Consider the following 72,089-nt stretch of genomic DNA (forward strand, 5'->3'; position numbering starts at 1 on the left):
GTAGTGACAAGCCCGGAGGACATACTGCAGTGCAACTAAGAACTAACCCAACAAAATTAAATATTTCCATACGTAAAATATGTGTATGCCTGACATTTGATCTCTCTCTCTCTCTAGGTAAATACCAAAGAGATGAATACGACTCACTGGAGAAAAACCTCAGAGACATCAGTGAAGAAGAAGAAGACAAGAACAAAGGCAGAAAAACCAGTGAAGAAAGAAAAGTCAAGAGAAAAAATAAAGAAGAAGAGCGATTAAAGAAAGAAGCATCAAAGAGAGAAACTCTGGAGACAACAGGGAGGAGTGATGAAGAATCAGTTCTTATTTTATTGGACAAGATTCTCTTCTTCAGCTTTTCCTGTACACACACGCACACTTATTTATTCTCATGAGGATGTACACATCTTGGACAGGGAGGAACGCTGGTTTGAGGGCGGAGTCAAGGAGGCCATTTACGTGAAAAGGGAAAGACCGACCATCTCTGATTCGAGGAGGGGGCCTAAGGGTCCATCTGTCACCATCTTACAATGCTGTGATTGCAGCCATTCCCCAGCTCTCTGTGAATGGTACTCATGACCATAGATCAATGATCAGTGGCTGCTGATCAATAGCCAAGACAATTTGGATATTAATGATCATAAAGTGAGCTCACAGCTCCCTGTTCCTTCAGTGCACTGGTGTCAGTCATCGTGCAAATGTGCTGTTTATAAGATTGGAACCTGCAGTCAGCTGAGACTGAAGGAGTCACAACATGTTGTTTCAGCTGACTAACATAGCGCTGCACCTCTGAAGGGGATGGAGCGTCTGCACACAGGCTTTATGTTTAGGAAGACAGCGCCCCCCGGTGGAACCTCTTCACACCCACAATTTAAACAAAAAACAATCAGTCAGTCCTCTTTGTTTGTCTTTGAGCTGGTCAAAGCTGAAGGTGAGGTCACCTGTAGAAGTGCAGAACACATCATTACTATAAAAATGAACATTAAATAAAAAAACCTGAAAACACTTCAGTTAAACTGTCAGTTTAGTTGGTTTATTAGGGACAGCTGTGCTCGGCAGGTATATAAAAATAAACTTTAACGTCCTGGTGTATATTAATGAGTGGCCAAAATAATGCGAACACCTTTAAATACACCTGCATCTGGAAACTGGTGTCACTTCTGCAGTAACTCGGAACAAAGGTTCAGCTAAGAAATAAAATGTTGTATTTACTTAATCAAGTTATACCAACCAGTCCCACAAAACTCGCCGTGTACATGGGAACAGTAATTACATTTAATTGTAATCATATATTTTAAGTAAATGTAACTAAGCTGTGTTAATTAAATACTGAAGAATATAGTTAAATTACATTAGCTAAAATCATCTTCTTGGATCTACTGACAACAGGTTCAATTAACTTGATTAATGATTAAGTTTAGCTCACTAAATACAAATGATGAGTATTAATATTAGAAGCTTATGTTCATTGTACAGCGTAGCGGCACCGTTTAAGTTTTCAGATCAAATAAACTCAAGTTGCTTTAGTAAAGCGACAAGTTTAAGTCTGTTGGTCCAACAGACCTAAACTCCTTTGTCCCGCACGCCATCGCACTGTTTAACTCCTCGCTGGAGGGGAGGGGGAACAGGAGGACAAAGGAGGGCAGAGGAGGGCGGGGACAACTGAAAAAAACAAACACTAAATAAGAACCAATCACTGTGCAATACACATTCTAGCTGCTACGTAGCTTATTTATATATGCTGTATTTAAGCTTATACTCTCGTTTTCCCCCTTTAATTTTTATTCTAATTTTTTACTACTATGCAAATTTCTGTCGGTGTTCTGCTACTGGAAACTGAATTTCCCGGAGGAACCTACCCGAGGGATTAATAAAGCTCTATCTAAACCTGACTTTATTAAACTCTTATTTAGAACATTGTCCAACAAGGCATCTAACAGAAAAGAAAAACATGCACACAACATGTATCGGTAGTTAATGCATACTATGTGTACTGAGAAAAAAAGTGTACAGTTACAAAAACTGCATATGTACCTAAGTATACCCCATGTGAAGAAAATAAAGATGCATAAAAATGAAAGTTCCTTATCAGTGAATGTCTCACTGATGATCTGATAATCAAGTTTTATTATTTTTAAAGGTTTTACACCTGAATCAGTTCAAACTAGCCCACTGCTCTCTTAACTATAGCTAACTCCGAAGGTTTAAGTTGTTTACACTTAGACTCATTCTGCCACTTTAAACACAGCTATAGTCTTCTGTAACACTTGCGTCACTTTATGCTTTCTCATTGTTATCTCATTAAAATCCTTCCTATAAAATACACTTAAATATTTACTTAGCAAAAATGCAAAGTAGAGCCAACTGACGTGACTCTCTGTGCTGATTTACAGTAATGTGAAAAGAGTCTAGCATGAAGACAGTTAGCATTAACAAGGGAACATCTCTAACGCCTGGTTACAGAAGCACAAGTTAAACAAAATATTTGATTAGAAAAAGTAAATGTTAAACACATTGTTCCCCATCCTTTTTTAAACTTTTTTTTCTGTTCACAGGTGAGATGGACACGATCATTACAGATCAACCACATATTTGTCTTTAGATTAGATTTGGGGTTTTTCCCTGGAAATCCTCAGTTTACTCTGCCGGGTAAGCATCACTGGTCCACTCTCCTTTGTTACAGGATATATTTTACACGAGTATTTGGAAAGTAATGTGACCCTCAGACCCACCTGCATTGTAGGCAATCAATTATTCATCACAGTCATTACAGTCAGCTTAAATGCTGTATTGAGGCTAAACCAACACATGGACTCTGTGGGAGACAGTTTTTCAACAAGACTTTTTAAAAGCACTGCATGGCCCATATTTATCTTCCCTTTTAACTGAAAGAAAGAGACAGCATTCAAGCAAGAGAGCAATAGATGTGGAGCAAATCCTGTAACATCTAATAAGTCAAGAAGTCTTACCTTCTTGACCCTTTGCATCTATCGGGCAAGACAAAGCTGATGCATCTAACTTGTTGACATTATGATTGTTGGCAGATCTTAAGCTAAAGCAGTGTATCAAGGGACACGCAGGCAAGCAAACCAAATCAAAGAAGCCCCCTGTTAACGTCAGCTAGTTATTGCTTTTGCTCGAATTCAAGAGATAGAAAGACCCCGCCAGTTGTATAATACTGCGCATGTGCGAGACCGTGCAGTTCAAGGGCCAGTCCTTCTGAACTGAGACGGCAATTTGAATAGCAAAGATTTTGTAGCCTTAACATCTCACAGTATTACTTTAATACTAATATTAATTTCTGTGTGGATAACACCGTACCTACCAGGACTGTACGGTGTTTCTCCAACAACAAACCTTGGATTACCCCAGAAATTAAAGCCGTCCTCAAGCAGAAGAGGAGGGCCTTCAAATCCAAAGACAAAGAGGAGTTGAAAAGGGTGCAGAGAGAGCTGAGGGGACTGATAAGGAATGGGAAGGACAGCTACAGGCAGAAGATGGAGAACCAGCTTCAGCAAAATAACGTTGGTGAAGTCTGGAGAGGCCTCAGAACCATCTCAGGCCACAAACATCAGAACTCTCTGCCTGGGAGGGATGTGAGGTGGGCAAATGAACTGAATCATTTCTTCAACAGATTTGATTCAGCCATGAGGCAGTCTCCAACATCGGCTGCAGACTCACCCACCCCCACTGCTGCTGTTCCACCTCTGACACCTCAGACACTTCACACCTCCTCTATTCACCCTGCTCACTCCTCCCCACCCCCAACAACAGCATCCAATACACAATCAACACAAGGCTCCAGCCTGTCTCTCTCAACCACCCAGGTTAGGAGGGAACTGAGGAGGATTAAAGCCAAGAAGGCAGCGGGTCCAGATGGCATCAGCTCGAGGGTCGTCAGGTCCTGCGCGGACCAACTGTGTGGTGTGATGGAGCACCTCTTCAACCTGAGCCTGAGGCTGGGAAGAGTCCCACAGCTCTGGAAAACCTCCTGTGTTGTACCAGTGCCAAAGACTTCACGCCCCAAGGACCTCAACAGCTACAGGCCGGTGGCTCTGACATCCCACCTGATGAAGACCCTGGAGCCGCTGGTCCTGGCTCAGCTTCGGCGCCTTGTGAGCTCATCACTGGATCCACTTCAGTTTGCCTACCAGCCTGGCATTGGAGCGGATGATGCCGTCATTCACCTCCTACATCGTTCCCTCGCTCACCTGGAGACCACTGGAAGCACTGTGAGAATCATGTTCTTTGATTTCTCCAGTGCCTTCAACACTATTCTTCCCTCGGTTCTGAAGGACAAGCTGGAGAACTCTGGAGTGGACCATCACCTCACTACCTGGATTTTGGACTACCTCACCGACCGACCACAGTATTTGAGGACTCAGGGCTGTGTGTCGGACAGGGTCGTCTGCAGTACGGGGGCCCCACAGGGAACGGTTCTGGCTCCGTTCCTCTTCACCATCTACACTGCAGACTTCTCCCACAACTCCACCCAGTGCTTCCTGCAGAAGTTCTCTGATGACTCTGCTATAGTCGGCCTCATCACTGATGGGGACGACAAGGAGTACAGAGGACTGACTCAGGACTTTGTGGACTGGTGCCAGCTGAACTACCTCCAGATCAATGCCAGTAAAACCAAGGAGCTGGTGGTAGACTTCCGCAGGCACAAACATCCTCCACTGCAACCACTGAACATCCAAGGTATGGACATTGAGACTGTGGACAGCTACAGGTACCTTGGTGTTCATCTGAACAACAAACTGGACTGGACTCATAACTCAGACGCCCTCTACAGGAAAGGGCAGAGCAGGCTGTACCTGCTGCGGAGACTCAGGTCGTTTGGAGTGGAGGGCCCACTCCTGAAGACCTTCTATGACTCTGTGGTGGCCTCAGCCATCTTTTATGGTGTGGTCTGCTGGGGCGGCAGCATCTCTTCTGGGGACAGGAAGAGACTGAACAGGCTGATCCGCAGGGCCAGCTCTGTTCTAGGATGCCCTCTGGACCCAGTGGAGGTGGTGAGTGACAGGAGAATGGTGGCTAAGCTGTCATCCCTGCTGGACAACATCTCCCACCCCATGCATGAGACTGTGACAGCACTGAGCAGCTCCTTCAGTGGGAGACTGCGGCACCCACGGTGTGGGACGGAGAGATTTCGCAGGTCTTTCCTCCCCACTGCTGTCAGACTGCACAACAAAGACTCCAACTGATCAACACACACATCCACACATGTGCAATAACACTAATGTGCAATAATCTTTTCTGGCATCGTTGTATTTTTACTGAGTTGTATATAGCACTTGTATTCTATTTTTATCCTATTGCATATTTTATTCTATTTTATTCTACTGTATATAGTATTTTATTTTATTCTGTACAGTTGTGTACTGTATTTATTCTTATTTTATTTTATTCTAATTTTTGCTTCATAACTTTTGCACTGTCCACTTCCTGCTGTGACAAAACAAATTTCCCACGTGTGGGACTAATAAAGGTTATCTTATCTTATCTTATCTTATCTTATTTTGAGAGTGAAAAACTAATTATGTAGCGTAAAGTCACCGTAAAAAACATGTATCCTGTAAACAACAGCAGTATTTCATTTCTTAGAGTGTGGGTTTCTACAGGTTTTCCTAATAATGTCCTCAGCGAGAGTTTCAGGTCACGTGTGAGCTCTGGAGAAAAAACAGAATTTACCTGCAGAAACAAATAAGTAGCGTAGAAAGCGTTTCAATGACGTCATCAAGTCTGCACGTTCATCAAAGCCGTCTGTGAAAGATTTAGTTGGGGGTTGTGCCCATATGTAAACCAGGAAAGGATGATACAAATAGCCTTACCATCTAATATCTGTAAAATAATGGAGCGAATGATACGTGAAAGATTCATGTACCATATAGAAAATAAGGGATACATATCTAAACATCAAAGTGGTTTCAGAAGAGGATCCAGTATTGTGTTTGGAACATGAAGTCAGGAAAGCACAAATAAACAAAGAGAGTGTAGTTGAGGTGTTTGCTGACATGGAAAAAGCCTTCGACATGATGTGGAGAGAAGGCCTCAAAGTCAGGAAACCGGGTATCAGTGGGTGGACGTTCAGATGATAAAGGATTTATTAAGGGGAAGACAAATACAAGTGAGAATTGGGAAGATTCACTCAGAGAGGTTTCCTGTAGAAAACAGTACACATCAAGGGAGCAGAGTGAGGCCTTTGTTATTTCCTTTAATGATAAATCGTGTGTTTAATGACATACAGGGTGGGATGGGGGTTTCACTTTGATGGAGCGATGGGGAAGAGAGGGAAAACATTTTTATTCTTTACAATAAAAATGTTTATTGTAAAGACACTACAGGGGGCAACTGGAAAAGTTGAAGAGTGGTCGTATAAACGGGGTTTTAAATTTTCAGTTTATAAGACCAAGGCAATGATTTTACAAGGAAAACATTTGGAGAGGAAGTCAAGCTTAAGTTCTACGGTCAGGAGTTAGAAAGAGTGAGTAAATTTAAGTTTCTTGGATTGTGGTTGGATGAAAGGGTAACATGGGCTGTACACATTAAGGGAATAATGGATAATAAATATAATGAGCTGTTTACTTGGCATGGGCTTGGGAGCAGATAGGAAGTCTTTGAGGGCCATATACACTGGGTTAGTCAAATCAGTGTTAGATTATGTGTAGCATATAATTCAGCGGCTTAAAGTTAGACCATATTCAGTATCAGGCACTGAGACTCTGCACAGGTGCCCAACAGCAGCTTTACAGATGGAGATGGGTGAGATGCCACTAGGAATGAGAAGAGAGCAGCTAACACTTAATGGCAAATCTGCACGGCCATGGACAGGATCACCCAACAGAAGAGGGACTAAAACCTTGCAGGAAACGAGCTTCGGATGGACTGTGACTAGGAGAGCATCGGTTCAACATCAGTCAACGAGTGCCGTTATCACCCTCCATGGATACTACCTGATGCCACAGGAAGTATCCATTATTGGAAAAGAAGAACAGGGACAGGGCAGTTAATTTAAACGCACATACAGGACAGGCTTACACTGACCAGTATTATAATCATGTACAAATATATACAAATGCATCAAAGAACACAGCCGGTCAAACCGGTGTAGCATTGGTTGTTCCGGAGTCAAAATAGGGAAAAGGATCAGTGATGGACTGTCAGTATACAGAAATGCTCACGATACTGTTAGCTGTTCACTGGGTAGAAGACACAGGCCGTTAAAAGCAGTTATTTGTTCAGACTCTGGCTCGTCATTGGTCAGTTTACAGAGTAGCCGCTCAGAAAGCAGAGCAGATGTCCTAGCAGAGGTTCAGCAGCACTTCACAGAATACACATGACGGGACTTACAGGTGTGTTTTTCTGGATTCCAGCTCACTGTGGAGTCAGAGCAAATGAAATGGCAGACAGAGCTGCAAAGGAAGCCACAAAACATGGGGTAGCTGACCTGCCTATTAGCCTCTGTCAGACAGAGATAACGAGTATGGTAAGGCAAGAAATGAAGGAAACCTCAGTGATATGTAAATGAAACTGGATCTTATTGATTTACTGCAAAAGGACCCAAGAAGTGAAAGTTATCAGGCCTTATTCCAGTTTGTAAAAGAGGGTAAATTGTTCGGGAGGATTTGTTTGTTTGGGGGGTTTTTGAGCCACGGGCCAGTCCACACTCCACACCAGTTGGAGGCGGTAATGCGCAGTTTTGTTTTTTGCCAACCGCCAATAAAAGTAAGAAAAAGAAGAAGAACTTTAGCCTGGAGAGACAAGAAGACTCCATCTCCCACAATGCCTCGCACACAACGACCGGCCGTGAGAGGAGAGAAGAGGACGGAGAAGAGTTTGCGCTCCATCCATGGAGCTTTCCTCCGCAGCGCAGTGACGCAGAGGCAGCCGCAGACATGGTGAAGGATCAGGAAGTGGAGCGCATCGCCAGGAAGTTGGATAAAATGGTGCAGAAGAAGAGCACGGTGAGTGAAAGCAGCCGACAGGTGATGATGAGCGAGGAAGGTAACACTCTGAAATCATGGCACAGTTCAGATTTCAAACTGACACACCTGGAATCAGCTCAGAGCTAATCACCTGCAGTCAGGTGAAGTTCAGCATGATGCAGACAGACCTCTGAGGCTGTAGGCTTGAATTTAGGCTGTCAGAGCAGAGCACGTGCTCTGTGATGTCAGGAGGTTCACTTACCATCAGCAACGTGCCCCACAACCACTTCCTGTTTTACATCTTCTCTACATTTCCATCATCACTCAAGGAACCGTTATGAGAAACTGTAGTAACCTGATTTATTAGCTGACAGACTGATGTCAGTCGGGCTGGATAAAATTCTTTAAAATCCATTAGACGTTTCAGTTTGAAGCTTGAATGTCAGTGAGGGGCAGCACTGAAGCCTTCCTCTGTCCTCCTGTCTCGTGCTGAGATATTGGTCGAGACCCGGACACTCTGAAGCTCTTCAGTGGTGGTATGTAGCACTTCTTCTGTTTTATATCATCTCTGTTAATGTGCAGCATCTTTAAACTGAGGGTTTAAACCTCATGGAGTAATTACAGCTCGGCTCCAAAATATCTGAATGCTTCAGAGTGGAATCAGGAACTTATTTTATAGAGTAAAACCAGGCTGCAGCAAACTAATGACTGACCTTGATGGATCATCTCAGACCTTTGTTTTCAGTATCTTCTTCCTGTCATGATGGTGTTTGTCTCCCCCCATGAGAGAACAGTTTCACCCTCATCCTAAGTTGTCCTGTGCTGATAAGTTTAAATTAGCCTGACTCTGCAACCAGGCACCAGGGACTTGCTGGATAGGGTTATATGATAGCAGATTTATTTCTGATGGTTTGGCACTGACTTTGTTCTAATGTTTTTCTGCCTGTGAAGCCCTTTGAACCTTCAGATGTAATCCTGGAGTGAGTGATCTGCACAGATAATATCTGTAAGGTGAAACAAACAGACTGTAACGTCAGCATTAGTCCATCAGGTGGTTTAAAGAATCTGCATAGTTCTGTCATTCTTCAGGTTTCAGAGCCAGTTCCAGTCCAAGACCACAGCCCCACCCTGGTAATCCAAACAGCTGATGTTTAGTGGAGGGCGGTGAGCCTCGGTGCTCTGCTCAGAGTGAACCAGCTTGTTTCTACTTTTAGTTTCTGAGTTTTAAAGAGTTATTGTACCGTTTCTGTTGGTTGCTTTGAGTAAACTCAATTTGGCTTCAGGTTAATCGCTGGTGAACCACCTGGTCCAGCCCTAACTATATGCTTTAGCAAAAAGGAAAGTTTGAAGCCTAATCTTAAAAGTAGAGATAGTGTCTGTCTCCTGAATCCAAACTGGAAGCTGGTTCCACAGAAGAGGGGCCTGAAAACTGAAGGCTCTGCCTCCCATTCTACTTTTAAATGCTCTAGGAACAACAAGTAAGCCTGCAGTGTGAGAGCGAAGTGCTCTAATAGGGTGATATGGTACTACAAGGTCATTAAGATAAGATGGGGCCTGATTATTTAAGACCTTGTATGTGAGGAGCAGGATTTTGAATTCAATTCTGGATTTAACAGGAAGCCAATGAAGGGAAGCCAAAACAGGAGAAATATGCTCTCTCTTTCTAGTCCCTGTCAGGACTCTTGCTGCAGCATTTTGGATTAACTGAAGGCTTTTCAGGGAGTTTTTAGGACTTCCTGATAATAATGAATTACAGTAGTCCAGCCTGGAAGTAATAAATGCATGAACTAGTTTTTCAGCGTCACTCTGAGACAGGATATTTCTAACTTTAGAGATGTTGCACAAATGGAAGAAAGCAGTCTTACATATTTGTTTAATATGTGCGTTGAAGGACCCGTCCTGGTCAAAAATGACTCCAAGGTTCCTCACAGTGTTACTGGAGGCCAAGGTAATGCCATCCAGAGTAAGAATCTGGTTAGATACCATATTTCTAAGATTTTCAGGGCCGAGTACAATAACCTCAGTTTGATCTGAATTAAGAAGCAGAAAGTTAGCGGCCATCCAGGTCTTTATGTCTTTAAGACATCCCTGCAGTTTAACTAATTGGTGTGTGTTATCTGGCTTCATGGATGGATAAAGCCAGGTATCAAGGTATCAAATACTCCTGAAGGACATGTCCTGGTCAAAAATGACTCCAAGGTTCCTCACAGTGTTACTGAAGGCCAAGGTAATGCCATCCAGAGTAAGAATCTGGTTAGATACCATATTTCTAAGATTTTCAGGGCCGAGTACAATAACCTCAGTTTGATCTGAATTAAGAAGCAGAAAGTTAGCGGCCATCCAGCTCTTTATGTCTTTAAGACATTCCTGCAGTTTAACTAATTGGTGTGTGTTATCTGGCTTCATGGATAGATAGAGCTGCGTGTCATCTGCATAGCAGTGTAAATGTATGCTATGTCTTCTAATGATGCTGCCTAAGGGAAGCATGTATAATGTAAACAGAATTGGTCCTAGCACTGAACCCTGTGGAACTCCATAATTAACCTCAGTGTGTGAAGAGGACTCTCCATTTACATGCACAAATTGGAGTCTATTAGATAGATATGAAACAAACCACTGCAGTGCAGTACCTGTAATACCTACAGCGTGCTCTAATCGCTCTAATAGGATATTATGATCAACAGTATCAAACGCAGCACTAAGGTCTAGCAGGACAAGCACAGAGATGAGTCCACTGTCAGAGGCCATAAGAAGATCATTTGTAACCTTCACTAAAGCTGTTTCTGTGCTGTGATGAGCTCTGAAACCTGACTGAAACTCTTCAAATAAGCCATTCCTCTGCAGATGATCTGTTAGCTGTTTGACAACTACTCTTTCAAGGATGTTTGATATGAAAGGAAGGTTGGAGATTGGCCTATAATTAGCTAAGACAGCTGGGTCTAGAGATGCTTTTTGAGTAAAGGTTTAACTACAGCCACCTTGAAGGCCTGTGGTACATAGCTGATTATTAGAGATAGGTTGATTATATTTAAGATTGAAGCATTAATTAATGGCAGGACTTCTTTGAGCAGTCTTGTCCGGCTTTCTGCTGTTACTCTCTTTTGCTTAACTTGCGCTCTACTGAACTTGTACTGTTCGTCTGTCGTCTTGTCATGCAGCTCCTCGAGTTCTTGGTGAAACTTTGTTTGTTATCAAAGAGGTAAACGATAAAAGAAATATTAGCTCTGTTTTTATTCCACCTGAATGTAAAGGTGTGCTGACCAAAGAAAAATAGTATTGCACAAAGATTCAAATGTGAAGCTTTACTGAAAAACTTTAATAGTTTTTTAACATTCAGACAGAAACCTTCTTACACTTTTTCACAACACGTTTATTTAGATCAAGTAAACAACTAGGTGCAATAAAATGGTGGTTCTGTTTACAGGACAGTGCTCTGGACCTGCTGAGAGAACTGAAGAGCATCAAGATGTCTCTGGAGACGCTGCAGGTGAGCAACTCCACAAAAAATATGGCGATACAAAAAAGCCTGAAATTCACTTGCGTGTCTGATTTAACTGAACTGAAGGTAACACAGGACTCAATGTTTATGACTTTCAGTGTGCAGTAACACACCGGTGAGATTAAAGTCCGAGGTTTATGAATACATTAGACCAAATCCATTTATCATTGCTGTGAACATTTTCATTTAAATCACTGCAGAAACTCACGTGTGTGTGTGTGTAGTCTACCAGAGTGGGTATGTCGGTGAACGCTGTGAGGAAACAAAGTTCAGACGAAGAAGTTCAGACTTTAGCCAAAACTCTCATCAAGTCCTGGAAGAAACTGCTGGGTGGGTAAAGAAAAACCGAAACGTGACATATAATGTGCCTCCAGGTGACTGTTGTCAGTTCGCATGATTTAAGTTGCATCATCAAGTGTTAGAAACCGTAATCCCGAGTGCACAAACGGGAAGTAGAATTATGGCTGCAGTCATTTGTTGGTTTTTATCTGACAGATGGTTCAGAGGAGAAGAAAAAGGACAGCTCTCCAGTGAGGTCTTCATCCACCTCCAAGGATTATGGCAGCAGTGAAAAAGGGTCTGTTGCACACTGGCGTCACTGTCGGCGGCGTCACTGTCGGCGGCGTCAGCTTGTTTACATGTTTGCGATCAGGAGAAAGTTTCAGTCGAATAAGAACTCTCTTCCTCTCTCCTCCTCCTCCTCAGCAGTAAATCTTCTGAGGGGCCCCCGTCCACCCCCACTTCCCCAACTACCACCACCCTCTCTCAGGTCACCTCCTTCCCCCCTGCCCCCGTAACCACGGACTGCGTGAGAAGCAAGTGTCGAGAGCTGCTGGTAGTGGCGCTGCAGACGGACGGTGAGAAGATGATGAAGTCTGGATCTTTTCAGACTCTGAACCCTACCTTGGTCAGATTAATCTGATGGTATCACCCTAACCCTTCATCTAAATGAGGAATCTGTGTTTCAGTAATCTCCTGTTTACTGCTGGAATCTGTCAGAGTTGATAGTCGGGTGTTTGTGGTGCTGTTTACGAGCATGAAGCTAACCAGTGTTTGTGTTTTAGATGACCATAAGGCCGTCAGAGTGGACTGCGAGCACCTGGCGGCTCAAATCGAAGAACATATCCTTTCGTGTTGCTATTGCTGAAACTTGACCACTGAGCAGTGTCGGAGGGAGCGTCCTCACAGGAAGGATCTCGCTTTACTAGAGCAGATTCCATTGATTACATAAAAGCTTCAGTATTAATGAACACCAGCAGCACTACAATAAATGTTCTGCACGTTTTTCCAGTTCCAACACATTTCACACACACTCTTGGTCCTTGACGGCTCGCCGTGTGCACAGATCTTCCAGGAGTTTAAGTCGACAGACATGAAATATAAAACCCGTCTACGAAGTCGAATCTCCAACCTGAAAGACCAGAAGAACCCAGAACTGCGCCGCAACGTACTGTGTGGAAACATCTCGCCACATCGCATCGCCTGTATGACCGCTGAGGTCAGTGCGTCTTCCTCTTTAAATAGGGGTCAGGGGCGGAGTTTCACGATACAGTGCAGTGTAAATGTATAATCCTATATTACTTATACAGTTAGATCCACATATATTTGGACACTGACACAAGGTTTTGTTTTTTTTTAAACCTGATTTTTAGTTGTATAATGGACATAATGTGCAGACTCTCAGCTTTCATTCGAGGATATCCACATTGAAACTTGAAGGATTTAAGAGTTTCAGCTCTTTAATATGTGCCACCCTCTATTTAAAGGGACCAAAAGTAATCGGACAATCGACTGAAAGGCCGTTTGATGGTGTGGGCAATTCCTTTGTTATGTCATCATCAGTTAAGCAGATAAAAGATTTGATTTGATGTTTGGTTCTTGTATTTGGAAGATTTTGCTGTGAACAGACATCATGCAGTCAAAGCAGCTCTGAAACAAGCCGCAAAAACAGAGAAAACCCGTCTGGGAAATTGCTGCAATATTAGGAGTGACAAAATCATCCTGAGAAAGAAAGCAAGCACTGGTGAACTCAGCAAGGCAAAAAGACCCGGACGTCCGTGGAAGACAACGGTGGTGGATGCTTGCAGAATCATGGTGCAGAGAAACCTCTTCACCACGTCAGCCAAGGGAACAACGCTCTCCAGGAGGAAGGCGTGTCGATACCCGAGTGTAGCATAAAGAGCAGACTGTATGACAGTAAGCACAGAGGGTTCACTGCAGAGTGCAACCACTCATAAGCCCCGAGAATAGAAAGGCTCGATCGGCTACAAACATCTAAAAACGCCGGCACAGCTCTGGGAAAACATTCTTTGGACAGATGAGGCCAAGATCAAGAGAAAAGTATGGAGAAGGCGTGGAACAGCTCGTGATCCAAAGCATACAGCATCATCTGTAACACACGGTGGAGGCAGTGTGATGGTTTGGACGTGCATGGCTGCCAGTGGCACTGGGACACGAGTGTTTATGATGATGTGACCGAAGCAGCAGAACGAACTCTGAGGTGTTCAGAGACAGACTGTCTACATGCAGTCAGAGTCATTGTGTTTACAGATGACCCGAAACACACAGCCAGGAGTTTATTCAAGCAAAGTGGGAGATTCTTCAATGGCCAAGTCAGTCAGCTGATCTTAGCCCAGCTGAGCGTTTCACTGGTTGGAGACTAAACGTCAGACAGAAAGGCCCACAAACAGGAAGTGAAAGTTGCTGCAGTAAAGGCCTGCAGAGCGTTAAAAAGCAGCATTTGGTGATGTCCAAGACTTCAGGCAGTGCCAGCAGAGGGTTTTCAACCAAGTATTAGAAATGAACATTTTATTATATGTAATTTGTCCGATTACTTTTCTGTTTTGTGTTTGATTGCATTAAAATGCTTTAGTTCCTCACATTTATGCAATCTTTTTGTTCAAACCACTGAATTAAACTGAAAGTCTGCACTTCTCCTGCATCTCAGTTGTTTCATTTTAAATTGATTGTGGTGATTTACAGAGCCTAAATTAGAAAAAAGTTGTCTCTGGCAAAATATTTATAGGCCTAATATTGTTTTATTCTGAAAGTCTAAATGGGAAGTAATTCGTTTTAGTTTCACGTTAGTGAGATGAGGTCAAGAGCCCACTGAGCTTATAGAGTGAAACCGTAAGAATCCCCATTTGTGCAGCGGTGGTTTGTATGAATGTAAACTGGATAACTACAAAAAGGAGTGGAGTCAGTGGGTCGAAGGAAGCAGTTCAAGTGTGTGTGTGTGTGTGTGTGTGTGTGTGTGTGTGTGTGTGTGTGTGTGTGTGTGTGTGTGTGTGTGTGTGTGTGTGTGTGTGTGTGTGTGTGTGTGTGTGTGTGTGTGTGTGCGCAGGAAATGGCGAGTGCAGAGCTGAAGCAGATGAGAGAGGCTCTGACAAAAGAGTCGATCAGAGAGCATCAGCTTTCCAAGGTCGGAGGAACTGAGACGGACATGTTTATCTGCAGCAAGTGTCATGGAAAGAGCTGCACGTACACGCAGGTACGAGCACATCTTCAGGCTGATGGTCGCTGTTCTCTGACCAGTTTTCACCACCTCATTCTTGTGTTCAGGTGCAGACCCGCAGCGCCGATGAGCCCATGACCACTTTTGTTTTGTGTAACGACTGCGGCAACCGATGGAAGGTAAGGCCCCTGACTCTGAGAAATACACAGGACACGTGGAATGGCGTTGACACTGATCAGTGTTACAGACGGTGCTGTCTTGGAAATATAAAAGTTTCTCTTCTGCAAATATTTGATAAATAGCTAACCGACCTACCCTCTTTCTCATCACCCTTCACCTTCTTAGAGGTCTCCACAGCAGTCACACCAACCCTCCTTCCTTCAGTACCTCCATGAATCCTCTCTGAGGTCTTCCTCTTTTGTGGAGCTTTTGTTCACTTGTCTTGTGCACTGTCTGTTGCTTTGAATGTTTGAGCTCAGGTTTGCAGCTTCTGCCTCCACATGGTGGCAGCAGAGGCTGAACTACAGCTTCCCCCTCTTCCTCTCAGCTCTATCTGCATGCTAACCTTCTTTATCTGACCTTCTGATCTTACCATACCCTCTCACCCCCGACTTAGCTGATTTAGCTGCTGACTCAGGTCAAAGTGAAGCAACTAATTGGAGAAGCAGGTGATTTATGAGAAGAGCAAAGCTTCAGTTCAATTCATTTTCATTTACAAAATGCCAAATCACAACAACAGCTGCCTCAAGCCGCTCAAAGCGAAAAGATTTGAGTTACCAGATCTGCATTTGTTTGTTAGCTCTGTGGTGTGTTTTTCACTGCAGGTGTGCACTTTGACCTTTTTCCACTGAGCTTCTGCCTCTGATTTCTGAGGTACTGAGATTCATAGTCTCTGTTTAGGGCCAGGTGACAGTCTGATCTGTTTCTGACTGTTTCAGGTTTCTCTGCATTGGGTCTGATTGGGGTGTCTCTTTGTATTTGTCTTTCAGTTCTGTTGAAGAAAACTCAGCCGTTTGTTCTTCTGTCAAGAAGCAAATTGAAGTTATTGAAATTGATTTTTTTCTTTTTTTTTGGTGTAATTTCTTTTTATATATCAAACTAAATGCTGCAATGTATTTGGAGAGATAAAAGCCAGCTGATGTTGTCCATTGGTTGAATTGGTTTTGTATTGATGACTGAGACTTACTTTCTGAAGACGCTTGAGCCAGATTCAAATCACAGCTCATAGTGTGTCTTTCTTTGCCATGATGTGCTGAACATATTAAAGCTGCTCTTGGATGAAGACCATCGAATCGCTGTTTTTATTGTTTTGGCTTCAGAAATCACCATCATCAATAAAAAGGGAAACCATCCCTGCCCCCTGGTGAACCTGGAAGTTTACTCACAAAGAAATCAGCAGTCTTTCTTTTAGAATTTCATTTGAATGGAGAGACGCAGAATATCAACCAAAAATCTAGAGAAACACATTAGACAAAACTGATGTCATGTTATTGGGTGAAATAAGTATTTGATCCTTTACAACCCAGCTAGAATCCCGGTTCCCACCGTAGACCTGCCCAAGGCTGGAATGAAGTAAAAGAGGACCACCATGAACTTGGTGAGGCATTGAGTTTGATTATTCAGAAATTGGACTGAAATGTTCAAGCCGTCCCATCTGACGTTTGCAGTGAACACCTAAATGATTCAGGAAAGCCGGGTGAGCAAGTGCTGTGGTCAGATGAAACCAAAATGGAACTGAGCTCTACCCGCCGTATAACCCAAAGAACAGCATCCCCACCGTCGGGCATGGAAGTGGAAACATGCTTGAAGTCGTTTTTCTGAGTGTACAGGATGTCTTCAAAGCATCGGGCCATGTACCATTAAAATCTTGGACCAGAACCTCCTCCCCTCAGCCTGAACGCTGAAGATTGGATGTGGGTGGGTTTTCCAGGAAGACCTTAAACATGGCACTAAGAGAACAAAGGACCGGCTAAAGACGAAGATCCAGAATGAGGTATTATGCACCGTCCTCGCCAGTCTCCTGTCCTCAGGTCGATGAAAAGTCTGTGGTGAGAGTTGAAGCTCCGAGTTAATGCAGAATATTTTGTCTTCTTTAAAATGAACCAGAAACTTTGTGGGAAAACTTTCTCTCACTGTAATTTCCCCAAAGACTTGTTAGACTGAGTCAGTGGTGGTACGATGTCATCGGCACTTGGGTTTGATTCTAATAAATGATGTGTTGTGTTTTCAGTCATTATGTAGGTTGGACAGGCTTCCAATCTGAAAAAGGTTGATTAATACGAACTGAGAAGAATTCGGCTGGTTTACGTGCCATCTGTAGAAAAAAAAAAAATCTTGATGGTTGTTTAGCTGAGTGTGACTTTTAGCTCATCGAGACGAACGAACGATGACCTCGTGCAGCGTTGAGGTACCAGCGTTGTCTCTCCATTCCCTCACAGTTCATCTTCACTGTCGGTCAGTGAAAATGAGATTCATTTACCCTCAGACTATTTGCAGAGCTACTCTAATCCTCTATTTAATGGATTGTAATTCCCATTGTTAGTTTGTGCAAAACAGTCAACGAGTGACAACAAACCTTCTTCCTCTACTTGACTGGTTACGGTACCAGTGAACCCTGATGATTGCTAATCCTGGTTATATCACCCCTGAAGGTGTTCAACGCCTCAAATTCAACACAAATGTTCACACAGACTCGGGAAAGGTTTTTCCACCAAGACTTGACAAATATTTTTCAGGCTATAACCGAAAGGAGCTTTATGCCCCAAAATGTCAAGGACAAGTCTAAACGGACGAGGCTGGTTGGCTGATAGGCAGATTAAACAGATCTGTGATGGTGGCAGTCTGATGCATATCTAACCTGGCCTGGACAGACCAACACGCTCTCACTTTTGAGAAGTTAAACAGTATTCGTCTGAATAAATGTGGACGTTAACACTGTTCCACGAAGCTTCCAGCAAAAGACAGAACACTTAAACAAAGAGCAGAGGCCTCATGCTGTTTTTCTAAATGCTGCTGGTGTTTGAAGTGTGCTGACGGGTAGGATGAAGAGTGGTGGGGAAGCAGAGCTGAGAAGGGTCCTGTTGTGTTTGTTGTGGAAACACCGCTGAGCTCTTCCCATACATGAGCATGAAGAGAGACAGGGAAAACAGATTGAATGTTTCATGTGATAAAAAAATTAGCAGTTTACATTTTTAAAAACTTGCAAATTATACAGGAAAAATATGTTCAAATGAATCTTTTCACAAGTCTGTTTTTGTCAAGAGAACATAATCGGTGCTCAATGGAAAAAGTCTGAGATGATAGATTTCAGGAAGCTGGTTCATTATTTTCTGTGTTCATGGAAACTTTATTGAGTTGTACTCTTGGCTCCTGTCGTGCTCTCAGAACTGTTTATTAGAAAGTGTCTGACCTTAACCCAGCAGCAGAGAAGTTGTGTCCTGGACTCCAAAGAATTCCCCTCGTTCTGGACACGACACTGAGGATCAGGATTTTGTCACAGTCATTCAAACCAGGCAGCAGCAGATTAGTGACTGACCTCGAGCTGTGGACGGACACGTTTGCGTCATTTTAAGCTTCTTCCTGTCATACGATGGTGTTTGTCTCCATCCTTCACCCAGCGTGATCTTTACTGGGAACAGTTTAACTGCTTCCTGTGCTGATGATTTTATATTAGCTGTGTAGCTAACCGTGAACTAAAGTTCTATATATCCTGACTTCCTGGACTAAAATCTGAAACTCCAGTCAGAGACAACAGGTATCGTGATTACCAGCCTTCTCTGTTAAGCCGGGCTCTTTGCTTCAGGCTCACATAAAAAAGGTATTTGACACGTCACGTCAGTCTTGTTTCTTATCAAATGATCCCTGTGAGCGCCCCCTGCTCAGATGCTTCATCAGATGATGAGGATAAATAAAAATACAACACCTCTGGAAAAGACAAAATCTAACAGTAAAATTTTTATTTTTTAACTGATTTTTATTTTTTAATTTACTGTCTATTAATTGTAGTTGTATTTATGGTGTATTTTGGTTTTATGAAATTGTGTGTTTTGTTGTAAAATGTATGTATTTTGATTGTAAGCCCAACAAGGGACAATTGTTGAAAATTAGCAATAGCTATAAACTTATGTGCGTTACATCAGTTTCATGTTTTGTACTTGGACTATGTTAAACTGCACTGTCCCTTTTTAAATGAATAAATTAAAATAATCTGACAGCAGCAGAAACTGGTTCATCTAAAGATTTGAATTATTTTGTGTCTGAACGCGCTCAGTGCTGTTTGTTTTTTAGCTGTGAGACTTTACTGTATCCATGGAAACATCAAAGCTTCCTGTCACACAGCCTGATGGACGATTTGTCACAGATCAAAGCGAAGTCTGTGACTTTACCACAAAGTCAGATAAACGTGTTGGTGATCTGTGGCGAGCGTAGAGCCCTCAGGTTCATCATCACATCAGCTGGCCCGACTTCACCAACCCTGCAAACACCGTTGATCAGTAGGTTTTCCTCTTCATCGAGGCCGAAGGTTAGAAAGAAATCCTACCATCAGAACACGGGAAACCAGCGAGCTAGCACCCTGACATGGTTAATGAAATCTGTGTGTCGGTGCTGGTCAGTTATCATAATAACAGCGTTTTAGCCTGGGAGATTTTATTGATTCAGTCCTTGGTGTTAACACAGGTGTGAACGCTCTCTGACCTCTCAGGTCATTTCTGTCACAAAACAAGCAGCCTCTCGTTGGATCTTCAGTTTTCTCTTTATATTTGTACAATTAAAATCACAGTTTTAACAAAATAGAAAATAAATAACATCAACAATACGAAGAGAAATGCATCGTGTGACTGGTCTGCTCTAGAGGGAGGCATCTCCTGTTTGGAACCTGTGGCCTCCGCCTCCATCTACAACACCAGCGTTCCCATGAAGCAGTGCAGGAAGCGTCCGACTCACAACATGGGCTGCTTTTATGCACCTGGGATTTCCTCCCGCCCCCCTTCCTGAATGGACCAACCACAGATGAGCCCGGTGGCCTCCTGCAGCTAATCAGGAGCCACAGACAGTGGTGAGGTCAAAAGTGAGAGGTCGCAGAGGTCAGCAGCAGCAGCAGCAGCGCCCAGGTAGGCAGCCCCGGTGTGTGTCTGTGTGTGTGTGATACTATACTTACAGGGCCTGTTATAAATTTGTAAGAAAACAGATGTGGCGACCATAAACATTCACGTGATGGCGGTGTACGTCTGACTTAAAGAAGATAAAATTCCAACTTCACCTGCGCGTTATTCTTGGTTGTAAACAGTGAAATGTTCTCCACCCGCACAAACAAAACCTCCTCTGTGTCATTTTTAACACGTCCTTCTTGTGGTCTCTGCGACACGAGGCAGACACAATGTTCATTTATTACAACACAAACGTCCGCCTGCAGCTTTGCACTCTTTACATTTCATCTCTCAGTGATAGTAGTTTTTGGTTGCAGACTAATTATGAATAATAATCATCATTACTGATTATCCATTCATTTTAAAGACACGGCGGTCACAGCAGCTTCGTTTACTCCGAAACTCAAATCTGTGTCTTTCTGACCATTAATGGAAGGAAATTATTGATTATTGAACGGTCCGTGTAAGTAAAGTAACACTGATTCTGTGTGTGTGTTTTCTAAACTCCAGTGTTTTTATTGCTCTGTGTGTGTGTGTGTGTCGGGTGTAATCAGTCTCATTGGGTCATCCTCTTCTGGAAAAACCAGGACGAGGAGAGACCACGACAAACAAAAGTAGGTGAAATGTTCCACGTTCAGTTCTGTGATATAAAATATTCATGTAGTCGTTTGTTAATCAGTAGTTGAAGGAAGCGGCGCCCCCCTATGGTCAGGAGTAAAGTCATCGATCCAGCGAACTACCAAAGATGAAGCGTCTGAGGAAGCGTCGTGTTTCCAGTTCAAAAACAGAGAAAGGGAACGACGCAGCATTCATCTTTTTCTTTGAGCCGCATCATTCCTGAAGTGCGAGGTGGAGTCAGCTGGCTCTGTGAAAGGAGATGCTCAGGAGCAAGGCTGGTAAAAATCCACAGAGAGCTGATGGCACATGTGAATATTTCTCCCACTGAAAAAACAATCACCCCAGTAAAACTTCAGTGCCACTTGCTGGTGCCCTCAGGAGCGGGTGGGAAACATGAACCAAAGCAGAGGTGAACCGTGAGAAGGAGGAAGGTAGGGATGGATCAGGGATCAGCTTAGTCTGATTTCAGTGAAGTAAAACTCATAAATCACCTAAAATCAATAAGTTCACTGCTATTAAAATTCATCTGTTTGAGCTCAAAGCCTCGCTGAGCTGAAACTGTTGGCCAGGAGTTTGTCTTAATATTTAACTGCTAGTTTTTAATCACTGCACTTTTATAAAACATGCACAATGGGAGCTTTTCTTTCTTTTTTCATGGAAAATTTGAGGATAAAGTTTTTTCATGGTGACACTCTCATCCTGCACATAAAAAGCTCTAACTGACGTCAAAGGCCTGATTAAGATTTCAAATTCGAGAAAAATATATATATTTTTATAAACATTGTAAATCTGTTTCCAGGGTTTTTAACTTGTTTTCAAAATGATTATCTCCACATTAAGAGAAGGTGACTACAAAAGAAGAAAGAAGTGAGCAGGAGTGTGACTAAAAGGAAGAAGACATGAAGTGGAGAGACGATGAAGACGAGTACGTGGGAAGAGCTGAGGGTGGAGTGATGACTGCTTGAAAGATTTGGATGGAGGCGGAGCGCAGGTTGGATGAAGATGTTTAGGAGTAGGACTCGGAGGGCGTACGGGAGCCGCCATGAACCAGCGCCTTGTAGATGTTGGAGGCGAGGAATCGTGGGTAGGAGTCCCTGTGCATCAGCGTGTAGATCTGCAGCTGGGCGTCTTCAAAGGTGTGTGGCGTCGGATCCTGCATCTTCCTGTTGATCACCTCTCGAACCCGAGCATCCAGACTCACCTGGAGGGAAAAACACACTTCGATGCAACAAAGCAGTTCAGGTTTCACTGCATAAAGAAACAGTGACTAATGAGCCAGCCAACCTGGAGCTGGAGACTGATAGGAGCTCACGGGAGACTCTTAACCAAGCACACTGCATTGAACAGCTGCTGCTAAACCCAACTCAGGCTACTGTGTCGTCTCCACATGTCTTTAACATGGAAATAACATTTCACTAGCTGGGCCCACGTCCTCATTTTAAGTTTGACAGCGTTTTAGTAGGCAAAGTGAATGCTTTGGCATGAATTGAGCTGCGGTTTGGGGAAGGCCTCGAAGGGGACTGGCGACGGCTCCCGGGCTGGGCAGATCCCCATGGACTAAATAGAAGTGAAGAAGTTGAAGAATGGAGAAGAAGGAGAGAGGGAGGGAGGGGCACGTAAACGAGAATGATCGGCAGAGCTGGGGGAACCTATGTAGATGACAGCCGGAAGGAGCGTGTTTGGAGGCGTGGTCCTGCTCCTGAAATTCAGATACATAATATCCAATAAAAATGTTGGATGTCTTGATGCTCAGTCATCCAGGTAAGTAAATCCCAAAAGGCTGATTCTGTTCATCTGGACGTTTTCGGTGGGAGAAACGTTTCATCGCTCAAGGAACCGACCTCACAGCCCATTGTTCATTCAGTGGGCTGGATTCAGTCACTGTGCAAATGTGCTGTTTATAAGGTTGAAACCTGCAGTCAGCTGAGACTGAAGGAGTCACTTAGATGATCATGAAACGTTTCTCCCACTGAAAACGTCCAGATGAACAGAATCAGCTTTTTGGGAAAAATGTTGGATGTTGTCTTCAGGAGCTGCGTCCCCAAACGTATAGTGAGGGTGACCTGTGAGAGTCTGTCACAGGCAGAAGAATTTCTACAGAACTCCAGGCGAGGATCTGAATGGATCACGATCCAGAGTTGTGCCTGTGGAGTGGTCGGTGGGTGTTGTGGTGGTGATCCCTGAAGCAGACAGGCCTAAGAAGAGGCCTATGGAGCTTGGTTTACTTGTGGACTCTGGAGGCAGCAGAGTGGTAACGACGGGCAGAACGCAGCTCTGGTGGTGGCTGAATGAACCAAACCTCTGCTGTGAGAGTTAAGGGAAGCCTTGAGCAAGACTTTTGTTCAGTCTTGAAGAAATTCTGGCAAACCATCAGGCAACTCTGGGGGGAAGCAGATTTATGGTTGAGCAGTGTTTGCTGCCTAGAGGCTGCAGACTGCCCGTCTGCCTGCAGAGAGCTCTGCTGCCAGAGGGAGGCAGCGTACAGAGTCTGTGGTTCAACCATCTGAGGGCCTTTCTTGCTCATGTTGTTGTTGATCTTACATACAAAAAGTAGAAATTGAGTATTTACTCCTGTTCCCGGTGAACTCTGCTATCGCGCCCTTCTCTATTCCAGCCCACTTATCAACCAATTAACAATCTGCAGATACTTACATGATCTACACCCAGAGGTGCTCAGTCAGGATCTAGAAGAGTGCACGGAAATAAAAAAACAAACACGTCGCCCCCTCTGCCCTTCAAAGGTATCGAGTATCGTCCCTTTGTATGGAGCTATCTGTTCTCTGAGTGTACAACTACAGTCAGAGCCTCGTCTTTGCCTGCAGAAAGTCAGACTGGTTCTTTGTCTTCGTTTATTCCCTTTGTCAACAATTCTGTTTATTATTTTTATGGATGATGGTGGAGAGCCCACAGAGACCAGTTACTGGCCCTGTAAACCAGGACATGTCGCTGGCACCAGACAGGTGTTTTCAAATGGTTTTAAAAATCCTATTACTCCGGTTCTGACCTCCTTACGCTGGCTTCCATTTGAATTTGGGATCTATTTTAAATCCTTTTACTGGTTTTTAAATCCTTAAATGGTATATTTGCCTTATACGGTTCACTCCGGTCAGCTGAGCAGCTGAAACTTAGAGGAGACCCTGAAGCTCTTCCTCTAGTCGGCGGTCGACTTCAGAGGTGTTTTTAAAAACTCATTTTTATTCACTGGCCTTTGACTCAGTGGGTAGCTGACACTGTTATTCTATTGTTAGTTATCTATTGTACTTTTTGTACTTCTGCTGTACAGCACTTTGGTCAGCTATGTGTTCTAAGTGCTACATAAAGGAATTATGGTACGGGAACTGTAACGCCCATAACTGCTTACCAATTTGTTCAATTAAAAGAATCGCAAGTTTCTGACAGCCGCGAGTACGACAATGGACTGCACCAAAATGCTTATGGGTGCCTTCCCACCTACATGATACAGGAAGCGAATTTTCTTATTGAAAAATCTGAATTTCAGCTGCTCCCCGAGTCACTGTGCAGAGCTCCATGTTGGATTTTTACACCGGTTGCTCTTCCTGACCCCAAACGGGACCTGTGTCTCCTCCCGGTGTTTCTAAGTAACAAAGTAACTCCAAATATCTCCACCATGGATGAAGAAAGTCTGTCCTCCTATATTTCATGAAACTCTTAAATACTGTGGTTCATTCTGTCTCCGTGAAGCTGCGAGGAGAGTAATGTGCAGTAAAAAGAAAGAATAATGATTTATATGATTTAGTAATGATTTAATAATGATGAGGTCATCACAAGGTGAGAACTGCAGACAGCCAGGCGTGAATCTTATCTCCCAAAGTCACACACGGTGTGATTCCACAATAACACACACACAGAGGTGACTGAGTGTTGCCGTGGGTTACGCTAGCCTCCACTTTCACAATGAGGAAATCTTAACATCTGGAGAATTCCCAGGTAAGTGGTCAAGTATCCGGATTCACAGCCAGGACAATCTTGATGAGCACACGGAAAAGTTCCCCGAACCCGTCGGTAACACGGCTAACTTTACACGGGTCTCGCTCTGGGCCCGGGGTCATCTGGGATCTGTGTTTTGGGCCAATCACGGGCCTTTACCTGGCTGACCAGGTGTCTGGTATAACCAGCTTCACCTGGCTGAGTGAAGTTTGAGGCTGGTGAAGAGGACTGGCTATTTAGATTTGTGTCGTTTGCAGCTTTAACACAATTGCTGTGCGTGCGTCTGCTCGTTGCATTAAAGACTAACGGGCTATGTTGGGACCAATGCAGGAGCATTAAGACCGTTACACTCCTCGTCCCCTTCATGGGCCACGGTATGATTCTGGTTTAGACTTTCAGAGCTGTACATGTATGAGCACCAGGGTACATCCATGCAGCCCCAGCAGGTCCCCGAGGCCGTCTGCTGGCTGTGCAGCAAATAAGATCTAAAGGAGGCGGAGCTTTTCCATCAGCGGCCAAACTGTGGCGCCGTCCCCCCCTGAGTCTGACATCTCATTGGGTTCTTTCTCAAAGCAGCTATAAACCTTTTAAACCTGCTTTTGGGAACTTTTCCGTTTTTCTCTCTGATGCTATCTGGAAAGATTCTATGGAAATACAGTTTGACTCATTTTGAACTCTCAGAAGCAAAAATGATAACTGAAGACACATTTCTGCTCCCCACAGCTTACATCCACGGGTGTGCCTCGACCGACAGATCAGCTGACTCAGAACCCACGGAGCAGACGCTCCTCCACAGCCAGAGGTTGGAGAGAAGTCTCCAGAAGCATGGCCTCAGCCTTGGTGGTGCTGTCCAGCGTGCTGTAACTTGTCATTTCAACAGCTGAAATCAATTAAATCTTTTCTTTACCTCCTTAAAGAAAAAAAACCCCGAACACTGAGAGTGCCAGTGCTGAAAATCCAAGACGTACGGCTGTAAGGTGCACCTGTAAACACCTGGATTTTAGGAGCTAACGTGGGAGAAATACGCACTCTTTCTGCAGTGTTTGGGATTGTTGTTGGTTTCTTCGATGATAGCAATGACAATGCGTAAACAGGAAGTGAATCCTGGTGTCAGAACCTGTATCCAGTGTTTTTGTAACAGAGCGATCACAGCTCTGACTTAGACACACCTTACATCTTACAGCTCTGTGCACCTGTTGTATAGTTCACATACTGGTCCTCCAAACAGTGAGCACTGGTGTAACCCCAGCTGAAAAACAGTCATACCTCTTTTGGTGACAGAATAGAAATGTAGTCTTCATAGATGGAACGAGCTTTCTCCTCAATGGCGCTCTTGTTCATCTCCTGTTTGAGGTCCTCGCAGGCGAGCCAAAACAACATGTTCTCCTCGCTGTACTCTGTCCGCAGGAACTCCCGGAATACATTTCGACCTGCCGGATTCCTCATCAGCTTGTCGAAGGACTGAGACCACAGCCGGATCTCTTCTAACGATGGTTTGGTGCTGAGGAAGAAGCGGGGAAAGCTTTGTTCATCTTCATCTGTTCATTTGTGTATGTTCCTGGCCTGCAGTTAGCTGATATCAAACTGAACGTATGAATATTTGGGTATTTCTGACTTAACTGCAGGTGTGAGGCTAAACACTGAGAGTCTGTAAAGATCCTAGAGCCGTTAATGCAGGATAAACTGATGTAGGCACGGTCAGACCACACCTGTGTTTGAACACGTTTCCTTTTCAGGTAAATAAAACTTACACTCAGGCTCAGCTTATTCCCAAACTGCGTACTACTCCCATCAACATGTTTCACAGCTCGCTGAGCTCAGCTGAGCTCATACTGCCCCCTGGTGGCATTTTTCTGCAGTGCAGAAAAAGTTGTGTTTTTCATGTTTTTGAGGTCGAGCAGAGAACGATCGACCGCAGTGACTCACCAAGCTTCACAGTTTGGTATGGTTTCCATCTTTGTGTCCGGTATCTTCTTCCTCCTCCCCTTCCTCTGCCTCTCCTCTTCATTCCTGACAGTGAGACTGACATGATAAAACAGCTTTCAGACAGGAAACACGCACACACACAAACTCGCACAAACAGCACAGCCACACACGATGATGTTAAGGGCAGCACTGACCACAGGTATGTTTGCACCAGGTAAGGCAGGTGTGTCTCACCATGAACAGCTGCAGCAGCAGCACCAGCAGAAGCAGCAGGCGTTGGGCCGCTGGGAATTTTGGGTAGTGGCCGTGCCCCGCCCCCCTCCCGTCCCGGTCAGTGCCGAGGTCTCGCTGCGACCTCCGCCCATGGTGAGCTCCGCCCCTCGCTCGGCCGGAATCGGACCTGTGTACTGTACAGAAACATACTCAGGGTGATCAGTGTTGGAAAGGTTACTTTTAAAATGTATTCCACTACAGATTACAGATTACATGCCCCAAAATGTATTTTGTACGTTACTCAATGAGAGTAATGTATTCTGAATACTTTGGATTACTTAATATATTATCATGCTTTTTACAACTACATGAATGAACTATTGCTGTGTCCATTCCAGCGTCCATGGTCCATTCTCCCTGCAGCACGGACTACACTGCCCATCAGGCTACATTCCTTAGGGCGATGCCTGTAACACTCTGCCTATTAGCTTCATATTAAATCATTTTTAAAAATATTTCTTCACGACATTATGAGACGCGAGATAGAGAGACAGGCATTTGAGCCTCTTAATGTGTGTTGTCTTTGGGTTTCCAAAGGCGTGGAAATACCAAAAAGAGAGAGGGCATAGCCGAACATATAAAACAGGGAAAGACCGCCGTGTAATCCCTTTATTTAAACAAAGTAACTGTATTCTAAATACCACCTTTTTAAACGGTAACTGTAACGGATACAGTTACTCATATTTTGTATTTTAAATACGTAACGGCGGTACATGTATTACGTTACTCCCCAACACTGGGGTGATACCAGAAAAGATGTTACAGCTAATGTGGAGGCGATTTTTGATCTTTCTAGAGAAAAAAACATTTTTATTCATTTTATAATATTATTATAATAAAGTAAGAAGTATAAATCATGTGTTACAAGGGCGATCGTGGCTCAAGAGTTGGCAGTTCGTCTTGTGATCGGAAGGTTGCTAGTTCGAGCCCCGGCTCGGACAGTCTCGGTCGTTGTGTCCTTGGGCAAGACACTTCACCTACCTGCCTACTGGTGATGGCCAGAGGGGCCGATGGCGCGGTATGGCAGCCTCGCTTCTTTCAGTCTGCCCCAGGGCAGCTGTGGCTACAACTGTAGCTGCCTCCACCAGTGTGTGGTGAGGCAAGCTGAGAGTGAATGTGAGAGTGAATGAATAGTGGAATTGTAAAAGCGCTTTGAGGGTCTCGAAAAGCGCTATATAAATGCAATCCATTATTATTATTATTACATTCATTTGTGCTTCACAACAAAACTATCCTTCATTACAAAGGTTTTAACGAAGAAAGAACATTCAACGTCTGCAGCCGCATGAAGATGCTCGTAAACACTCGCAAACGTATTTCCAAGAGTTTCACTTTCAGGAGGAGAATATTTCACTCAGTCGCCCAACTGTGAATTAAAAAGTCTGTGACACACAATTTACTGCAAATTGAACAAAATCTAAGAGATAAAAAGTCATGTGGCTGTTGTGTTTGTGATAGCTGCTGCTCGGACTGTTTGTTAGCAGAAGGAAGGCGTTATCTGCACTTGGATGCTCAGTAATGTCTTGAGGCCTTGTCTTGACACTCAGAGCTCACAGTCAGTCAGTACAAGTTAGCCCCACCCACAGAAGCCATGAATGCATAAACGCACGTGGCATAATAACACAGTAACTTTAGAATGTACCCTATGCTAAAGGAAGTACTGAAGCTCCTTTCCTTAGTGTTTGGATAGCTGGAACACCACAGATACTTCCTGTCACATGTCTCAGTTCGATACCTTCCTAAGCATATTGGTCTATTGGAACGCACTCTGTTTGGCCTACCTGCACAGGTACTACAGTGACTGAGACCACTTGAAAAAACTGGGAGGAGACAGTTAACAGTTTGAGTTTATTCAATTCAATTCAATTCAATTTTATTTATATAGCGCCAAATCACAACAAAAGTCGCCTCAAGGCGCTTTATATTGTACAGTAGATAGCACAATAATAAATACAGAGAAAAACCCAACAATCATATCATATGACCCCCTATGAGCAAGCACTTTGGCGACAGTGGGAAGGAAAAACTCCCTTTTAACAGGAAGAAACCTCCGGCAGAACCAGGCTCAGGGAGGGGCGGCCATCTGCTGCGACCGGTTGGGGTGAAAGAAGGAAAACAGGATAAAGACATGCTGTGGACGAGAGACAGAGATTAATAACAGATATGATTCGATGCAGAGAGGTCTATTAACACATAGTGAGTGAGAAGGTGACTGGAAAGGAAAAACTCAATGCATCATGGGAATCCCCGGCAGCCTACGTCTATTGCAGCATAACTAAGGGAGGATTCAGGGTCACCTGGTCCAGCCCTAACTATATGCTTTAGCAAAAAGGAAAGTTTTAAGCCTAACCTTGAAAGTAGAGATAGTGTCTGTCTCCTGAATCCAAACTGGAAGCTGGTTCCACAGAAGAGGGGCCTGAAAACTGAAGGCTCTCCCTCCCATTCTACTTTTAAATACTCTAGGAACAACAAGTAAGCCTGCAGAGCGAGAGCGAAGTGCTCTAATAGGGTGATATGGTACTACAAGGTCATTAAGATAAGATGGGGCCTGATTATTTAAGACCTTGTATGTGAGGAGCAGGATTTTGAATTCAATTCTGGATTTAACAGGAAGCCAATGAAGGGAAGCCAAAACAGGAGAAATATGCTCTCTCTTTCTAGTCCCTGTCAGTACTCTTGCTGCAGCATTTTGGATTAACTGAAGACTTTTCAGGGAGTTTTTAGGACATCCTGATAATAATGAGTTACAGTAGTCCAGCCTGGAAGTAATGAAGGCATGAACTAGTTTTTCAGCATCACTCTGAGACAGGATATTTCTAATTTTAGAGATGTTGTGCAAATGGAAGAAAGCAGTCTTACATATTTGTTTAATATGTGCCTTGAAGGACATGTCCTGGTCAAAAATGACTCCAAGGTTCCTCACAGCATTACTGGAGGCCAAGGTAATGCCATCCAGAGTAAGGATCTGCTTAGATACCATATTTCTAAGATTTTCAGGGCCGAGTACAATAACCTCAGTTTTATCTGAATTAAGAAGCAGGAAGTTAGCGGCCATCCAGGTCTTTATGTCTTTAAGACATTCCTGCAGTTTAACTAATTGGTGTGTGTTACCTGGCTTCATGGATAGATAGAGCTGCGTATCATCTGCATAGCAGTGAAAATTTATGCTATGTCTTCTAATGATGCTACCTAGGGGAAGCATGTATAATGTAAATAGAATTGGTCCTAGCACTGAACCCTGTGGAACTCCATAATTAACCTCAGCATGTGAAGAAGACTCTCCATTTACTTGAACAAATTGGAGTCTATTAGATAGATATGATACAAACCACTGCAGTGCAGTACCTGTAATACCTACAGCATGTTCTAATCGCTCTAATAGGATATTATGGTCGACAGTATCAAACGCTGCACTGAGGTCTAGCAGGACAAGCACAGAGATGAGTCCACTGTCAGAGGCCATAAGAAGATCATTTGTAACCTTCACTAAAGCTGTTTCTGTGCTGTGATGAGCTCTGAAACCTGACTGAAACTCTTCAAATAAGCCATTCCTCTGCAGATGATCTGTTAGCTGTTTGACAACTACTCTTTCAAGGATTTTTGATATGAAAGGAAGGTTGGAGATTGGCCTGTAATTAGCTAAGACAGCTGGGTCTAGAGATTGCTTTTTAAGTAAGGGTTTAACTACAGCCACCTTGAAGGCCTGTGGTACATAGCCAATTATTAGAGATAGATTGATCATATTTAAGATTGAAGAATTAATTAATGGCAGGACTTCTTTGAGCAGTTTTGTAGGAATGGGGTCTAAAAGACACGTTGATGGTTTGGAGGAAGTAATTATTGAAGTTAACTCAGAAAGATCGATTGGAGAAAAAGAGTCTAACTTAACATCAATGGTACTAAAAGTAGCTGTAGACGATATTACATCTGTGGGATGATTATTGGTAATTTTTTCTCTAATGATAAAAATTTTATTTCTGAAGAAGTTCATGAAGTCATTACTAGTTAACGTTAAAGGGATTGTTGGCTCAGTAGAGCTCTGACTTTTTGTCAGCCTGGCTACAGTGCTGAAGAGAAACCTGGGGTTGTTCTTATTTTCTTCAATCAGTGACGAATAGTAAGATGTTCTGGCTTTGCGGAGGGCTTTCTTATAAAGCAGCAAACTATTTCTCCAGGCTAAATGATGATCCTCTAAATTTGTGACACGCCATTTCCTCTCCAGTTTACGAGTTATCTGCTTTAGGCTACGTGTTTGAGAATTATACCACGGAGTCAGGGACTTCTGATTTGAGACCTTAGTTTTCACTGGAGCTACAGTATCCAGAGTCGTACGTAGTGAGGAGGTAAAATTATTAACAAGATAATCGACCTCTGTTGGAGTAGCGTTCAGATAGCTGCTCTGCTCTATGTTGGTACAGGGCATTGAAGATGATAACAGTGGGTGGATTATATTCTTAAACTTAGTTACAGCACTATCAGAAAGACATCTAGTTTGATAAAGTCTACTCTCCACTGCTGTGTAATCAATTATTGTAAATGTAAATGTTATCAGGAAATGATCAGACAGCAGAGGGTTTTCAGGAAACACTGTTAAATGTTCAGTTTCTATGCCATATGTTAAAACAAGATCTAGAGTGTGATTAAAGTGGTGGGTGGGTTCTTTTACATTTTGAGAGAAGCCAATTGAGTCTAATAACAGATTAAATGCAATTTTGAGGCTGTCATTTTTAGCATCTACATGGATGTTAAAATCACCCACAATAATTATTTTATCTGAGTTGAGCACTAAATCAGATAAAAAGTCTGAGAAATCAGAGAGAAACTCTGTGTAAGGCCCAGGTGGACGATAGATGATAACAAGTAAGACTGGTTTCTGAGTTTTACAGCTGGGGTGGACAAGGCTAAGCATCAGGCTTTCAAATGAATTAAAAGTCTGTCTTGGTCTTTCATTAATTAATAGGCTGGTGTGAAAAATTGCTGCCACACCGCCCCCTCGGCCTGTGCTTCGAGGTTTCTGGTAGTTAGAATGACTCGGGGGTGTTGATTCATTTAAACTAACATAATCATCCTGCTGCAACCAGGTTTCTGTAAGGCAGAGTAAATCGATTTGTTGGTCAATTATTAAGTCATGTACTAACAGAGACTTGGAGGAGAGAGACCTAATATTTAATAATCCACATTTCACTGTTTTACTCTTTGGTTCAGATGTGGATTCTGTATTGTTCTTTCTTTTTGATTTTTTATGTTTAAGTTTTTTATTGCTGGTTTTTGGTTTGTTTTTTGTCTGTTTGGGAGCTGACACAGTCTCAATGGAGATGGGTTTTTGGGGGGGTAGCGGGAGGAGAGAAGCTGCTTCAGCTGATGATCTTGGGTTCAGTCAGGATGTGACGACTCAGAGAAATGACGCTGCTTCCTGCTCAGGTCACAGGACGAAACTCGAGCTTAAAATCTCCCTTCCCATAATAACCTTTGTTTACAGTAATGACAACGAGCTTGCACAAGTAATACGCACTTGTAAACAAACAGTGACACATTCTTTTCCATTTGCACCATATTGCGCGGATATTAACAATTGGTGTTCGCTCTCTCTGCAGTAGAGTATCACTTCCTGTTCCTGCTCAAACACAGTGGTGTTTCTGAGTATCTGCTTAGCGATTTATTTAAAAAGTTTTAGATACATTCTTTCTTCATAGTATAATCTTCACGTGCTTCATCCGAAGCACACTTTCTGTGTACTCACTACCTAATTTATAGCCAAAGTATTCACTCACTGTGTCTGTACTGTTTCGCTAGCTTAGCTTAGCTCGTAGCCGACTCGTTAGCACCATGGCTACTTCACCTGTCCCTCCTGCACTTTCCTGCTCATTGTGTCAGATGTTTAGTTACTCCTCGGCCCCCTTTAGCAGTAATGATACCTGTAACAAATGTAGCATATTTGCAGCTCTGGAGGCCAGGATTACTGAATTGGAGACTCGGCTTCACACCCTTCATTCACCCGTAGCTAGCCAGGCCCCTGCAGCTGGTGCAGCCGAAGATAGCGTAGGCCCCGCTAGCTGTTCCCCGGCAGACCCCAAGCAGCTGGGGAAAGAGGGCGGCTGGGTGACGGTGAGGAGGAAGCATAGTCTTAAACAGAAGCCCCAGGTACACCACCAACCTGTTCATGTGTCTAACCGTTTTTCCCCACTCGGCGACACACCCGCCGGGGGTCAAACTCTGGTAATTGGTGATTCTGTTCTCAGACATGTGAAGCTAGAGACACCGGCAACCATAGTCAATTGTCTTCCAGGGGCCAGAGCAGGCGACATTGAGGGAAATTTAAAACTGCTGGCTAAGGGTAAACGTAAATTCAGTAAGATCATAATTCACGTCGGCAGTAATGACACCCGGTTACGCCAATCGGAGGTCACTAAAATCAATATTGAATCGGTGTGTAACTTTGCCAAAACAATGTCGGACTCTGTAGTTTTCTCTGGTCCCCTCCCCAATCAGACCAGGAGTGACATGTTTAGCCGCATGTTCTCCTTAAATTGCTGGCTGTCTGAGTGGTGTCCCAGAAACGATGTGGGCTTCATAGATAATTGGCAAACCTTCTGGAGGAAACCTGGTCTTGTTAGGAGAGACGGCATCCATCCCACTTTGGATGGAGCAGCTCTCATTTCTAGAAATATGGACAAATTTATTCAACCCCCCAAAATATGACTATCCAGAGTTGGGACCAGGAAGCAGAGTTGCAGTCTTACATGCCTCTCTGCAGCCACCCCCCCCCCCAAAAAAAAAACCCCATCTCCATTGAGACTGTGTCAGCTCCCAAACAGACAAAAAACAAACCAAAAACCAGCAACAAACAACTTAAACATAAAAAATCACAAAGAAAGAACAATACAGAATCCACATCTGAACCAAAGAGTAAAACAGTGAAATGTGGATTATTAAATATTAGGTCTGTCTCCTCCAAGTCTCTGTTAGTACATGACTTAATAATTGATCAACAGATCGATTTACTCTGCCTTACAGAAACCTGGTTGCAGCAGGATGATTATGTTAGTTTAAATGAATCAACACCCCCGAGTCATTCTAACTACCAGAAACCTCGAAGCACAGGCCGAGGGGGCAGTGTGGCAGCAATTTTTCACACCAACCTATTAATCAACCAAAGACCCAGACAGACTTTTAATTCATTTGAAAGCCTGATGCTTAGCCTTGTCCACCCCAGCTGTAAAACTCAGAAACCAGTCTTACTTGTTATCATCTATCGTCCACCTGGGCCTTACACAGAGTTTCTCTCTGATTTCTCAGACTTTTTATCTGATTTAGTGCTCAGCTCAGATAAAATAATTATTGTGGGTGATTTTAACATCCATGTAGATGCTAAAAATGACAGCCTCAACATGGCATTTAATCTGTTATTAGACTCAATTGGCTTCTCTCAAAATGTAAAAGAACCCACCCACCACTTTAATCACACTCTAGATCTTGTTTTAACATATGGCATAGAAACTGAACATTTAACAGTGTTTCCTGAAAACCCTCTCCTGTCTGATCATTTCCTGATAACATTTACATTTACAATAATTGATTACACAGCAGTGGAGAGTAGACTTTATCAAAGTAGATGTCTTTCTGAAAGTGCTGTAACTAAGTTTAAGAATTTAATCCACCCACTGTTATCATCTTCAATGCCCTGTACCAACACAGAGCAGAGCAGCTATCTGAACGCTACTCCAACAGAGGTCGATCATCTTGTTAATAATTTTACCTCCTCACTACGTACGACTCTGGATACTGTAGCTCCTGTGAAAACTAAGGTCTCAAATCAGAAGTCCCTGACTCCGTGGTATAATTCTCAAACACGTAGCCTAAAGCAGATAACTCGTAAGCTGGAGAGGAAATGGCGTGTCACAAATTTAGAGGATCATCATTTAGCCTGGAGAAATAGTTTGCTGCTTTATAAGAAAGCCCTCCACAAAGCCAGAACATCTTACTATTCATCACTGATTGAAGAAAATAAGAACAACCCCAGGTTTCTCTTCAGCACTGTAGCCAGGCTGACAAACAGTCAGAGCTCTACTGAGCCAACCATCCCTTTAACGTTAACTAGTAATGACTTCATGAACTTCTTCACAAATAAAATTTTAATCATTAGAGAAAAAATTACCAGTAATCATCCCACAGATGTAATATTATCTACAGCTACTCTTAGTACCATTGATGTTAAGTTACACTCTTTTTCTCCAATTGATCTTTCTGAGTTAACTTCAATAATTACCAGGACATGTCCTTCAACGCACATATTAAACAAATATGTAAGACTGCTTTCTTCCATTTGCACAACATCTCTAAAGTTAGAAATATCCTGTCTCAGAGTGACGCTGAAAAACTAGTTCATGCATTTATTACTTCCAGGCTGGACGACTGTAATTCACTATTATCAGGAAGTCCTAAAAACTCCCTGAAAAGCCTTCAGTTAATCCAAAATGCTGCAGCAAGAGTCCTGACAGGGACTAGAAAGAGAGAGCAGATTTCTCCTGTATTGGCTTCCCTTCATTGGCTTCCTGTTAAATCCAGAATTCAAAATCCTGCTCCTCACATACAAGGTCTTAAATAATCAGGCCCCATCTTATCTTAATGACCTTGTAGTACCATATCACCCTATTAGAGCACTTCGCTCTCACACTGCAGGCTTACTTGTTGTTCCTAGAGTATTTAAAAGTAGAATGGGAGGCAGAGCCTTCAGTTTTCAGGCCCCTCTTCTGTGGAACCAGCTTCCAGTTTGGATTCAGGAGACAGACACTATCTCTACTTTTAAGATTAGGCTTCAAACTTTCCTTTTTGCTAAAGCATATAGTTAGGGCTGGACCAGGTGACCCTGAATCCTCCCTTAGTTATGCTGCAATAGACGTAGGCTGCCAGGGATTCCCATGATGCACTGAGTTTTTCCTTTTCAGTTACCTTTTTAACTCACTATGTGTTAATAGACCTCTCTGCATTGAATCACACTTGTTATTAATCTCTGTCTCTCTTCCACAGCATGTCTTTATCCTGTCTTCCTTCTCTCACCCCAACCAATCACAGCAGATGGCCCCGCCCCTCCTTGAGCCTGGTTCTGCTGGAGGTTTCTTCCTGTTAAAAGGGAGTTTTTCCTTCCCACTGTCGCCAAAGTGCTTGCTCATAGGGGGTCGTATGATTGTTGGGTTTTTCTCAGTATGTGTTATTGTAGGGTCTACCTTAGAATATAAAGCACCTTGAGGTGACTGTTGTTGTGATTTGGCGCTATATAAATAAAATTGAATTGAATTGAATTTTCAGCCACCCCTCTTTGGTTTTATTTACTTTCTTTTAATCTTTAAAGTGCTCTTGAGCAACAGTTCTCCAGCTTTCTGAAGCTCTTCTTCTTTGGACATTGTCTGCTTTTTTTTGTTTTTTGTTCAGTCCCTGTACCTGACCATTTTCACGGGAGTGTTTTTAACCCCTGAACTCTGACCTATGAAGCACTAAAGCATAAAAAGGCTTCTAACTCAAGGATGTACACAGCAGACACCTTAGCAAAGACTTTAGACTTTTTGTTACCAGCAGCTGGTTTCTTTAGTCGAATCTGTGAAAAACACCAACGATGACAAAGTCTGAAATAAAATAGTGTTTTTGCACCAAAGGTGACTCCCAAACAGCTGGTAGGTGAAAACTGAAGAAAGAAGAACAAGTCCAGCAAAGACCTGACACAGGACACTGAGCGATGATCATCTACTTTTCACTGAAGCCTCATCAGAAATGGTCTGAGTGGAAGGGCAGCATCAGGAAGCCATAATGAAGGGAAACACAAGGAAAGGCTGAGGTATGGAAATTGCACAAGAACTCAGAAATCAGAGGAACAGGTCTGACGGAGAGATGGATCTTTGATAAACTGATGAGTCTGATCCACCGTGCAGCAACATCTGGAAACATCAGCTTCATGTTTCAGCATGACAATGATCCAAACACAGGGAAAGCACAGCTGGATAGAAACACACGGGGGAACAGAGCCAGACCTCAGCATGACTGAAGCAGCGTGGGATCATCCTGACAGGGAACAAAACATCCAAAGAACAGCTTTGAATGTCCTTCAAGGAGCCTGGAAGACTGTTCCTGAAGAGCCTCACAGAGCTGACAGGAAGTGAACTACACTGGTTGTTTGGCCTTATGAAGCATCCTCCCAGCTCTGCTCAGGTTAAATCGTTCTGGCTGTTTTGCACAGCCAGTCCTAAATCTGAAATATTTGAGTGGGATGATCGGGAAAGATCGAGGATGTTTCCTACTTCATAAATCTATTATGCAGTAAACAAATGTGTATTCACTGCATGCACAGAAACAGATGCACGACTGGCCATTCATTATTACTGCGAGTCCAACACCAACAATAAAAAGTTCATCTCAGTGACTGAAGGCTGCAGGCAGCTGAAACAACGCTGAACAAGTAAAAATCCAAAATCAGAACCTCAATATGAGAGACGGGAAAAAGACACGCTGATGAGAGGAAGAGAAATACACTCACTGTTTGGGAGAAAGAGAGAAAAAAGCAGGAAAGAGTCAAAGTAACATCAAAAAGGAGGAGAGACAAAAACAAAAGAGGAAACAGAAACCAGGGTTTTACAAAATAAAGGGCGTGAATAGAAGAGAGGAAGAGCAAGAGGAAGTGAAAGAGACCCAACATGTGACACACACTTGTGTGTGTGTGAGTGTGTGTGAGTCATGTTTTTATTTCTCACAGCTGAAGAATATCTCTGCTTTAGAGTTTTTCTTCCCCCAAAATAAAAGTTAAAAGTGACTGTGGGTTTCTTTCTGTGCCACTTTGGGCTCCCACAGTTCAACATGCATGTTAGGGTTACTCTGTGATTCAGCTCGAGGTGTTAGTGTGAATGATTATCTGTCTCTCTGTGTTAGACAGAAAAGCCACCTGCCCCCGCCTCTCCCCTCGCGGGGGGGCTGGAGGCTCCAGTTTGGATGAGCGTCTGGAGATGGATGGATGGAAATTCGCATTACTCTGAGATAATCTGGAGGACAATCACAGCCGCAGTAACATTCATGACAGTTTGCTGACACGATGATTTAAATCATTTCTGTGGGTCTGAACGATCGGATTTCTCCAATACTGGACCCACTTCAGTTTGCCTACCAGCCTGGCATTGGAGCGGATGATGCCGTCATTCACCTCCTACATCGCTCCCTCTCTCACCTGGAGACCGCTGGGAGCACTGTGAGAATCATGTTCTTTGATTTCTCCAGTGCCTTCAACACTATTCTTCCCTCGGTCCTGAAGGATAAGCTGGAGAACTCTGGAGTGGACCATCACCTCACTACATGGATACTGGACTACCTCACCGACCGACCACAGTATGTGAGGACTCAGGGCTGTGTGTCGGACAGGGTCGTCTGCAGTACGGGGGCCCCACAGGGAACGGTTCTGGCTCCGTTCCTCTTCACCATCTACACTGCAGACTTCTCCCACAACTCCACCCAGTGCTTCCTGCAGAAGTTCTCTGATGACTCTGCTATAGTCGGCCTCATCACTGATGGGGACGACAAGGAGTACAGAGGACTGACTCAGGACTTTGTGGACTGGTGCCAGCTGAACTACCTCCAGATCAGCACTAGTAAAACCAAGGAGCTGGTGGTAGACTTCCGCAGGCACAAACATCCTCCACTGCAACCACTGAACATCCAAGGTATGGACATCGAGGCTGTGGACAGCTACAGGTACCTTGGTGTTCATCTGAACAACAAACTGGACTGGACTCATAACTCAGACGCCCTCTACAGGAAAGGGCAGAGCAGGCTGTACCTGCTGTGGAGACTCAGGTCGTTTGGAGTGGAGGGCCCACTACTGAAGACCTTCTATGACTCTGTGGTGGCCTCAGCCATCTTTTATGGTGTGGCCTGCTGGGGCAGCAGCATCTCTGCTGGGGACAGGAAGAGACTGAACAGGCTGATCCGGAGGGCCAGCTCTGTTCTAGGATGCCCTCTGGATTAGGGCTGGGCCATATTATACCGTTCACGGTAATACCGGTACAATGTTAGGCAACGATAAGAAAATGAAATATCGCGATAGAATATGGGTAAAACACGCATGTGCAGTGCCTTTGTTTTTATACACACATGGCTGAAAAAGCATGGCGGCAACGGAGAATGAGAAGGGGGAAAGCGGATCGTTGAGTGAAACGGATGAACCAGAACTGGTTTGTAAAAATGGTGCCACTTCAGTGATGTGGAACTGGTTTGGTGTTTGTCCGTCAGATACACACCAAAGCACATTTTTTTGTAGAACATGCAAGCGGGCCGTCGTTATTACCGTATTTGTCGGACTAAGGTGCTCGTAAATCTGGGAGTAATCTGGGTCCAAAACTCCGTCCTTTAAGGTCCCGAAGTCAAACTAACACTGCAGCATCACTGAGAGTTAAAAACTGTCTAAATTCTTTCATCTTTAATAAAATGATCAGCGTTGCTGCTTTACCAGGTGTAACAATTAAGTTTAACATGCAGGCATCCATGAAAACAGAATTTATTACATTTAACGGAGTTAGAAGCTAGCGGGAAGTTAGCGGAAGTTTCACTAGTTACCTAAACATGATATAGCATGTTCTGACTGAGACTGGAAAAATTCAAACGTACAGCTCTTCTTCTTGCACACTGCAGTTTAATGTTGCAAAGCACCTCTTTTTAACTTCAGTGGCTATTATACATGGTTATGCTCAGGATATGTCAGCCCATTTCTACTAGAAATGCCTTTTGGTTAAACTTTCAGCAAGGAATTTGCATTTGCACTGTTAAATTTTTATATAGCTTTAATGCACATAAAAAACAGCTGCTTGTTTAAGTGAAAATAAATGGATCAGTTTTTTACACTAGTAAAGTTGTGGAGTTGTATTTTGTCTCGCATCAATTATATCGTCACTTATATCATTATCGCAAATTTTCAAATATATATCGTGATAAATATTTTTGGCCATATTGCCCTGCTCTAGTCTGGACCCAGTGGAGGTGGTGAGTGACAGGAGAATGGTGGCTAAGCTGTTGGACAACATCTCCCACCCCATGCAGGAGACTCTGACAGCACTGAGCAGCTCCAAACACACACACACACACACACAGACGCACACACACACAGACACACACACACACGCACACACTTGAACTGCTTCCTTCGACCCACTGACTCCACTCCTTTTTGTAGTTATCCAGTTTACATTCATACAAACCACCGCTGCACAAATGGGGATTCTTACCGTTTCACTCTATAAGCACACACGCACACAGACGCACACACACAAACACACACACAGACGCACACACACACACACACACGCACACAAACACACACGCACACAAACACACACACAGACACACACAAACACACACACGCACACACACACACACACGTACACACACGCACACACACACACGCACACAGACGCACCCACACACACACACAAACACACAGACACACACACACGCACACACAGACACACACACGCACACACACACGCACACACACGCACACACACACACGCACACACACACACACACACACGTACACACACACGCACACACACACACGCACACAGACGCACCCACACACACACACAAACACACAGACACACACACACGCACACACAGACACACACACGCACACACACACACGCACACACACACACACACACACGTACACACACACACACGCACACAGACGCACCCACACACACACACAAACACACACACACGCACACACAGACACACACACGCACACACACAGACACACACACACACAGACACACACACACACACAGACACGCACACACAGACACACACACACGCACACAGAGCTGTGTTTACGTAATTAAGTGCTCATTTCAAATATTAATCTGAGAGATTAGCGCTTCATAATTCCAGCATCTGATCAGCAGCAGCACTCTGCATGTGTGTGTGAGGGAGAGGTCCTAATGACAGAAACAGATTACTGTTGTTCTGTTTTTAAACTGTGTTTCTGAAACAGCAGACATGTGGACAAAGGACAGACTTGGAGCTATAAGGACATGAAGACATGGGGTGTGATAATGGAACAATGAAAGACATAAATGCAGAAAAAGGGAATAAATGTTTGAGTCAAGGTGACTGTAGAGAAAAATGTGAACAGTTCTATGTTTCATCATGACACCAGGCTGACAGCACCGGTGGACTTGAGCCTGGGGCAGAAAGGAAAGGAGCTGTACCGACATGTTGGACACACAGGCTTAGTTTCCTTTTCCAGCGCTCACACTCGAACACAGTCAGCGGCGTCTAAATCAGCCGAACCGCTCTGAGGTGACACATTTGAGGTTTTTCAGCTTCAACAAACTGCATCAGACTCAAGATTCAGCCCCTCTCCTTATTAGGAGAAGCCTTTCGAAATATACACACGTTTATGCTCGTGCACGTGCATTCGGAGCGTGCACACACACAGCGTAACCAAGCAGGCTGCCACACGCCCATTTTAAGACTGCTAGGATGTTAGCATTGACTGAAAGGGCTTCAGGCCAAGAAACAAACAGACAGAATCCTATAAAACACTTAGAGTTTAAGAAACAAACACACTTTCTGCAGCAGCTACAGAAAGAACTAAAGACAGTCTGTATGCACGTTTTTACCTGGACACCCTGGGATCTCCTCCCAGCTGGACTTGAAACACACAGGAGACTTCGGCACACTCTCTTAGTAGGAGCAGCAGCTCTAATCTTTTCAATTCAGTTTTAGTTTTTTAGCAGCAAATCACAACAATAGTCACCTCAAGGTGCTTTAGAGAGCCAATGAAGAAAAGCCAATATTTAGGACATCCTGATAATAATGAATGACAGTAGTCAAGTTTACAAGTAATAAATGCATGCACGAGTATCTTTTTTAGTAATTTTAGAGATGTTGCACAAATGGAAGAAAGCAGTCTTACATATTTGTTTAATATGTGCATTGAAGGACATGTCCTGGTCAAAAATGACTCCAAGGTTCCTCACAGTGTTACTGGAGGCCAAGGTAATGCCATCCACAGGAAGAATCTGGTTAGATACCATATTTCTAAGATTTTTAGGTACAACAACCTCAGTTTGATCTGAATTAAGAAGCAGAAAGTTAGCGGCCGTCCAGGTCTTTATGTCTTTAAGACATTCCTGCAGTTCAACTAATTGGTGTGTGTTATCTGGCTTCATGGGTAGGGATGGCTGTAGCTCAGGTGGTAGACAGAACGAGTCTTAGCCCACATCCCTGTGGAACTATCTCCACCACCAAACACATACTGTGGACCTTTTTGTGTTTTTCACCGCGTCTTCCTGAAATGCACTGATCTTTTTCAGGTGTCACGAACTGATAGGCATTGGCCTCAGCCTGAACCCGGACTCTTCTTCAGATTGGTACGCCAGTATCCCTGAGACTGCGGGATCACCGGGCCCCCTGTAGGTTATTACTGGGAACAGCAAGCAAGACAGTGCAGGGAGAGGTAGAGTTTGAAGTGGAGATGCGGCTCTTGCGTCCAGCTCTGAAAACATTACCGCAATCTTCCTCAGCAACGCCAGATCCCTCACAAACAAAACAAAGGAGCTACAATCAGAGATTTACTACAACTGCTTTGTCCTGAGTGCTGTCTACTCACTGTAGCTGCATGCTGGATGCATCCAAACATCCCTGATTCCTCACTGGAGCTTCCGGGCCAGACGTTACACCGCCAGGACCACAACAAAGACTCTGGTAAGGGAAGGGGTGGTGGGCTCTGTGCTCATGTGCTTCAGGACAACAACAGTAGAATCACAGACAGTCACTGCGCACTTAGAATCCATTCAGTCCATTCAGTGCAGGTGCTTTTATCTACCTCACGGGCTAACGGTAGCCACAGTTACCATTGTTTACAACGCTAGCTCAAGTCTCATCCACCTCCAACTCCCATCAGCAGAAAGCAGAGCACCCAGAGCACATCCATGTTGTTGCTGGGACTTTAATAAGGCATTTTTGAAATCATTACCCTGCAAATTCCACCAGCATGTTAACTGTCCTAGCAGAGGGGACAGGACACTGGACCATGTGTACAGGAATAGAGCCACACTCCTCCCCACATGGGACAATCTGACCCCCTCTCTCTGCTCCTTATCTCTGCATACACCCCCTCTCAGGAAACAAACTCCTCTAAGCACCGGGGTCATTAAAACAAGGCCAGATGTTGTTCTCTTGATCTGACAGACTGATCCGTCTTCGAACCGCAGGACCTGGAAACCTTCACTCAGTCTGTCCTTTTCTACATTAAGTGCCTTGTAAAGAATGTGACAGTGACCAAACCATCCAGGTTTTTCCTAACCTGTGACGAGTGAAGTCCAGGCTCTGATCACAACTCGTAACTCAGCCGAAGGCTGAGAGACAGTTCTTTATACAGGACTGCCAGAGCCAACCTGGGGCGGAGGTACAGGAGGAAGACAGAGGGCTTGCTCACCGACAGCAACCCCCATCAGGTGCGGAGAGGTGTACAAAGCCCAGAGTCCCCCAACCCCCGACAGCAGCCTCAAACTCGCAGAGGAGCTCAACGTTTTTTTTGCTCTGTTTGAGGCCACCCCGCTAATCTCACCCGGACCCACAACACCACCACCTGGTAAAGAAGGCCCAGCAGGCCCAGCAGAATAAGAATAACCTGGAGCAGGAGCTGCTGCTGGCCTTCAGGCTCTCCTCCTGCCTGGTGTTTGGTACTCAGGGGGACAGACAGGCTGCACAGAGGGTCACTAATACCTCCAGACTCACTAACAGCTTCTTCCCTGGGCCATTCGGACTGTTAACACTACTTTCCTGTTTACTCCTGATGTTTTTACTATTTCTATGATTTTTACTGCTGCACAGTCAGCGTGGAGTAGCCACTATACTGTTGTACATGCACAATGACAATAAAGGGCCATTCAATTCTATTGTAGTGACTGATTTTAGCATGGATTTATTATTACTCATATATATATATATTAGAGATTTAAAAAATCATATACAGAACTAAATGGGAGCCCAACAAAAGCAGCGGCTTCAGTGCTCTTCCTCAGGGTCCTCACACAGGTACCACTAATGGTATTAAGGTGGTATTAACAGTCCAAAGACCACATTCAGGCTCAGGATCAGCTGCAGCTCGACTTCCTGACAATAAAATGAACAGAGTCAAGATGAAAAGAGAGAAAGCCCACAGAGCAAACACACTGCCTGTATTACCCCCACTCAGAATATAAAATCAACCTGATGGGAAATATTTAAGGTGGAAATCTCCACAGCCCAGCACAGGTGGGAAAAATGAAGTATAAATAGCTTATTACTATACTTATGTAGAACTTTTAGGAGCTGTACTTTAATTGAGTAGTTATTTTTTTAACCAATATGAGCGTAAACTGTAACACATGAAAGGCAATCCTACTCGTGTATGAATCACCGGGGTACGTCGCATAAAAAGAGATGAAAGAGGCACAACTGAAGTCAGGATGGTTTGTTCTGGACCTAACCCCTCACCGAGGGTAGGTGTCAGCATCAAGCTGAGAAGCAGGGAGTGGGAGGAGCATAAAGTAACGTTTTTCAAGTCAAAGACAGCGTTTCTGTAAGCGCAGCAACAGGACAACGTTTTACACGTGCAGGTAAATCAAACCGAGTTCATGCTGCCGTGCACAGACACATACGAGTCATTACTGCCTTTGCTTACATTTGAAAAACAACTATGAAGCATTTCTTAGTTATGTGTTAAACATTTCCCTGTTTATGACTTACTCCACAATTTTACATCTTTATTCTAACAGAACATGCTTTATAATCAAAATGATAGAATTTACTGCTCTTTACAGTTGGGGCAGATTTATATTGAGCATAGTTCAGGTTATTGTTGGCCCGCTCCCGGCGCCAACATGTAGGCAGCTGCTCATGTTCTGCTTCAGTGATTCAGGCTGACTGCATTTATTACAATGAAAATTCATCTCAAGTAAAGTTTATATTCTCATTTTTATACCACAAGGTTGAGTTACGTGTGCGCAGCTGTCAGACGTCCTCCAGGGAGCTACTCTTTCATTTCTTACTCCGTATCAGAGCCGCTACTTCTTCAAAGAGCTTATTTAGGACTTCGACATTTACTGGAGTATTTTTAAAACTACTATCTGTACTTCTTATTTAAATACAGAATGTCTGCCGCCTCTGCAGCTTTCAAATATTCAACTTGAAAATCTGCTTGTTTATAAGCCAACACACAAAAATCAGCATTTCCAGCCTGTTCAGCTTTTCAGGAACTGAGAAATACAGTTGACCATGACGCATGTTCCACTAAAGACCTTTGCCTTTCCTCGAACACCCACAGATCAGAAATCATTTTTCAAATCTTAGTTATGAACCTTCAGTTCGGTCGATAATCAACAGTATCGACAGCATGGCGTGACTCACGCCGTACCTGCATCCATCGTCTTTAAGGTGACAGGAGTGCCCATGGCAGCACGCTAAAGTTCCAGCACACAGAAAGCATTCAGCCACACAGCTCACCAGAGACGGGACGATTCAGAGGCGAACGATCGACAAACCAGTCCTTCTTTCTCCTTCCTTTCAGCCGCTCGCTAACAGCCACGACGCCTCCATCAATCAGCACGCCTTCACTCCCGTAAAGGAGGAAGAGACGAAGGGTGGGGGGCAGGAAGCAGAATCAGAGGTATTGTGACACACAGGGGTTCTTGGTTTCTCTCTGAAACTTGATGAATCAGACCTGGCGTCCACACACACACACACACACAGCTAACCCTGCCACGAGGACTGCACAGACCTCTTCACACCACCGAGGCACGAAAAGCAGGAAAAAGCTGCTAAAAGCAGTGTTTACATTCTTGAACTTGTTCATCTCTGGAATCAGTCCAGTCTCGACTTGTCAAAGTTTCTCTCTTTCACAGGAAAACCAACCTGACCACATCCCTGAGGCTAAATCCCCACAGCTCATCACAACATCAGCCCAGCTGTCACAGCCCAGCTGCTCGCTCGGCCCGTGTCCTCGTTCTCCTCAACACATTACGGACAAAACCCTTCACGTGCTTCTGGTCCGAGACGAGCGTCACATTACATCCAGTTTCAGCTCTCGTGCATGTTACAACATGACAGCACCTTCCCTGGTCTGCTGCTGCAAAGTCCATAAAGAAATGATTGTGTGGTGCGCGAGGACAACTCTCACACTCCTGATGGTGATGTGACCTCGTTACTGCTAGAAGAGGACGTGTTTGTGTGGCACACGAACAGACAGACACAGAGAGGACAAACAGTCAGAGGGCTTTACCAGAACATCCGCCATGTCGAGAGAGCGGCCGGTCGGTTAGAGCGCGCGTCGTCAGCGATGTTAGCAGGCCGGGCACACGCATGTCATCCACTCTTCAGCCTCGGACCTCTGCTTTACACACACACACGCACACACACACAGCGAAATATACAAACGCACACACAATCCAAATGGAGATGTTCACAAATGCAGCATCAAACAGCACCAACAAATCCACCAAGAGGCAGATTTATTCACAAGGTGTCCACACACACACACACACACACACACACACACACACACGAAGGAGAGAAAAAAGACCACAGTGAGTGTGTGTGTGCAAAAGTGTGAAAACAGCAAAGACACTGAAAGATTCTTAATGAACTTTATATTTAAACGATTCTGACACGTTGGCATGTTTTCTGGGCACTGTGAGGACGAGATGACATCATCACCTCTAATCTGAGCTGTGCCGCTCTTACTGACCCAGCATCATTGGGCCGCCTGGACTTATTTGGTCATTTTGGCTGTAATAGGGGCAGAAATCACACTATAAGTGAATGCTTTTGCCCCTTTTTTCAGAATAACCCCAGCTTTAAATATCTGTCAGTCATTTTACATCATTGTATTGTTGTGACAATGCAACAACAGTTTGAAGCGGACGAAAATAAAAAACAGACTCTGTGTTTTCAGATTTATAGTTAAGTGGAAACTGATATTCAACAGAAACAAAATGTAACACATCAACTCTAAAAATGAACTGTACTAAATATGTACAATGAAGTTTTTGAGCCTAGGCCACTCAGTTTTTTTTAAATCTGCAGGCCTTTTTTGGGGCGTTGCCACTTCTTCACACCCATGCATCATCAATTCTTACATGTGATTGGACCGTCGGTTGCTCGTGCTTTCTAAAGATGCACCATAAAGTTTCGTGAAGCTCATCTTCTCGTCTTTCAGTAAGCGTTCACATTTTCTCTCTAGCATAAACGATGACTGAGTTACCGTCGTTTAAAGAGCGCTTGTAAAATGGGCCTGTCAGCGGGCCCATCGTCAATAAAGGGTCATCGATCAGCAGAGATGAGCGAGCTCCTGATGCATTCAATTAGTTGTAAACATTTGGAGGACGTGAGTGTGGCGAGCGTAAAACCATATGAGGGAACAATGACACCTGTACTAAACAGTCAGATTTTAATCCAGTTCATCAGATTCCAGTTAACGAACCATTCAGGCAAACACAGTAAAGTTTTTGTGCACCGTGATTTCATGCAAAGTCTCCCTAAAGACGAGAACTCCACCCACCATCAGAGGTGGAGCTGAGGATGTTTCCACTGTAACACATGGACAGAAAAAACTGAGTAACTAAAATTTCTGGTTCTGAAAATACTTTTTCTCCAACTCTGGAAGAAAGAAGCTCTGTTGAAGGTTAGAATCAGTGGTCAGCCATCATGCCACCGCTCTTTATCACTTTCAATAGGAAAAGCTGACAATGGGGGAGGTTAGGGGTAAGGCTGGGGGAGATAAAGGCTGTAAACGGACCCTCACTGCTGTTAGCTTTTCTATATTCACACCCTGACACACCAGCGCACAGGAAACCTCTGTGTTCAGGGGTTTGTCCAAGGACAACATCCAGGATGAAGGAACAGGGATCGAACCACTGACCTCACATTAAGGAGGCGCCACGATGAGTCACAGGCTGACTCCATGTGTATTTTATCATGTGAAGAACTACACGATGTTTGTGTGTCTATTTGTGAATGGAGAGGAGATGGAACTCTTTAAAGCCACTTGTTTTTTCTTTAGCAGTTTCCTTGCTTACATGTTGGGTAACACAGAGTCACTTTGATCGTCATCTTGGGTAATGTCGGGTTATCACAAGTTTCTCCGTCAGTCCCACATCTGCTTCATGTACTGTCCACTCTGTCTCCATCATCATCTTCCAGTTATTGTGTTCAATACCTGCTGCACAATCCACTTCGTATTGTCTCTGTTTATTGTACAGTTAGTATTGTATAGTTAGTAATAGTACCTTTTTATTTCCCAATTTAAGTTACTATTTATTTGTAATTCCTACATTTATATCTCTTGGAGATTTATCTTTTATATTCTTATAAATGCACCATGTGTATACTGTTGTACTGACAATAAAGTTCTTGTATCTTGAATCACTGCTGTGGTTCTCTGAGTGAATATGACCTTTACTTTAACAGGCTGATGAAGCAGCATCGTCTGATAAAAGCCCACAGACGTACGCATCGGTGAAGCAAAGATGGCCGGAGTGCTAGAAACACAAGACAAAAGGAGAAACAGACAGAAGGGAAGAAGATGAGCAGTCTGAAAAAGAGGAAGTAAGCAACAGACATAATGAAGAAAGACACAGGAAGAGGAAGTGTGTACCAACTGGCAACAGGAAGACAGAAAAAGCCGTCCTGCTCCTCGTCCTCCAGCGGCTATCTGAGAAGTGGCTTTATTTAAAGTTCACAAGAGACTTCAAACAAACCAGCACAGCTTTCTTTCCAGAGGCTTCCAAAGACTTTCACATTAAGACACATTATTGCAATGACCCACAACCCTCACCTCCAACATGCTTTTAAGCCTAACATGTAAAACCAAGAGTGACATGAAGGGAGGGCTGGGTGTTCAGACAAAAGGGAAACGGAGTCGAGGCGAAGCACCCGCAGGTGATCAGTAATGATTACAGACAGGTGTTTGTTCCACTCTGAGGGACTTGGATGTAAAAACTGCTGCTCGAAATACGATTCCTTAAATGCAGAAACACGTTATTTCTGCTTTTCAGTGTCTCTTCCTCCTGAAACCAGAGCCAGCACCCTATATGGTCATAACGACAACATTCCCATAAATCCCCATACTGCAGTTTATCCTGACGTAAGCTATACGAGTCATCGACACACCGAAGAAAGGAAGGAAGCACGAAGGAACACTTTGTGTCTGTTTGTCCCAAATGCAGCTCTAAATTTAAGGAACACGGTTCAATTCTCTCACATGAGCAAGGCAGCAACACTGCTTGGCCTCACGTTTGAATTCCAGGTTAGCAACACATGATCAGGGTTAACCTGTGAAATTCAACAAACCTCATTATGAGAGTAAATGGTAAATGCACTGATTCTTATATAGCGCTTTTCTTCTCAAAGCGCTCTATACAATCTATACAACAGACCTCATTCACCCACTCATACAAGCACTTCCTTCTGTACTCTAAGCATTCATACACATTCACACTCCGATGCATCGGAGAGCAACTTGGGGTCAGTTTTAGGTTCTTGCCCAAGGATACTTGGCATGCAGGCTGGGGAAGCCAAGGATCGAACCACCAACCTTCCGGTCAGTAGCTGATCTGCTCTACCACCTGAGCCACAGCCACCCCAGAGAGCTACCCCAATATTTCTAACAGACATGGAGATGTGTCAGGCAGATCACATCACCATGAGGACCTTGCAGTCTCATGTAAAACTTGCAGATGTGGGCCACAGCTGTGTGTGCCCTTCTTTGGGGAGTATTTTGGATTTAGTGGTGATAAAAGTGAGCCAGCCGAAACAGAAAATGCTGTTTCAGCTAGGGCTGGGCCATATCATACCGTTCACGGTAATACCGGTACAATGTTAGGCAACGATAAGAAAATGAAATATGGCGATAGAATATGGGTAAAACGCGCATGTGCAGTGCCTTTGTTTTTATACGCACATGGAGGAAAAAGCATGGCGGCGACGGAGAATGGGAAGGGCGAAAGCGGATCGTTGAATGAAACACATGAACCAGAACTGGTTTGTAAAAATGCTGCAGCTTCAGTGGTGTGGAACTGGTTTAGCTTTCGTCCGTCAGATACACAACAAAGCACTATTTTTGGTAGAGCATGCTAGCGGGCCGTCGTTATTACCGTGTTTTTTGGAAAATACGGCACACTTAAAATCAATCCTTTGATTTTTCTGAAAATCGACAGCGTCCCTTATAATCCCGTGTGCCTTATGTATGAACTCTGGTTGTGTTTACTGACCTCGAAACGATGTTATGTGCTACACGGCGCTGGAAAATCTGTCAAATGTTTCAGTACGACTTTGCTAAGCTACGAAGCCGCACCGCTTGATGGATTGTCGGAGCATTACGGCTATCGTAGGCAGGAGCCTCGCGGAGTGATACGTACTGTGCTTCAACATAATATTACCGTATTGTGTGTGTATAACCTCTTTTTAAGTTTTGTGGATATTATACATGGTTATGCTGAGGATATGTCGGCCAGTTTCCACTGGAAATGCCTTTTGGTTAAACTGTCAGCAAGGAATTTGCATTTGCACTGTTACATTTTTATATAACTTTAATGCACATAAAAAACAGCTGCTTGTTTAAGTGAAAATACATCTATGTTTTTTTTTTGCACTAATAAACTTGAGGAGTTGTAAAGTATTTTGTCTCGTGTCAATTATATCATCAGTTATATCGTTATCGCAAATTTTCAAATGTATATCGTGATAAATATTTTTGGTCATATCGCCCTGCTCTACGTGTGCGTCTCTGATCATTTTCCTGAGCTGTTCACTTTAACTTTGGGCTGTTTGTTGATAAGCCGTGCACTGCAGCAAACAAAGGACGAGCCCTTAATACTTTGATAGCACCTAAATTTTCTGTTGCATTTATGGATTGTGGAAAAATGAACTCCAGCTGTGAAAGCGCTGAGGACGTTCTGACTTTAATTCAACCTGCACTGATATCTTGGACTGAATCGCTCCACTCAGGACTGTGCATGCTGAGCCATTATCAGAGCCATGGCTGAATGAACATACGCACAGCCTTAGACGTGACTGCAGACACGCTGAGAGGAGATGGAAAAACGATAGGCTTCATGTTTCTTTACAGATTCTTAGGAACTGTGTCTCTGCTTACCAAGAGGCTGCACAGACTGCAAACACTCAGCTTGTCTCAAACCTGGTGTCCACAGACAGCCTCAGGTACTTTATAATATTTTAATCCTATTTTTAGTCCATGTGATGATGTCAGATGTATAGTTGATGACTTTTCGGCATTTTTACTGATAAAGTTTCTTATGTCTGGTCGCCCACTGCCTCAGACCTCAGTGTTCCTCCCGTGTGCTCAGCTGTCTCAGTTTGAGTGAACTGTCTGTGGTAGTTCATCACCGAAGATCATCACACTGCACATCAGATCGGCTTCCTCCAAATCTGCTTAAAAATACTTTTAATACTGTCAGGCTTTTATCCACAGATTAATCAACACTTGCCTTGCTACAGGCTGTGTCCCATCATGTTTTAAACAAGCTGTAGTTCAGCCTCGTTTAAAAAATCACAATCTGGGCCCAACTGTTCTGTCCAATTACAGGCCAATCTCAAAGCTTCCCTTTCTTTCAAAAGTTCTGGAGAAAGCGGTCTATTTACAGTTGCAGGCTCACCTCGATCTTAATGAGATCGATGAAAAGTTTCAATCTTGTTTTAAATCAGTACACAGCACTGAGACGGCACTTTGAAGGGTTGTTAATGATATTCCCTTAACTCTGGATGTTGTTGGACCTGACAGCAGTCTTTGGGTGCAGGCAGGTGAGCGCAGTAGTCCAGTGCAAGGCCAGCTGATGTCTTTGAACGTGTTATTCATGTGTTCATTAGCTGCAGACTGAACTACTGCAGTTCTCTGTACTTTGGTCTGGACCAGGCCTCTTCATCGTCTCCAGTTGGTCCACAATGCAGCTGCTCGTCTGCTGACTGGCACTAAACTGAAGGAGCCTGTAACCCAGTGTTGGCCCCTCACTGGCTCCCTGTTCCTCACAGGATCCAAATCTTACTTTTTGTTTTTAAATCACAAACCGGCCGAGCCCCTTCTCACCTGTCTGAGCTCCTGGAAGAACCGTGAGGTCAGAACTAACCTCAACTATTCCTGGACTAAACTCAAGTGTGGTGGTGACAGAGGCTTCTCTGTGGCAGGTCCCAGACTCTGCAATAGTCTTCCTCTTAATATCAGACCTGCACAAACACTAACATTTTAAATCATCACTAAAGACACATTTTATGGTCTGGCTTTTAACACACGTTGACCTAAACATTTTGGTTTTAACAGCCTTAGTTGTTGTTTTTATTGACTTGTTTTATTTATTTATTTATTTTTTCCTCTCTTCGATGTTTTACCTGCATCATTGTTGTGCATCTTATTTTAGTGGTATTTTACATTGCACTTTGTGCAGCATGGACTGTTGGTAATGTGCTACATAAATAAACTTGACCTTGATTTGACCTCACAGATAATGAATCTTCCTCCTATGGCAGGTGAACACACCTGTCACTGTATTACAGCTTCATACAGCTGTTTTTCTTACATTTACACTACCAGTCGAACGTTTGGACACAGCTTCTCATTGAATGGTTTTTCTGTATTTTTACTACTTTACACATTGTAGATACAAACATCAAATATATGAATCGAGATTTATGGAAAGATGCAGCAAAGAAAGATTGATAAAAACACTAAATATGTTTTATATTTTAGATTCTGAAAGTAGCCGTCCTTTGCTTTGTTGACTGCAAACCCTCGGCCTTCTCTCAATGAGCTACATGATGTCGTCACCTGACATGGTTTCACCTCACAGGTGTGCCTGTCAGGGTTCACAGTTGTCAAACACAGCCCTATTTGACAACTGTTAGAATTCATATTATGGCAAGAACCAATCACACTGAACCAGCATGGCTGCCACAGCATCCTGCAGACACATGCCAGGACAGCACAATGAGCCCAAACACACCTCCAGGCTGTGTGACAGTGATGTGAGGCCTCCACAGTCACCTGACCTAAACCCAGTGGAGATGGTTTGGGATGAGATGGAGTGCAGAGTAAAGGCAAAAGGCCAACAAGTGCTCAGCATCTCTGGGAACTCCTTCAGGACTGTTGGAAACCATTTCAGGCGACGACCTCATGAAGCTGATGGAGAGAATGAGAAGAGTGAGCAAAGCAGGAATCAAAGCAAAGGCTGGATGTTACCAAGAATCTAAAACACGGTTTTGAGTTATTTCACCCTTTTTTGTTTACTACATAGTTCCTTCTGTAGTTTTGATGACTTCAGTCAGAATCTACAATGTAAACAGTCATGAAAATAAAGAAGAACCATTCAATGAGCAGGTGTGTCCAAACGTTCGACTGGTAGTGCACAAAAAGTTTTTGAATGCAGTTTGCACTTCTGTTATAAAATGTCAGTTTTAGTTTTACCATGTTTAACTAACTTTATTTGGACTTTTCTTAGTTTTTAACACTGTTGTAAATATATTAAATCTTATAGTATAAGGCTCTGGATGGGCACAGTGGCACCTTTAAGTGTGTTGTGTCTTGTTGTGTATTGTAGACTGGACTCTTTATCAGGCTCCTGTAACACAAACATTTCCCTTGTGGGATCAATAAAGTATCTATCCATGAGAGCCTCTGTCAGAATATCAGAACATATTTCCTGATAACAGAACCTGTGTCAGAACACTAAAACATCAGTGGCATCAACACCTCTGTCAGAGAACGAGAACGTCTGTCAGAACACCAGAACCTACGTCAGATCTTCAGAGCCTCTCTTACAAGGTCAAAATCTTTCAGAACACGAGAATGTCGTTCATGACAACAGAACTCTTGTTAATGCACCAGAACGTCTGTCAGAACATCTGTCAGAACGTCTGTCAGAACATCTGTCAGAACATTTGTCCGGACATCTGTCAGAACATCTTAGCCTCTGCTAGAACACCAGAACGTCTGTCAGAACATTTGTCCGGACATCTGTCAGAACATCTTAGCCTTTGCTAGCACACCAGAAAGTCTGTCAGAACATCTGTCAGAACATCTTAGCCTTTGCTAGAACACCAGAACGTCTGTCAGAACATCTGTCCGGACATCTGTCAGAACATCTTAGCCTTTGCTAGAACACCAGAACGTCTGTCAGAACATCTGTCCGGACATCTGTCAGAACGTCTTAGCCTCTGCTAGAACACCAGAACGTCTGTCAGAACGTCTGTCAGAACATCTGTCCGGACATCTGTCAGAACATCTTAGCCTTTGCTAGAACACAAGAACGTCTGTCAGAACATCTTAGCCTCTGCTAGCTCACCATAACATCTGTCAGAACATCTGTCTGGACATCTGTCAGAACATCTTAGCCTCTGCTAGAACACCAGAACGTCTGTCAGAACATCTGTCCGGACATCTGTCAGAACATCTTAGCCTCTGCTAGAACACCAGAACGTCTGTCAGAACATCTGTCAGAACATCTGTCAGAACATTTGTCCGGACATCTGTCAGAACATCTTAGCCTTTGCTAGAACACCAGAAAGTCTGTCAGAACATCTGTCAGAACATTTGTCCGGACATCTGTCAGAACATCTTAGCCTCTGCTAGAACACCGGAACGTCTGTCAGAACATCTGTCCGGACATCTGTCAGAACATCTTAGCCTTTGCTAGAACACCAGAAAGTCTGTCAGAACGTCTGTCAGAACATTTGTCCGGACATCTGTCAGAACATCTTAGCCTCTGCTAGAACACCAGAACGTCTGTCAGAACATCTCTCAGAACATTTGTCCGGACATCTGTCAGAACATCTTAGCCTTTGCTAGAACACCAGAACGTCTGTCAGAACATCTTAGCCTCTGCTAACTCACCAGAACATCTGTCTGGACATCTGTCAGAACATCTTGGCCTCTGCTAGAACACCAGAACGTCTGTCAGAACATCTGTCCGGACATCTGTCAGAACATCTTAGCCTCTGCTAGAACACCAGAACGTCTGTCAGAACATCTGTCAGAACATCTGTCAGAACATCTGTCAGAACATTTGTCCGGACATCTGTCAGAACATCTTAGCCTTTGCTAGAACACCAGAACGTCTGTCAGAACATTTGTCCGGACATCTGTCAGAACATCTTAGCCTCTGCTAGCTCACCAGAACATCTGTCAGAACATCTGTCCGGACATCTGTCAGAACGTCTTAGCCTCTGCTAGAACACCAGAACGTCTGTCAGAACGTCTGTCAGAACATCTGTCCGGACATCTGTCAGAACATCTTAGCCTTTGCTAGAACACCAGAACGTCTGTCAGAACATCTTAGCCTCTGCTAGCTCACCATAACATCTGTCAGAACATCTGTCTGGACATCTGTCAGAACATCTTAGCCTCTGCTAGAGCACCAGAACGTCTGTCAGAACATCTGTCCGGACATCTGTCAGAACATCTTAGCCTTTGCTAGAACACCAGAACGTCTGTCAGAACATCTGTCCGGACATCTGTCAGAACATCTTAGCCTTTGCTAGAACACCAGAACGTCTGTCAGAACATCTGTCCGGACATCTGTCAGAACATCTTAGCCTTTGCTAGAACACCAGAACGTCTGTCAGAACATTTGTCAGAACATCTGTCAGAACATCTGTCAGAACATTTGTCCGGACATCTGTCAGAACATCTTAGTCTCTGCTAGAACACCGGAACGTCTGTCAGAACATCTGTCCGGACATCTGTCAGAACATCTTAGCCTTTGCTAGAACACCAGAACGTCTGTCAGAACATCTGTCCGGACATCTGTCAGAACATCTTAGCCTTTGCTAGAACACCAGAACGTCTGTCAGAACATTTGTCCGGACATCTGTCAGAACATCTTAGCCTCTGCTAGCTCACCAGAACATCTGTCAGAACATCTGTCCGGACATCTGTCATAACGTCTTAGCCTCTGCTAGAACACCAGAACGTCTGTCAGAACGTCTGTCAGAACATCTGTCCGGACATCTGTCAGAACATCTTAGCCTTTGCTAGAACACCAGAACGTCTGTCAGAACATCTTAGCCTCTGCTAGCTCACCAGAACATCTGTCTGGACATCTGTCAGAACATCTTAGCCTCTGCTAGAACACCAGAACGTCTGTCAGAACATCTGTCCGGACATCTGTCAGAACATCTTAGCCTCTGCTAGAACACCAGAACGTCTGTCAGAACATCTGTCAGAACATTTGTCCGGACATCTGTCAGAACATCTTAGCCTTTGCTAGAACACCAGAACGTCTGTCAGAACATTTGTCCGGACATCTGTCAGAACATCTTAGCCTGTGCTAGAACACCAGAACGTCTGTCAGAACATTTGTCCGGACATCTGTCAGAACATCTTAGCCTCTGCTAGAACACCAGAACGTCTGTCAGAACATCTGTCCGGACATCTGTCAGAACATCTTAGCCTTTGCTAGAACACCAGAACGTCTGTCAGAACATTTGTCCGGACATCTGTCAGAACATCTTAGCCTTTGCTAGAACACCAGAACGTCTGTCAGAACATCTTAGCCTCTGCTAGCTCACCATAACATCTGTCAGAACATCTGTCTGGACATCTGTCAGAACATCTTAGCCTCTGCTAGAACACCAGAACGTCTGTCAGAACATCTGTCCGGACATCTGTCAGAACATCTTAGCCTTTGCTAGAACACCAGAACGTCTGTCAGAACATCTGTCAGAACATCTGTCAGAACATTTGTCCGGACATCTGTCAGAACATCTTAGTCTCTGCTAGAACACCGGAACGTCTGTCAGAACATCTGTCCGGACATCTGTCAGAACATCTTAGCCTTTGCTAGAACACCAGAACGTCTGTCAGAACATCTGTCCGGACATCTGTCAGAACATCTTAGCCTTTGCTAGAACACCAGAACGTCTGTCAGAACATTTGTCCGGACATCTGTCAGAACATCTTAGCCTCTGCTAGCTCACCAGAACATCTGTCAGAACATCTGTCCGGACATCTGTCATAACGTCTTAGCCTCTGCTAGAACACCAGAACGTCTGTCAGAACGTCTGTCAGAACATCTGTCCGGACATCTGTCAGAACATCTTAGCCTTTGCTAGAACACCAGAACGTCTGTCAGAACATCTTAGCCTCTGCTAGCTCACCAGAACATCTGTCTGGACATCTGTCAGAACATCTTAGCCTCTGCTAGAACACCAGAACGTCTGTCAGAACATCTGTCCGGACATCTGTCAGAACATCTTAGCCTCTGCTAGAACACCAGAACGTCTGTCAGAACATCTGTCAGAACATCTGTCCGGACATCTGTCAGAACATCTTAGCCTCTGCTAGCTCACCAGAACATCTGTCAGAACATCTGTCCGGACATCTGTCAGAACGTCTTAGCCTCTGCTAGAACACCAGAACGTCTGTCAGAACGTCTGTCAGAACATCTGTCCGGACATCTGTCAGAACATCTTAGCCTTTGCTAGAACACCAGAACGTCTGTCAGAACATCTTAGCCTCTGCTAGCTCACCAGAACATCTGTCTGGACATCTGTCAGAACATCTTAGCCTCTGCTAGAACACCAGAACGTCTGTCAGAACATCTGTCCGGACATCTGTCAGAACATCTTAGCCTCTGCTAGAACACCAGAACGTCTGTCAGAACATCTGTCAGAACATCTGTCAGAACATTTGTCCGGACATCTGTCAGAACATCTTAGCCTTTGCTAGAACACCAGAACGTCTGTCAGAACATCTGTCCGGACATCTGTCAGAACATCTTAGCCTTTGCTAGAACACCAGAACGTCTGTCAGAACATTTGTCCGGACATCTGTCAGAACATCTTAGCCTCTGCTAGAACACCAGAACGTCTGTCAGAACATCTGTCAGAACATCTGTCAGAACATCTGTCCGGACATCTGTCAGAACGTCTTAGCCTCTGCTAGAACACCAGAACGTCTGTCAGAACGTCTGTCAGAACATCTGTCCGGACATCTGTCAGAACATCTTAGCCTTTGCTAGAACACCAGAACGTCTGTCAGAACATCTTAGCCTCTGCTAGCTCACCAGAACATCTGTCTGGACATCTGTCAGAACATCTTAGCCTCTGCTAGAACACCAGAACGTCTGTCAGAACATCTGTCCGGACATCTGTCAGAACATCTTAGCCTCTGCTAGAACACCAGAACGTCTGTCAGAACATCTGTCAGAACATCTGTCAGAACATTTGTCCGGACATCTGTCAGAACATCTTAGCCTTTGCTAGAACACCAGAACGTCTGTCAGAACATCTGTCCGGACATCTGTCAGAACATCTTAGCCTTTGCTAGAACACCAGAACGTCTGTCAGAACATTTGTCCGGACATCTGTCAGAACATCTTAGCCTTTGCTAGAACACCAGAACGTCTGTCAGAACATTTGTCCGGACATCTGTCAGAACATCTTAGCCTCTGCTAGAACACCAGAACGTCTGTCAGAACATCTGTCAGAACATCTGTCAGAACATTTGTCCGGACATCTGTCAGAACATCTTAGCCTTTGCTAGAACACCAGAACGTCTGTCAGAACATCTGTCCGGACATCTGTCAGAACATCTTAGCCTTTGCTAGAACACCAGAACGTCTGTCAGAACATTTGTCCGGACATCTGTCAGAACATCTTAGCCTTTGCTAGAACACCAGAACGTCTGTCAGAACATTTGTCCGGACATCTGTCAGAACATCTTAGCCTCTGCTAGAACACCAGAACGTCTGTCAGAACATCTGTCAGAACATCTGTCAGAACATTTGTCCGGACATCTGTCAGAACATCTTAGCCTTTGCTAGAACACCAGAACGTCTGTCAGAACATTTGTCCGGACATCTGTCAGAACATCTTAGCCTCTGCTAGAACACCAGAACGTCTGTCAGAACATCTGTCCGGACATCTGTCAGAACATCTTAGCCTTTGCTAGAACACCAGAACGTCTGTCAGAACATTTGTCCGGACATCTGTCAGAACATCTTAGCCTCTGCTAGCTCACCAGAACATCTGTCAGAACATCTGTCCGGACATCTGTCAGAACATCTTAGCCTCCGCTAGAACACCAGAACGTCTTTTCATGAAAACAGAACCTCTGTCAGAACGCCAAAACATGGCTAACAACACCAGAACATCTGTCACAGCAGGAGAACAGAAGTCCGGTCTAACCCATTAAAGTTTGTCCCTGCTGGTCTGGACCGGGCCTTCCTCACTGAGCCTTTTGCACACATGAGAGCTGAAGGAAACAAGCACGGAGTGAAGGAAAGAGGACTAAAGAGCTGCCTTCCTCTCCTCACTCCTCCCCCAGAGCTGTCGGTCCAATGTCACTCAGAGAGGAAGCAGGAAAGGAGACACGGGTCCTCCTCTCCCCCCACCCCCGCACACTGGCCGCTCGTTGGCAGGGGGGGAGGGAGGAATCACCGACCTTCCGGCGGAGCGGCGTGGCCGCGGACGGGAGCCCGCACGGGGGCTTGAAGTGAAAGCGCGCCCCCCGCCCCCCTCCTCTGCAGCTCATACTCACAATCTGGGCTTGAAGGAGGTCCGCGGGGCGGCTTCCGCTGCGCTTCCGGAGGCACATCCGCGTGCGTCTGTCTGCCTTCACCGCCGCGCACCGGGAGCTTTTTATCATTTACACCAATCAGCGTTCACCGCCGCCGGAGCAGAACAAGACGGAGAAGAGGAAGGAGTCCTCCTCCTCCTCCTCCTACTCGGGTTTTTCCCAGAGAGAGAGAGAGAGAGAGAGAGAGAGAGACAGCCACGCAGAACAGGAGAGAGATCACCGCCCTGACGGACACGGGCGCCACGGCGCATGCGCAGATACATAACGTCCATGCAGGCAGGAGCGCTGGAGTTGAAAAAAAACTTTATCAACTGTTTACTCACGTTATTGAAGCACGCGGTTAGTTATTACACACCAGACAGCAAACCACACCTACCTGTCCAGTAACACAGACACACACACACACACACTCCTGCAGCTGTGTCATGATTTCTATACAGCACGACGTTTGAGTAAAACAGGAAACATTTGTGTTTAAACTCTGGCCAGCGCTGATCCTTGGCATTAAGATCAGAGAGCAGTTTGTTTCAATCAGATAACAGAGATAACTAATAGCCTCGGTGACGTCACTGCTCACTGCCTACACACCTGTTTGTTTTTTTGTTTTTTTTACCTTGTCTTTAAATCATTGTTCAGTTTCGATGCTGATATTGTTACAAATGTCCCTGCAGCTTAAAGTGTGAGGGGGGTCAGAAAGTCATGTTTAGTCCTGAGTTTTCTGTTTCAATGGAGACGCTGCGGGCTTGAATAACTTTTCAGTCAAAGAACCAGCTGGACAGCTTCCTGTGGCTTCTGCAAACAGACACACACGGTGAACAGCAGGGGGCGCCATCCACCAAGGAGAGGGCAAAGAGCGAGCTGGAAGATGGGAAGTTTTTATGAATTGATTTCCTTCCTGGTTTCCATTCACTGATGATCGTCTTAAACTGGTGCACAGGTGAGGTGGAGTCACTGACTCACCTGTGTAACACTGAACGAGTGCACACACCACACATTTGTAAACCACAGCTGGAGGAAACAGGAAACTCTGTCCTGCCTCTGGCTGTGTTTTGGCAGCAGCCTTCACTGACTGATATTAGGGTGACCTTTGAACCCAGCCTGCATTGTGTTTCTGATATCAAATTTGTTTCCACCACCTGCAGCTGATCTGCTGCTCACTCTGACTCAGCAGGCGGTCTTTCTCAGGTGTTCTCAGCCTGTTTTGACACACACCGACTCACAGGTGAGCTGCCACCAGCACACTGTGCAGTTTATCCTGTCACCACATGAGGGCACTGACACTGCACACTGAGTTTCTGACACGCTCGCAGTGTTTAATGCAGGTTTGCTTCTGCAGCAAACATCAGCTCAAACAGCTGATCCTGGGTCAGTTTATGAACGTAACTCACCTGAGAGCATCAGCTCAGAACAGGGCTGGTTATTGCTCAGGTGCAAATGTCTCCTGTCATCGTCACAGAACGTGACATATCTGACAGCCAATAAAAACTAAACATGTTAGCTCCGCCTACACTGGCTCTCCACTGACTTTGCACTAAGTGAAGGCATGTCCATGTTTCAGCTCTGTTTTGCTTCCAGTGTGTGTGGCACGCATTGTTTGTATGGTTTGTTTTACCATAAACCAGAGTTTCCTGCACAGCCAGACACATCTTTATTCATATGCAAATATCTGTTTTTGGAAATTATGGGGACAAATTAAAGGCTTGGAAAAGCAGAAAAATTAAGTCTCTGCATGAACATCCTGTTTAGGTCAGATTGACTCAACAGTGAAAGCAGAGAAACATCCAGAAACAACACACACACACACACACACACACACACACACACATACTGCAACTTTAACTCATCTGCCACATTCACAGAACCGGAGTCCAACCAACTCTTCTATTTTTTTATCCACAAAGCTGCACAGGCCAAGGCGGAAGTGAAACCTGGACACACACACACACACACACACACACGCACACACACACACACACGCACAGCACTACTCTGTTGTGTTGAAACAGGGTAACTATGTGAGAATGCTGTTTGTTGATTACAGTTCAGCGTTTAACACAATAGTGCCCTGCAGACTGTTCACAAAGCTGAGGGATCTGGGACTCAACAGCCGTCTGTGTGCGTGGGTGTTGGACTTCCTCACTGGCAGAACTCAGGTGGTGAGGGTGGGTAGGTGTGTCTCAGACAGCATCACCATCAACACAGGAGCACCACAGGGGTGTGTCCTCTCGCCACTGCTCTACTCCCTCTACACTTCAGACTGTGTGGCCACCCACGGCTCCAACACCATTGTGAAGTTTGCTGACGACACAGTGGTGTTGGGTGCCATCTCCAACAGCGATGAGGCGGCCTACATGGACGAAGTGAAGAATCTGGCATCATGGTGCCAGGACAACCACCTCCAGCTGAACGTCGGCAAGACCAAGGAGCTGGTGGTGGACTTCAGAAGGAGTCAGCACAGAGACTACAAGCCCATTATCATTAATGGAGCTCCAGTAGAGAGGGTGCAGTCCTTTAAGTATCTTGGCGTCCACATCTCCTCAGACCTGACATGGGCTGCCCACATTCAGGCCCAGACCAAAAAGGCTAGGCAGCGCCTGTATCACCTACGACAACTGAGGAAGTTCAGGGTCTCTCCAAAGATCCTCAGGATCTTCTATACAGGCGCTGTGGAGAGCATCCTCACACAGAACATGACATCGTGGTTTGGAAACAGCTGTGTGAAGGACCAAAAAGCTCTCCAGAGAGTGATCCGTACAGCGGAACGCTGCTGCAGGATTGCTCTCCCCCCGCTTCAGGACACCTACACCAGGAGATGCCGGACTAGAGCAACGCAGATACTGAAGGACCCGTCCCATCCTGGCAACAAACTGTTCCAACTTCTACAATCTGGTAGAAGGTTCCGCATCATCCAGGCAAGGACAGAGAGACTCAAGAGGAGCCCACACACACACACACACACCCGCCCTCTCACATCATCTATAATTGACTGAGACTCTCCTCCAGACACTCAATTCCTTTAACTTTAAATATGTTTATATTGTCTATTCTGTAAAATAGTCAGATGTCTATTCATATTAATGTACAGAATTCACCTGCTTGCTGCTACTACTGCACATTCACCCAATGTATATACTATATATATATATATATATATTTATAATGTTATTCCTCTAACCCCCCCCCCCCCCCCTTTTTTTTTTGCACATGTTGAGGAGCGTGTCAGGATACATTTCACTGTGTGTTATACTTGTATAACTATGCATGTGACAAATAAAGAACCTTGAACCTTGAACCTTGATTGTGACTCTGCAGCGGTAAACTGTCAGACATCCCAGTGGGAGAAGTCTCAGTGAGCTAACATGGTCTCCTGCAGCTCCTGTGTCTGGCAGAGCCTCCTCTGCTCAATAATCTGTATTTTCTATCAAAGTTCTGAGATGTGGTTCCACATTAGAGATAGAAGGTAAGCGATCACAGTCTGCTGACCAATCAGATCTCTGGAAAATAGTGTCATGAAGATCCCTCAGTGTTCCAAAGTCTTTGTGTTTGATGATGGACATCAGTGTTTAATATACACTGTTACACTTGCTTTAGTTTTATTCAACTATAAACATTAATATCTGATCTGAGAACATCAGCTGGTTGCACCCGCTGGCCTCAGATCAGATTTAGTCTGATCTTGAGTTTGATTACAGTTTTTATTGTTTCAGAGTGTAAAACTCCAGCTGAGAGAATAAAAACTAAAAATCCATTTGATCGAGCTGTGACACTGACCAGTCCGTTCACACAGTCCACATTTTTACCAGGTTTCTTTCAAATATGCTAAACTTCTTCATAAACCAGCTCTTTTACAGTCTGAACGACTGAAGGCTATAAAGAGCTCAATTTTAATCACTCTGAACCAGACACTGCTGTCCTGCTTTCAGTCTGTAGTCTGTGTAACATCTTCATATTTTTCTATTATTACAGCTATGCCACTCCTCAATAATGATTGGTCAGATGCTGCCAGCCCGACCTCTTTCATGTGAACTGCAGGTTAAACCCTTGTTAGCTTTGCCAGCTGATGACCAATTTGCTGTGATCATCCTGATGTTACTGTAGGTGATCCTGGCTATGCTGGAGTCGCTTTGTAGTGCCAGACTTAGCAGGTAATCATCTCCAGCTCTGAGGTGCAGTGTGTTACTGTGTGTCAGCACACTGCCAAATGTCAAAGCTTGGTGGAAACTGGACTTAATATTTCATATTTCCTCCAAAGGTTCAGACAGATTTTGTTCCTAAAATAATTTAAAGCTTAATGAAAGGCTGTGGCTGCTGTATGAACACCTGGTAGATGATGCAGAAAAAGGAAGACCAGGTTACCTCTATTTGGCTTCATCAACTTTACATCATATATATCAGTCTTTCTCAAACGGTGGTACGCGTACCACTAGTGGTACTTGGGCTCTCTCTGGTGGTACGCCAGAAATCTCCAATTTTTTCTAAGGTTATATACCATTGTGCAGGTATGCAAAGACACCACGAGAGTTCCAGAGGCTCTGCTGGCAGCCGGAGTAAACCAGAAAACGTCTCCTCGAGCGCGAGTCCTCTATGAAGAGCAGCCTTTCCTTATCGCCAGCAGCCACGGCCGCTACTGAGCGCTGGTGGGCTTGTTTCCCTGGGACTTAAAACTGCAAAGACGCCACGGCGCTGTCACACGGATGGTAAAGACACTGCCCTTTTCCACCGTGCCGTGATGCCAGCCACAATCGATGAGTTGGAGGCTCCCGGGAGAATCGGTGTGGGTGCAGGAGATGCTGTCGGTGAGTCGGGAACTATCGCCCGGATGCCGAAGCTCCTGGTAGCCAGTTGAATGCGATCCGCTTCTTCAGCGAGAGGGCGGTAATCCTTTGTGGCCAGCAGCGGGGAGTTGGCGAGGCCAGGTCACACCGGCAACTGTCGGAGGAAGACGTGAGTGAAGAGGAATCCGCCATCATCCGTTCCTAGCAAGGACAGCGTGCTCTCCATGAGCTTGAGAGCGGCACCATCACCCAGGCCTGAGAGAGAGAGAGGAGTTTCTCGGCCCACTCTATGTGAGAGAGGGAGTAGCAGCGGTGTATTGAGAGCTGTGTATTTCCCTTGGCTGGGGGGATCCCGGAAGAGGGTCATCACATGGTGGGTGGACAGTGGATCCAGCAAGGCCCCCACATTTGGTGTCGTCGGCTGAAACACCACGAAGAGCAAACGGAGCTTTGACGTACACGAACTACGAAGGAGGGTCGTGAAGCCAACATTCCTGCAGCTTAGCCGCAACAGCAAAAATTCAAACGTACAGCTCTGCTATCACTTCCAATATAAATGAAGACAGAAAACTAAACAGCAGTGACGTTTGTAGGGTTACTGAAGTTGGGCTAGCTGGTATATAATGATGTGCTACGTGATCGCTAGCTACACAGCTATGTTAGCATAAACACAGTGAAGCTGGAGGATGAACGCTAACTTTTTTCCACTGGATAAAAGTTAACGTGAGGGTTCCTGATGGTGAGAGACAAATGCAATCGCATGGCAGGATGCTGTAAACGGACCAAACTTCAGTCAGGAGAACAACTGAGATAATCCATCCACAATATGAGGTTAGTCATTAATATACTGCTGCTGCATGGGCTGGGCTGGAGTTACATCTAAGGGTTTAAAAACTGAGCTTTAAAATGAACAGTTATAATAAAAACTGAGAGAGGCCGACAGTGATCACTGACTGTTTTTAGGGGCTTGTTCAGATTAAAAAGAACAAAACACTAAAACATGTTAGAAACACAACAGCCTTAATAAATGCAGAGTAGTTTGGAGCCATCCAGGGTTCAAACATCATCACTTACAGATTGGCTATCCCACCTGCTGTGAATGTTTTAATGCAGTACAGTTGTTATTATTATCACTTGTCACATCCTGTTTATGACAGTTACAATAAAAAACATTCATATAAGAAATAAAATTGTCTTGTGTAAACTGTATGTGGTGTTAAATAGGCCTATACTACTGCACTTTAATGTCGGTCATTAGGGTGGTACTTCAAGAGGCATTTGTTTTATAAGGTGGTACTCGCTGTGAAAAGTTTGAGAACCACTGATCTATATCACATTGTTTTGGAGTTATGATGCCCTCTAGTGGTCAAACTCTGACCTGTTACTGAAGTGAAAACTCCACATGTGTTAACTGGATGCATACATGTACTATTTATGCACATCATCATCTGTAAAGTCAAATGAAGTGTGTACACACTAATCTGCAGTAATAAAATGCAATTCTAATGCAGATTTAAAACCCAGCTTTCACTGTACAAAGTAGCTATACCTACAGTGTATATATACACAAACATGTAATTACATTAAAAAAGTCAGAAATGACACACAACACAGAATTAAGAGGCCTTTAACAATAAGCAAATACATAACAACAAAAACAACAACTATGACAGCACATCAGGAGACAAACAGAGTTATAGATATAACAACACATGAGAGGTTGGTGGGCTGAAAGCCCAAAGAGTAAAGGTGGGTTTGATCCCATATGTAAGGGCAAAGAAGGAGGGTACTCTTTTACATCAAGTGGTAACTGATTCCAGATGCAGCGCAGCAGCTTTTTATTTGAGGCGTGACCTTGAAAGATGTAAGAGATATTTGCCAGTGGATGTGAGAGACCCAGGAGCTGAATGTAAATGAATAAGATTTGTAAGACAATCTACAGGCAGGCCTATGACGAGCCTCGAAACAATCAGTAAAATTTTAAAATGAATTCTAAAATGGACAAGAAGACAGTGCAGAGAGCACAGCACTGGAGTGATGTGCAGCAGACAGCAGTCGGCTGAATCTGCACCATCTGCAAGGAGACGGAGATAGATGGAGTTACAGTCAGCCAGATGTGAAGTAATAAAGGCATGGATGACTTTCTCGAGATCACGAATAACATAAAAAGATCAACTGTTTGTGACAACAAAACAAATTTGTTTGTCAAAGCAAAACAAAACCAGGTCTTTTGCATGAGTTTTAAAATATGGGGCGAGCTGACCTAGATGTAGAAGACCCAAAGATGGTGACCTCAGTTTTGTTTAATTGGATAAAGATTTTAATAATCTAGCCTGTAATATGTTCAAGACAGTTCAAAGGAGTCTTTCAAATGTCATATATTCTTCAATTCTACTCAATTCAATGTTATATGTATAGTACCAAATGACAACAACAGTTGTGTCTGTCTCCTGAATCCAAACTGGAAGCTGGTTCCACATAAGAGGGGCTTGAAAACTGAAGGCTCTGCCTCCCATTCTACTTTTTAAGTTGCCTTAGTGTGCCTTATATTGTAAGGTAAAGGCCCTATAATAATAGAAAGAGAACAGGACAAAAAAAGAACGCTCATACAACCCCTATGAGCATGTGGCTCCAGCAGATTCAGGCTCCTCCCCTCACCCCAATGGTCCAGCTGGGGTGAGGGGAGGAAATCAGGACAAAGACTATAGAAGAGAGCCAGGGATGAATAATAACTAATGATCAAATGCAGAGTGGTGTATAAACACCAACTGGAAAGCAAACGCACAAACATCATGAGAATCCTCCCAGCAGCCTAGACCAATTGCAGCATAACTAAAGGAGGACAGGGTCCACCTGATCTAGCCCTATGTCAGTAATGAAGCAAAATGCCTGGATTACTAAATAGACATGCCGGTGTTGTGTCCTGGCTACTACCTGACCTGACCCCACTCTCCATGACTAATGGTATGGGACAACAGTGATGGAAGTCTCAAGACAGTCTCCTCAACTGACTCCTAAATGGTAAGTGGTCCGAGATGAAATGGGATGGCACACAGAAATGTTCCTCAGGGTCATAACTAGCCCACTCCACCAAATACTGAAACCCCCAGCCCTGACAGCGTGACTCCAGAATCCGTTGACCAGTGTAGGCAGGATCCCCATCAATGATTCTGGGTGGGGGTTTGGGGATGTTCATTCTTTGTCCCCACTGACAGGGACTAGAAAGAGAGAGCAGATTTCTCCTGTATTGGCTTCCCTTCATTGGCTCCCTGTTAAATCCAGAATTCAAAATCCTGCTCCTCACATACAAGGTCTTAAATAATCAGGCCCCATCTTATCTTAATGACCTTGTAGTACCATATCACCCTATTAGAGCACTTCGCTCTCACACTGCAGGCTTACTTGTTGTTCCTAGAGTATTTAAAAGTAGAATGGGAGGCAGAGCCTTCAGTTTTCAGGCCCCTCTTCTGTGGAACCAGCTTCCAGTTTGGATTCAGGAGACAGACACTATCTCTACTTTTAAGATTAGGCTTCAAACTTTCCTTTTTGCTAAAGCATATAGTTAGGGCTCGACCAGGTGACCCTGAATCCTCCCTTAGTTATGCTGCAATAGGTGTAGGCTGCTGGGGGATTCCCATGATGCACTGGGTGTTTCTTTTTCACTCACTATGTGTTAACAGACCTCTCTGCATTGAATCATATCTGTTATTAATCTGTCTCTCTTCCACAGCATGTCTTTATCCTGTCTTCCTTCTCTCACCCCAACCAATCACAGCAGATGGCCCCGCCCCTCCCTGAGCCTGGTTCTGCCGGAGGTTTCTTCCTGTTAAAAGGGAGTTTTTCCTTCCCACTGTCGCCAAAGTGCTTGCTCATAGGGGGTCATATGATTGTTGGGTTTTTCTCTGTATGTATTATTGTAGGGTCTACCTTACAATATAAAGCGCTCTGAGGCGACTGTTGTTGTGATTTGGCGCTGTATAAATAAAGTTGAATTCCAAATTAAATTGTCTCATGGACCTGGTAATATTTGTCATTGTTTGCTCAAATGTTGTGCTCAGCAACTAATTCCTGTATTTCATTATATTTATAACAAGTCTTTACGGGCACAGCACGTACCTATTGTGTGGAAGGATGTTTTATGTTGTATGTTGTATGTTGTATGCCTTCCCCCATCCAGCAATGTCAGATTTGACTGAAGCAGTCTCCACGTATTTTAAAGTAATGCATTAACACACACATCCCCCTGTCTGCACAGGTGTGGGAAACATCTTGAGGGTTATAGATATAAAACACAGCCAGGGCTGATGTGGACAGGATTATCATCTTCACTGCAGACATGAAAGGATCTGACCTCCACACACACACTAATCCTGTCTGAATGCAGCTCACAGTGCAGCACAGAATGACACACTGGATCACTGATATCACGTCTTCGAGATGACCCACAGACTGACCATTTATCAGTGAGGAACTGATGTATCCAAAAATCCTCAGGAAAGCACAGAGTGTCAGCAGGTATGAGATTATTTTCATTGACAGGTGTTAAGTTCATCTCATTCTGACAATGCAGAGCTTTATGAAACTAGAGCACATAGAAAATGAAAAGGTCATTTTTGGATGAGGCAGCCTGTGCTGACAAAATCCATAAAGTACACATTAATAATTTATATATGATGGATACTTTAATCTAGTCCACTGATACCTAATAAAACTACTGTTTGCCATGAAGAACTCCTCGGTTCTTTAAAGTCGGTCTGCTATTCAGCTCAGATTTCAAATAAATAACCATGCATTATGGATATGACCAAAGGAGACTTTTCTACTTCGATTGGTGTGGTTCATTCTTTAACATGAAAGTAAGGAAATCTTTGGTCTACACACATTTTTATATTTCTTTTAAACCAGTGAGCTTGTCTGATAGAAATGTTAACGATTCAGATCTAATTTATTTAAATGGCCGACATGTGGCATGGAAGGATAGAGGAGAACTTTCTCCTGTCCGTCACACTTAAACTCAGATTAGATTGAACTAAGCTAAGTGCTTTGAGTGTGACTCACTCGGACCAAATTAATGTGTGTGTGTTCATTAGGTCTCAGCTTTAATTTGTGATCCTCCATTATCTCCTCCAGTTTCTGCCTCCGGAGAGAGAGAAGGTGGTGAGAGCGTGGGTGAGACAGGAAGACGTTTGATAGAAAAGAGAAACAGAGAGGAAAGTTGGTTACGGAAATAGACCTGACTTGGATTGACAGTCAGTCGAAGTACTTAATGAGCGTCTAGACAAAGTCACAGTGCAACATGTGTGGAGGTCAGATCAGCTCCCACAGGTCCAATTCAGGAGGAATCTGATTAAATAAGGGATAAAATACTAAGATTTCCACATCAGAAAAGTGTCAGCTGTGAGTAGTAAATCTGGTATAAAGTAACCCACAGATCAACACTGTTACCCAGAAGCCACACGTGGCATATACCTAACGTGTAATGACTCAAAGTGAAATGATCTTCAATGTAAAGAGAAGAGAATCCTCTGCAAACAGTTCCTTGAGTGTGGAAAAGGCTTTTGGGTAAACCGGCAGTAAAAGTTGGTGAATCCTAGGACACATCGGCGCTGCTTCTGGTTGGTGTGGGCCAGTCATTTACCACCCTGATCTGCCCAATAAAGAGACAGAATTTGGGTGGAACTCACACTTTTCTCCGCTTACAAAAAGTTTATTCTCCAGGAGGCGCTGCAGGACCAGATGGATGTGGGACTCGTGAAAAGATAGGAATGTCATCTAGAGATACAAAGACAAGCCTTTTAAGTTTGTGAGTCCAAAGCCCATGAGCAGGTATTCAAAGTGTCCCAGTTGAGTATTAAATGCTGTCTTCCACTGATGGAGATCAGTGTGATCTCCATCTTTGATGCGCACTGGATGGTATGCGTTCGGTAGGTCCAGTTTTGTAAAGATGGTTGCCCCTGAGGCCAGCAGCTAAAGATGTATCCAGAAAGCTCATAGTCAAAGGCACTCAAAAATGGGTCTCAGAAATGAAGTTCATTGAGTTTATTTACAGTAAAACTATGACTAGTTGCAAAGTCTTTTAGAAGGGACAAATCCACCGTCTCTCAAGCACACAGTTGCAGGAAGGAGGTTGGTCAGGTAATCAAGTCCTCTGTTCTCCACATGCCAAAGTCCACCATACTGATTTTCCACTCCAGCTTTCACACAAAAACCTCTGCAGAAGCGATGAAGAGTAAAAAGAAGGCAAGCATGACAACAGGTAAACAGACTTAGAGCATGTGGGTGACTAACTACCACAACAGGTTCAACGCTCAGGCAAAGACTGAAGGAGCTTCCCCAGATTTTAAAGGAGCCTGTTGATTGCCAGATGATTAGCAGGGGGTGATTATCCCAGGTGTGGCGGGGATCCCGGAGGCCACTGTAAAGTCAGGAGGGGTTATGCTTTCACACACGAACAAACAGACTCATGGAGAAAATGAGAGAGGCAGAGAAAAGGGCATTACAGCACAGGATGGCTGAAGCTCTGCTCCTTTTACTGATGATTCTCATTATTGCTCTAAAAGATACTGTAATTCATTATTATCAGGAAGTCCTAAAAACTCCCTGAAAAGCCTTCAGTTAATCCAAAATGCTGCAGCAAGAGTCCTGACAGGGACTAGAAAGAGAGAGCAGATTTCTCCTGTATTGGCTTCCCTTCATTGGCTTCCTGTTAAATCCAGAATTCAAAATCCTGCTCCTCACATACAAGGTCTTAAATAATCAGGCCCCATCTTATCTTAATGACCTTGTAGTACCATATCACCCTATTAGAGCACTTCACTCTCACACTGTGGGGTGCCACAAGTCATTCGGCGACAGACCGGCCAGCGGAACACGGCGATCCAGTCCCGACGGCAGGAATAGCGACAGTGGGTGGTGACACGTGAAATCCACAGCAGGGCAGAGGTGTGCCTCTGCCTGCATCTGGCGGTGCGATGAGGGAGGCCGTGTTCAGGTGTGGAGTGTGGCTAGACTGTGCAGTGACGTGCCGTCAGGAGGAGACAGGTCTGCGACAGGAGCCTCCTCCTTGGTTTTCTGGCTGGCGTGATTTCCATCCCGGAAGAGGAATTCCTCTCCTGTTTTGTTTTGTTTTTTCAGATTTGCCCGAGTGTGGCTGGACTGTGGGATTACGGGACTGTGGGGGACATTTTAGTGTATGGGAAACATTGTAGCATTTTTTTGGATAGTGTATATTTATTTCTGCTGGCAGGGTTTGTAGCGTATTGACAACGTTCTTTTTATTGTATAGGGGTATTTTGAAATTGTATTTGTAATTCTGGTTTTGCCTTTTTCCATGGAAATAAATGGTGTGTTTAAGGCTGATTTAGTCTCTGTGCCCTGAGCGCTGACCCACTCACTCCCCTTCTTCTTGTATGTGAACGGATTTTGTGGGGAAGTTTTAGATCCACCAGTTTTAGCAGCTACATTTGTCCCTGTCTGATCCTGGCTCTGTTTGAGGTCTCTTCTTGTTAACACAAGTGTTGGTAATAGGTTGTGTCAGAACATGCTCTTCATCTGCCTGCCATCGTCTCACATTCAGCAGGAGCTTCTCTGTGATTCACACCAATCTGAGACCTGATGCCAAATCCTCTTTTTGTGGTTCGATTTAAAGTGTCTGTGTTGCATGTTGTTATCATGTTGCAGCAGATCTAAAGACAAAGGCAGCGACTGAGCTATAAAGATCATGATTGGAAAGAGGAAAAGAAGACGAGCGAGTAAGTCTCCTGAAATGGCAGTGCTGGCTGTAGTCACTTATCAGTCTGTCCTTTGTTTCTGACTCACTTTGGCTGTTTTTCTCCAATTAGATTTAAATATTTGCATTTCTGTGTGACTTCTCCTCATCGATGTGTTTTTACTGTGTCTTCATACTCATATGTTAAACTCGACAC

The 72,089-nt window shown here is 44.2% G+C and overlaps 2 protein-coding genes across 10 annotated transcripts; one reads left to right on the forward strand and one right to left on the reverse strand.

The window, feature by feature from the left end:
* Nucleotides 1–7,792: 7,792 nt before the first annotated feature.
* Nucleotides 7,793–16,160, forward strand: tcea2 (transcription elongation factor A (SII), 2). Of its 3 annotated transcripts, none has more exons than XM_063465332.1 (10): nucleotides 7,793–7,964; nucleotides 11,350–11,412; nucleotides 11,649–11,754; nucleotides 11,920–12,001; nucleotides 12,130–12,281; nucleotides 12,489–12,543; nucleotides 12,766–12,922; nucleotides 14,768–14,914; nucleotides 14,986–15,057; nucleotides 15,868–16,160. In XM_063465332.1, exons 1-10 carry the CDS (start codon nucleotides 7,896–7,898, stop codon nucleotides 15,874–15,876), a joined length of 912 nt encoding a protein of 303 aa, XP_063321402.1. In that variant the 5' UTR covers nucleotides 7,793–7,895; the 3' UTR covers nucleotides 15,877–16,160. The 3 variants fall into 3 exon arrangements, with proteins under 3 accessions (XP_063321402.1, XP_063321403.1, XP_063321404.1); XM_063465333.1 differs by having other exon boundaries at nucleotides 12,133–12,281; XM_063465334.1 differs by lacking the exon at nucleotides 7,793–7,964 and adding an exon at nucleotides 7,987–8,461.
* Nucleotides 16,161–19,612: 3,452 nt separating this feature from the next.
* Nucleotides 19,613–59,596, reverse strand: rgs19 (regulator of G protein signaling 19). 7 transcript variants are annotated; one of them, XM_063463877.1, is made up of 6 exons: nucleotides 59,351–59,596; nucleotides 46,088–46,195; nucleotides 26,752–26,924; nucleotides 26,518–26,613; nucleotides 25,858–26,092; nucleotides 19,613–21,844 (listed from the first exon to the last, which is right to left on the reverse strand). In XM_063463877.1, exons 2-6 carry the CDS (start codon nucleotides 46,100–46,102, stop codon nucleotides 21,650–21,652), a joined length of 714 nt encoding a protein of 237 aa, XP_063319947.1. In that variant the 5' UTR covers nucleotides 46,103–46,195; nucleotides 59,351–59,596; the 3' UTR covers nucleotides 19,613–21,649. The 7 variants fall into 7 exon arrangements, with proteins under 7 accessions (XP_063319947.1, XP_063319946.1, XP_063319948.1 ...); XM_063463876.1 differs by having other exon boundaries at nucleotides 46,088–46,198; XM_063463878.1 differs by lacking the exon at nucleotides 59,351–59,596 and adding an exon at nucleotides 48,260–48,326.
* Between the last annotated feature and the right edge of the window lie 12,493 nt (nucleotides 59,597–72,089).

This window comes from Pelmatolapia mariae, linkage group LG20, assembly GCF_036321145.2.
Source record: "Pelmatolapia mariae isolate MD_Pm_ZW linkage group LG20, Pm_UMD_F_2, whole genome shotgun sequence".
NCBI lineage: Eukaryota > Metazoa > Chordata > Actinopteri > Cichliformes > Cichlidae > Pelmatolapia > Pelmatolapia mariae.

Excerpts from the sequence above, each read along its gene's own strand:
- rgs19 (XM_063463873.1), bottom strand. The coding sequence starts at position 59,458 with ATGATAAAAAGCTCCCGGTGCGCGGCGGTGAAGGCAGACAGACGCACG. Across the intron at positions 26,614-26,751 it reads TGCTGCTGCAGCTGTTCATG|TCTCACTGTCAGGAATGAAG; the intron begins GTGAGACACACC and ends TTATCATGTCAG. Across the intron at positions 26,093-26,517 it reads ATACCAAACTGTGAAGCTTG|CACCAAACCATCGTTAGAAG; the intron begins GTGAGTCACTGC and ends CTTCTTCCTCAG.
- tcea2 (XM_063465332.1), top strand. The coding sequence starts at position 7,896 with ATGGTGAAGGATCAGGAAGTGGAGCGCATCGCCAGGAAGTTGGATAAA. Across the intron at positions 11,755-11,919 it reads GTCCTGGAAGAAACTGCTGG|ATGGTTCAGAGGAGAAGAAA; the intron begins GTGGGTAAAGAA and ends TTTATCTGACAG. Across the intron at positions 12,282-12,488 it reads AGTGGCGCTGCAGACGGACG|ATGACCATAAGGCCGTCAGA; the intron begins GTGAGAAGATGA and ends TTTGTGTTTTAG.